Genomic DNA, 72,089 nt, shown 5'->3' on the forward strand with positions numbered 1-72,089 from the left:
TTTGTAAGCTGTACCAAGATTTATGTCACATTCTGTTTTGCCTAGTCAAATGTAACTGATATATCGAACCTGGACACACTAGAACAATATCTAATGTCTCGATTACAACAGGATACGGGCGCAGAATTTATCTTTCAACAAAATGACACGCTACATGTTATCCTTAAAGTTGTCATGTATCTCGGTGGGAATGGGCTGACACTGACTGAAAGTAGTGGAACTATATCCTGGCCACTACAGTTACCTGATTTAGTTTCAATGCGTTTCCGTGTATGAGGTTACATTAAAGAGAGATTGTCTGTACCTCCGCTTCTTGAAAACGTCGACGAGCCGTGAAAATGGTTAACACAAGCAGTTACCACCGTACATCAAATCTTGCTTCAAAGGATTTGGAAAGAAACTGATTATAGATGGGACGTTTGTCGTGTTTCAAAAGGTATCCCCACTGAAAATTTATAAATAAAACTTGGTTCAGTGCTGTACCAAGCAACTTTCTGAGTTATTAACTTTTCACAATTAAACGTTACTGTTCTATAACTAATTTATAAACACCATTTACTCTGTGCTGCGTAGGATAAGAAATCATAATTCCGATAGGTCATCATACACAGCGCTTATCCACAGAATTTCAATATACCGCAGTGAACTTATAATTCCTTCTGAGGCCTTTTGTTCTTCGTTATCATCAGGCGAGAATATAACTGTACCATTCACTGCAATGCTACATGCTACACTAGATGGATGCATCATAAGCTGTATCAAACCCAGTGATATACTGATCATTGAGTCAATCCAATTTCCTGTATTAACTTATTCTGTGCATTCTAGACCTAATAAGTGTTACGTATTAAATAAAAGACTTTTGATATAACTTGGGCATGTAAAGCTATAAGTGTACGATACCATCAATATCCCACATTCGCAACTGAATAGAGCCTCGATTCATCCACATAATCAGTCTTTTAAGACATCATTTTCTTTCTGATGTCATCCATCCTCTTTCCTCGTCCATACAGTCAGTTTTCTATGGCATCTTTTTATTTATGACGTCATCCATCCACTTTCCATCACATTATCGTCTCGGCGCTTCAGTTTAATTTCAAATCCAACAAAGGCTTCCAGCTATCCCGTAGGTGCCTGCCGCAAATTCCCCACCCGCTACCACTTCTACTCAGTTAGAGAAATAATTATCATTCTGTCTGTCCCTAACTCAGTTATTTGCTGTTTTGCATCTCATTAGCTGCTCAGTTTCGCTGAGCACCTCAATGTGACTTCCACTACAACGGCCAGATTCCGATAAAAAAAGACGGAAAAAGCAACTATAGTTTCATAAATATTATTCTTTGTACATTTTCTTACTATTTAAGCATCATAGTGAGTAGTAAATTTGTACGATTTTTTTTTTTTACAAATTTACTCATCTTCCTAAGTACCTCGCTAGTTAAAAGATACACACCTTCAGTTTGAAAAGAGAACCATTCTTTGGTCCGTATCATCTTGATTTAAGACATATATCAGATTATGGGACTTTGCAACTGCTAGAGAGGATGTGTTGTGTAAATGTTACTCTGAAATCGGAATTGGCAAACTGCAACCAACATGTCAGAATACTGAAAAAGGAAAAGAAATAATCGTTAAGTTTGTTTCCCCTTTGATCATATCGACAAACGAAATTACTATGTCATTTGAAATTTGTACCGGCCGTGAAAACTGACAGCAACATTTAGAGTCGTTCAATGATCACATGCCCCTCCATATGCGAATCCTGTTGTGTTGGCAGAAGAGCCACCACCGTGTTACTAATGGAGGTCGAAAGGCTCGCGTTTTAGCTCACGCAGTCTGGCGTGAGGAGGGAAGAACTATACTGACGTGAGGTCTGGAACATGACAAAGAAATAGAATTCAGAAAGCTGGCGTAATTAGTTTGATACTTAACTTTAATCCATGAATGATAAAAGTCGCTCTTGACGGTACACGATGCACAATATTGTCTGTTCAGAATTCATTCTAATTACTGAATATGGCGCCTTGCTAGGTCGTAGCAAATGACGTAGCTGAAGGCTATGATAAACTGTCGTCTCGCCAAATGAGAGCGTATGTAGTCAGTGAACCATCGCTAGCAAAGTCGGCTGTACAACTGGGGCGAGTGCTAGGGAGTCTCTCTAGACTAGACCTGCCATGTGGCGGCGCTCGGTCTGCAATCACTGATAGTGGCGACACGCGGGTCCGACGTATACTAACGGACTGCGGCCGATTTAAAGGCTACCACCTAGCAAGTGTGGTGTATGGCGGTGACACCACACATCGAGTGGCTCTTATGCGATGAAGATTGCACGGCGGTCGGTGGGTACCGCTGGGCCTTCAAGGGCTGTTTGTATGGGGTTGTAATTTTTTTACAGTACTAGCCGAAGGATACTCGTCTACTGTTGAACATTAATAATTATTTCTCTCTTTCGTTTTCAGCAGTTTGTACATTTAGATGTTGCCATAGTCCTCTTTCAGATCGACTTTGTTAATGATGTGGTGTAATGGAAATGGGAGGTGAGACATGGAGATAATACAGAATGAGATGTTGAACGATCGCGATCATCATTTTCGGGTCTTATCTAGAATGCAGGTTTATGTGTGTAATCCAATTAATATTCTGTAAATTCAGGCTGTTATAATTTACCGAGATGTACAATAAAAAGAAATTTTGGCCTCAAATTAAGAGCGGAGAAGGTATTCAGATATTTGAAATACAAAGGGTTTCATATTATCCTGACGACGTTCACACATTATCTGGCAATGTCACTTCCTAAATTCTCTTCTCAATTCACCATTAATTTCAGTTGTATAGGATCTGAGGCTTGTAGGTGCTAAAATTTTTATATGTGGTACGTTAATATCCACACTCACATCAGTGTGCAGATTGGATTTTCTATGCGTCGAGCAGTCTTCCCACAGACACGTCACAAACCTTAAGACATGAATTGTTCTGTTTGGTCGTAAATGGACTACTTATTGGACCACGGCTGTCAGTAGAGACTACAGTATAGACATACCGTTTTGCGCCCATACGTCCACACTTAAACAGCTGACCTGGTGCCCACGGGAAAATAAGCATTAACGGCTTTCTCTTTTCTCTCATCTTTTAGCTTTATTTCACTGCTTTGACGTTAGGAAATATCGAGTTCCTCAAACCCATATCCATGTGGGTTTTTCAGCGTTTGTTCTAGATCCCGAATAAGTTCTACAATATTCCGTGGCGGATATGGATTTAAGTCTGCATGCATTACAAACTCTGTATTCTGCTTTGTGAGCTATCTGGAAATTATTTTCCTATTCTTTAAACGTTCTCCTGTACATATTGGAATACCTCTTACAGTGCAGCCTTGAGCTATGTTATCGTCTATCCTATTTTATATCCTGTGATATAAATGCAAGTAATAATGAGAAAATGACTGTCAGGAAAAGCTGTCAACGTAACAAAGAGGTCAGAGGAATTGAGACACTGTTAGAGGGATGTCTTATGACACTGAATCGGACGTTTCTCACTAGTATATCAGAGAGATGCGTAGACTCCAATCTTTAACAATCCAAATTTGTTATCTGAATATTCTCGGCCGGCCGGAGTGGCCGTGCGGTTCTAGGCGCTACAAAAAATGACTCTGAGCACTATGGGACTCAACTGCTGTGGTCATCAGTCCCCTAGAACTTAGAACTACTTAAACCTAACTAACCTAAGGACATCACACACATCCATGCCCGAGGCAGGTTTCGAACCTGAGACCGTAGCAGTCGTACGGTTCCAAACTGCGCGCCTAGAACCACGAGACCACCGCGGCCGGGTAGGCGCTACAGTCTGGAACCGCAGGACCGCTATGGTCGCAGGTTCGAATCCTGCCTCGGGCATGGATGTGTGTGTTGTCTTTAGGTTAGTTAGGTTTAAGTAGTTCTAAGTTCTACGGGACTGATGACCTCAGAAGTTGAGTCCCAAGTGCTCAGAGCCATTTGAACCATTTTTTTTTATATTCTCAATGTATCTTTCTTCTTGTTGTTGTATCTTATTGCTAGTTTCATAGACCCAAAATTCGATTTTATTCCATACGACAAACATAAAACACGTAATCATGGCGACTGACGGAACATATACTTGTTTTCACGAAATAAAAATGTTGCTGAGATAGAGACAGCATAGATAAACTTTACTTAATATTGTGTCTTATTGACTTTAACATTTTTCCAAATTGTCATTGAGCGTAATGCAAAATGCAAGCAGTTATCCAGGCTGTGTATAGTCACACATTTGAGCGTTTCACGATTTCACAATCAACATTACCTTTATGAAAGCATACAAGAACGCTAGAAACGTTGAAATGGCCAGTAATTTGCAACAGGTAAAGAGGTGCAGTTTGAAAAACTAGCCACCGCCGATGGAGGAATCGGTTCTGAAGATATGTTGCTGCAGGTTAGAATTACTCTTTCAGTCAGACGTGAATTTCACTTGCTAAGCAGGTACCTTGTACGTGCAGCCGTATCCGTGACAAATTGGCTAACGGAGGGATACCGTTATTCGAAATTTATTCGGCTTAAATAATTCATTGTCTCAAGAACATTCTAGATTCCTTCGCCCTAAATACAAATGGTCGCGGTATGGTCCTATTCCTGCTTCAGATCTGCAGCAGAGTCAATTGGCTCTTAACTGTGAGTTCGTAATCGAATGGCATCAAAATTATTCACGCACACACAACCTGTAGAGAACATGATAAATACTTGATACAAATTAACTTTAAATTTTAAAAGTCATATTAGCATTCTGTACCGTAATATAATTACTTGTGCTTTTTTTTTTTTTTAAAGGAGTGATGTCTTATTGAGTTAGAAACAAATAAGGAGAAAAATGAGCTACAAGGATAAATAGCTCTAGACTTTTGAAGCAGAATGTTGGTTACTGAGAGTATAAGTTAAGAGCGCTCGGTACCTGCAGTAAAAAGTTTCTTTGAATTGCAGATATCGATATACGAGAGAAGAAGTAATGCTTTTGAAGAGACAAAAATAAGTTCCAAAAGGCTACAGTTCGGCGTTATACGCTGCCATGATAGTCCCAGACGGAACAGCACAGACATTTGATGTCTTATATAAAACTCGGTAAACGAAATGAAGCAGTAATTGATGAAGGAGTAGTACAGCGCTTTAGCCTATCCCCCATGGTCTTCAATTTCTGCTTTCAGCGAACACTAAAAGAAACAAGATTGGAAAGAAAATAATATTTTATGCAGCGGTATTAAAAATTTTAAATGTTTGCTAAACGCTTTGAGCCTCTGTGAGTGGCGGCTAAGGCATCTAAATATCAGTAAAACGGATTGTGCCTCGGAAAGCAGTTATAAGACAACCATGAAAAAAGTCAAGTAAGTTAACGGCATGTCGTCGCATTAAATCAAGTGGTCCTGAGGGTACTACATTAGAAAATGAGACACTAATGGCGGTCGATGGGTTTTGCTATTTGAATAGCCGCGTAAGTGACGATGGTGGAAATAAATAGGATATACACTAAGGTTACGTCATGGAAGACCGATATGCACATATAAAGATAACATTGGTATCTCGTAATCGAGTTATGAAAGGGCAGCGCATTGGCCGAGCTGTAATTTGAACACAAATGATTCATGTGAAACTGTTTCCTACGTGATTATGGCCGCAAGACTGGAATTAACAGACTCTGAACGCTGAATGGTAGTTGGAGCTGGACACATGGTACTGTCCACTTCGGAAATCGTTAAGTAATCCAATACTCCGAGATTCCCGGCGACAAGAGTGTGCCGAGAATACCAAATGTCAGGCATTACCTCTCGCCACGGACAATGCAATGGTCGACGGTCTTCACTTAACGATCGACAACAGCAGTGATTGTGTACAGTTGTCACACAAGCAATACTACATGAAATAACCGCAGAAATAACTGTGAGACGTACAACGAAGGTATACGTTAGAACAGTGCGACGAAATTTAGCTATGTCAGCAGATGACCGACGCTAGTGGCTTTGCTAACAGCACGACATCGTCGGCGACGCCTCTCCTGGCCTCCTGAGAATAGCATTTAAACCCTAGACGACTGTAAAACTGTCGCCTGGTAACATGCGTCCAGATTTCAGATGGCAAGACAGTTGGTAAGAACCGATAGTAAGGTTCGAGTGTGGTGCATGCCTCACGAAGCCAGGGTCCCAAGAAGTCAACATGGCACTGTTCAAGATGGGGTAGCCCCATAACGATGCGAGCTGTGTTTGCATGGTATGGACTGGATCCTCTATTCCAACTGAGCAGATCATTGAGTGAAAATGGTTATGTTCTGCTGTTTGGAAGCCATTTTAAGTAAATCAAGGATGGAATGTTTATGGATGTCGAGGCCCTATGTCACCGGACCTCAATTGATCGCAGTTGGTTTGAGGAACATCCGGGACATAGTGATTAAAATTCTTCTGAGAATTATGCCGCGTCATTGCTAAAAACTGACAACAATAATAAACTAAAACCGACGTTTCGGCCGAATTGCAACGGCCTTTCTCAGGGCACGATTGGTTTTGCATGGGGATAGGTGCTTCTATTTATTACAGACAATCGATGTCTGACGTCACTGTTGTAAAACTTTTAATTGGCCCTCTAATATGATTGGCTTGTCATGAAGTAAGGGAAGATGGAAGGAAAGAGGCTATTTGTGGATGTCCATGTAACGATTGGTAGCTGACCGCCAATCAACGTTCGGCTTCTGGTCGGCAAGTTTTCCTCCTGGTGTGCGCGGAAGTGGACTGACAGTTGCTCTACAGCTGTTTGTCTTGATACGTCCGTGTCCCGTGCTTCTGCCCCGCGACCGTTCGCGGCGCGTTGGACTGGGATGGCCGGCAGCCAGGACGCCGGGAGTTTGTAGCCATCTTCTCTGTTGATGCTGTCAGGCTGCTTGATAATGTCCGTCGCCTCCTGTACTTTGCGTTCTCGCATCCATGATTCTTTCGCCAGTACTCGGGCTTCCTGCAACCTGATAGGTTGTGCACAGTCACGGCGGTGTTCAGCTATCGCCGATTTATTATGTTGCAGTAATCGTACATAGCGTTCGTGTTCTGCTACTCGTAAGCTGACAGGTCTCCCTGTTTCTCCTATGTAGGCAGCCCCGCACTCACACCGTAGTTCGTAAACACCTGCAGTGTTAAGATTGTTGACTACATCCTTGGTGGAACCTATCATTTCGTGAATCCTATGACTGTTTCGAAAAATCGGTCTGAAACCACGTCGGCGTAAGACGTTGCCTAGCCGTTCACTGACGCCTTTTACTTATGGTAAGTGTATGAGTGGAAGCTACTCTTCTTTGCCTTCTTCTCCTGTTCTGCTCCCTTTGGTTTTAGGTACCTTCCTTATGATGTTGTCATCATAGCTGTTGGCATGAAACGTGTGTTGTAGCTCCTTTAATGTTTCTTTAATGTTATTTTCATCGCTTATCCCGTAAGCTCGGGCAGTTAACGTATGCAGAACAGAATACTTTTGAGCTGTGTGGTGGTGGATCTCCGCGTGCAGGTACCGATTAGTGTGCGTTGGTTTCCGGTACAGTTTGTGTCCCAGTTTACCTTCGCCAGCTCTGTATACTTCCACATCCAGAATACTTACGGTACCATTGATTTCAGTCTGATCTGTGAACTTAATATTTTTGTGCATGCTGTTTATGAGCTGGAGGTTTCCAAATTCCGCTTAACCGTGAGGCCAGATAACGAATATGTCGTCCACATATCGTAGCCAACAACTGAGACGTAACGGAGCAGAAGCTAGCCAGAAACTGAGACGTAACGGAGCAGAAGCTATGGCCGATTGCTCAAAGGCTTCCATGAAGGTGTCCGTAGCTACAGGGGAGAGCGGGGAACCCATTGCCACTCCACCTAATTGTTCGTGATATTTTCCCCGCCAGGTGAAGTACGTAGATGACAGGCATAAGCGCACCAGATCGCAGATATCTGGTGGGATCCGATCCTGTGGAATGCGCATTGTCTCCTCAATAGGTACGTTAGTGAAGACAGAATTGATGTCAAAACTGACCATAATGTCTGGTGGCTTTATTCGCTGTTCCCTAATCAGTTGCATGGAGTGGGTAGAGTCTTTCGCGTAGGAGTCTGTTTGTCCCACAAGACGGTGTAACTTAGGCACCAGATGTTTCGCAACATAATACGTAGGTGAACCTATTCCGCTCACTATGGGCCTCAGCGGATAACCCTTCTTATGGAGCTTAGGTACTCCGTAGATTCTAGGAGGAACAGGCACCTTGGTGATTTGTCTCTTGGCTGTGTCAGGATCAATTCTCGAGTCCTTCACGAGGGCTTTCGTACTTCTGCCTATCCTTACCGTCGGCTTACTTCTTAGTACTCTGTAAGTGGGATCGCTTAACAGTTCGTCCATCTTCTTTTAATATTCAGAAGTGTCCATCAGAAGCGTAGCGTTTCCTTTGTCCGCATGTAGGACTGTTGTTATTCCTCAGTTCCTTTATGGCCTGTCTTTCCCCAAGTGTGATATTGGCTCTGGGTGGTTTTGCTGTTTGTAAAATTCTTACAGTTTCCTGCCTTAACTTTTATGCTTCGACATGTGGTACTTGCTGGAGTGACGCTTCCACAGATTGAATGATCTCTTCTGTGGGAATGTTTGTGGACGTAACTGCGAAGTTTAACCCTTTGGACAGAACTGACGTCACTGCCTCACTGATGGCCTGTGTCGAGATGTTAACTACGGTACGAGCTGTATCCAGACTTATCTGTGAGTGGTGTTTGTTTCCCGTTAGCTCCTCAAATTTCTTTTTCTGTCGACTGCTGATCAAGTCCTCCTCCATGCAGACCTGGTTGTGAGTTATTCGGTCGATGTCATCCCAGTCCTTCGCTGATAACGTAGTTGACAGCCATAAATGCATGCTGTGCAGTTGCCTGTTGATGTAGTCTATGAAGATCCGGAGGTGCTGTATCTTCTCCCTTAATATTGCATGGCTGGCCCAATAGTAAATGGTTCTTGTTCTTCACGTATCGATTTGAGGCTGTACCCTGATGAATTTCGGGATGACATGATGATCTGGGCACCTTTTCAGGAACGTAGAATCATTCACCAGTTTCACCTTCCGTATGTGTTGGTAGATTTCCTACCCATACAGGTCACTGATATAAGAACGTAGGTTTCAGGCGGCCTTCTGCAAATAAAGAGCCTTCTGCGGATGGACGTAAGGGTAGAACTATACGAACCACCACAAGTCCCCTAACAATGCAACAACTGCCAGCGATTCGATGAATCTGCCCTTCGCTGCGGCCTGGCACCCCATTGCCGCGGATGCGCTGGCAAACACGCATCCAACGCCTGTACAGTTATCCAGCAAAACATACGCCGTTGCGCCAACTGTGGTCAAGGCCACGCGGCCAACTACGGGGGCTGCGACGTATACAAAGAGGCGCAGACGCGCAAACCTCAAAAACTCAGGGCACCCAACGCCATAGCACGTCCAAGGCCCGCACCAAACCCTGTTAGGAACGGAGTATCGTTCGCTATGGCTACACGCCCTGGAGGAGCGGAGCAGGCCGCGGAACCTCCGCTCCACGAGGTAACAGGAGTAGGAAAACACGTACACCACAACAAACTACCCAGCAACAACAGAACACTGAAACTCAGGCAGTCAGTAGCCAGTTATACCAGTACGCACACTAGTCCACCCTTCAGCACAACTGAAACAGAGGCACTACAAAATGTTGCACACAACAACAACCCAAGCGCCAGCCCACACATAACGCCAACACCCGCACCAGCGGCCGCCAACACTACAACCGAGACATGCCGTCATACACACAACACCAACATGACACTTCAGGGTATATTGGCAGCAATATTCCCCCAATACACGACCGCTCAGATCTTTAGCAAGATCGCGGCGGTCATCACTGCACTCGTAACACGGCTCATAACTGCTCAACCTGGGCAGTACTGGGCTGCCATACAAACAGCGCTCACCACACTGTTCACACCCCTACATGGATAACACGCAACACCCCGCCCCCATCGCAAAGAACCAGACACTGACACAGATCCTGTTATGGAATGCAGACGGTATCAACAACAAAAGGGGGGAATTTGCCGCGCTCATGGAGCGTAAGGGTATCCTTATCGCACTACTGAGCGAAACTAAGCTCAAGCCACGCAACCAACTAAACTTCACCGGCAACTGCGTCTAACCTACCGACCGACCGGACGGCTCTGGTCATGGTGGAACAGCAATCATCATACACAAAGACATAGTAAACACAAACCTTGCGGTCCCTGGACTTGAAAAACTAGAGGCAACCGCCGTCAGGGTCATGTTCAGCGGAGCCTACACTACACTGGTGTCAGTATACAACAGCCTTAAAAACATCAAAATACGCGACCTCAGCACAATACTCAACATATCACCGCCCGTAATCGTTGCTGGAGATCTAACGCAAAACACACTGACTGGAACTCACGTATACGTAACTCCAACGGCAATGAACTATACGAACATGCACTAGGACAAAACTTCATCACACTAGCGCCGACCGAACCGACGCACATTCTCTACCGGAGGGGGGACAGGCCTCCCTTCAATGGCATAACAACGACACTCAACGTTGCCGTTGAAAACGATCTACCGTCAAATCACCAACTTGATACACTGTACATTGAAGAAACACTGCAGCACATGGATCAACGCAGGATGTTAGACTACAGACGCGCGAATTGGACGCTGTTCAAGGAAACGCTTGACAGTCGCATCCCACCCACCCACGCAAATAACGAGACAGCTCATATTGATGAGGCAGTTGAAACCCCCACCAGCGCCGTCCAAGACGCATTAGCCGACGCCATACCGATCCGCACACCACAACAACATGGTGCCCCCCCCCCCCCAGGGGATCCACAACTCTTTTGTGGATACGTGTGTAGCGAGCACGGGACCCCGAGCTGATGTGGCCTTCCTTCCTTTCCGGGCTGCATACCTTCCCTTTCCGCATCCTTCCCCATCCCCCATCTTCGCCCCGCCCCCCTCACCTCTGGCTCTTTCCTTCCCTTTCTCCCCCTCTGGGGGAATGGTTTGTGCCTACGTCCGGAGACAGACGCTTTTAAATGTACCACATTCTTCGCCTTCCTTGCTTGTAAGTCTTCATCCTTCCTTTGTCCTTCTCTTTTCCTTACCTCTTCTCTCTACCCTTTTCTCCGCTGCGGCGTTTGAGACCTCTCTTCTTTCCTTTCCCTTTCTCTTTCTTCCTCCCTGTGCGTGTCTGAAGGCCGACCCACGCACTTCCATGAGTAGCCGGTGACGGGGTAACGCGTAATTCCCCGCCCCGGGTAGACAGGTAGGACACGTACGTACCCCCTGGTAACGGCCAGGTCCAGGGAGGGGTGATTACCCGAGCTGATACCTTCCGAAAGTGCCGATTGGTCCCTCCGTCCGTTTGTCGGGAGGTGTGACCTGAGGTGTGAACAATCACCTAAGGCGGGAGTGCCCTCAGAGAGGGCCCCCACAAGGGAGGAGCGCGCCATCGGAGACGCCGGTAATCATGGGGGATTCTTCCGCAATAGTTTCCCAGGTCCAGGGAGGGGTGATTACCCGAGCTGATACCTTCCGAAAGTGCCGATTGGTCCCTCCGTCCGTTTGTCGGGAGGTGTGACCTGAGGTGTGAACAATCACCTAAGGCGGGAGTGCCCTCAGAGAGGGCCCCCACAAGGGAGGAGCGCGCCATCGGAGACGCCGGTAATCATGGGGGATTCTTCCGCAATGGTTTCCTCACCTTCCACTATGTCTGCTCACAAACGTAAGTTCACTGAGTCTCAGCCACAGTCAGTTCTTCCATCGTTGCCACAGTTCCTTGTTGTTTCTCGGTCTGACGAATGTCACGACTTCTCCACGGTCAACCCTTTCATTATTCAGAAAGGTGTCGACGCAATTGCAGGTCCTGTGAAGTCTTGTTCCAGATTACGGAATGGCACCCTGTTGCTAGAAACGGTCAGTGCCCTCCAGGCACAAAAATTGCTGCGTACCTCACTACTACACACTTTCTCTGTCCAGGTGGAACCGCACCGTACCTTAAATTCCTCGCGTGGAGTCGTTTATACACGCTCCCTCGATGGACTGTCTGACGAAGAAACTCAGCACTACCTGTCTGACCAGGGCGTAACGGCTGTTCATAGAGTTATGAAAAGGGTTGACACGAACATCATTCTAACCCGCACTGTCTTCTTGACATTTGACAAAGTTCAACTCCCATCGAAAATCAAAGCAGGCTATAATTTCCGTTCGCCCTTACGTCCCAAACCCTACGCGTTGCTATCGGTGTCAGCTGTTCAATCACACCAGCCAGCCCTGTTCCAATCCGGCCAAATGTGTTACGTGTGGCAAGGATGCCCATGAGGGTACTTGTCCACCTCCATCCCCTCGCTGCATAAACTGTATGGGTGACCACGCTGCTTCCTCTCGAGATTGTCCCGTTTTTAAGGACGAAAAGCTCACCCAGGAAATTAGAGTAAAGGAAAAGGTGTCGACCTTTGCTGCTCGAAAATTATTCGCCAGTCGGCATCCCACCGTGCCTCAGAAAGGAAAATACAGCACTGTCCTTGCTTCTCCTCGGCCAACAAAGGAGGCGGCCACGCAGACATGCGACCTCACCTTTAGTGCCACGGTCGTCAGATCGGCAGCGCAAAGATCGCCCGTTCAACCTCACCACTTCCGCCTGCCCACTCTATGGCTCACCCTTCGTCGAGTTCTGCTAAATCTCGAGCCCAAAAGTCAGACACCAAGACTTCGAAAAAAGAGCATACTCGTGAAGAGTTTTTACGTGCGGCAACTTCCCAACCATCGGTTCCTCCTTCCTCTAAACATCATACTTCCAAGAAGGCTACAAAGAAACCCAGTTCCTCTCCTTCTCCGCCAAGGCGTGTCCCATCTACAGCACCACCTGGCGGAAATCGCCCTCGGCCGTCTTCTGTGTCGCCGAGGCGCACTGCTGGCGGCCGATCAACCGGCCGGTCGCTGGTGGCAGGAGCTGCTCCTGACCAACCTATGGATCAGGATCTTCTGCCTTCGGCTGAATGCCATCCCATGCTGTCGGTCGCAAGCTCAGAGCAGTCGTTGAGTTGACAGCGACCTTGGTCACATTCCTCCATTTTCTGTTCACCCTATGTCCATTATCCACTGGAATATCCGCGGTATTCGAGCCAATCGGGATGAATTGTCGATCCTCTTATCCTACTCGCCGGTCATCTTCTGTCTTCAGGAAACAAAGCTGCGTCCCCATGACCGCTTTGTTCTCCCTCATTTTCAGTCCGTCCGATATGATCTCCCCTCTGTTGAAGGTACTCCAGCACATGGAGGACTCATGATTCTTCTCCATGAAACTCTCCATTATCACCCAATCCATTTAAACACTTCCTTCCAAGCTGTCGCCGTCCGTCTTTCTCTTTCCGCATACACGTTCTCTCTCTGTACTGTATACATTCCATCGTCCACACCAATGGCACGAGCTGATCTCCTTCATCTTCTTGGTCAGCTTCCACCCCCATATTTGCTGGTTGGGGACTTCAATGCCCACCACCCGCTTTGGGGATCTCCACATCCTTGTCCACGTGGCTCACTATTGCTAGACGTCTTCCACCAAGCAGATCTAGTTTGCCTCAACACTGGGGTCCCTACATTTTTGTATGCCTCCACGACAAATTTATCTCATTTGGACCTTGCGGTCGGTACTGTTTCGCTAGCTCGGCGCTTCGAATGGTTCGCCCTTGTTGATACACACTCGAGTGACCACTTTCCTTGTGTCCTTAGACTGCAGCCTCAACTGCCCTACATGCGCTGGAAGTTTGCCCAAGCCGATTGGACACTTTTTTCGTCTCTAGCGACATTCGATGACCGTCACTTTCCCAGCGTCGACGATGAGGTCACACATATTACCGACGTTATTCTTACAGCTGCGGAACATTCAATCCCACGCACCTCCGAATTGCCCCGGCGCCCCCCAGTTCCTTGGTGGAACGAGGCGTGCCGTGATGCACTACGTGAGCGGCGACGTGCTCTCCGCGTTTTCCGCCACCATCCTACTTTGGCCAACTGTATCCGCTATAAGCAGCTCCGAGCGCGATGCCGTCGTGTCATCCGCGATAGCAAGAAGGCAAGCTGGAAATTCTTTATTAGCTCATTTAACACCTTCACTCCCTCCTCGGAAGTTTGGAGTCGGCTTCGACGGTTCTCAGGCGCGCCTAGTTTCTCCCCGGTCTCTGGGCTCACTGTCGCGCATGACACGTTAGTGGACCCCGTCGCAATTTCTAACTCGTTGGGTCAGCACTTTGCTGAGATTTCGAGCTCTTCAAATTACCCGCCAGCGTTTCTCCCGAAGAAACGTGCAGCGGAAGTGCGACCTCTTGCTTTCTCCTCTCAAAATCGCGAAAGCTACAATACTGTTTTCTCCTTACGGGAACTCCAACATGCACTCTCTTCTTCTCGCTCCTCCGCCCCAGGACCGGATGGTATCCACGTCCAAATGTTGCTGCATTTATCAACCCATAGTCTGCGTTACCTCCTTCGCCTTTATAATCGAATTTGGACCGACAGTACTTTTCCCAGACGATGGCGGGAAGCTATCGTCGTTCCTGTTCCGAAACCTGGAAAGGACAAACATCTCCCCTCTAGCTATCGCCCCATTTCTCTCACGAGTAGTGTCTGTAAGGTTTTGGAGCGTATGGTGAATTACCGTTTAGCGTGGTGGCTGGAATCCCGCAGTCTTTTAACACCTGCCCAATGCGGTTTCAGAAAGCATCGTTCTGCAGTTGACCATCTTGTTGCTCTCTCCACTTATATCATGAACAATTTTCTCCGGAAACGCCAAACAGTCGCAATATTTTTTGATCTGAAGAGAGCATACGATACCTGTTGGAGGACAGGCATCCTCCGCACACTGTTCTCTTGGGGCTTTCGAGGTCGGCTGCCCCTTTTTCTTCGCGAATTTATGGTAGAGCGTACATTTAGGGTGCGGGTGAATACTACTCTCTCCTGTACCTTCTCCGAAGAAAACGGGGTACCCCAGGGCTCCGTGCTGAGTGTTGTACTGTTTGCCATTGCCATCAATCCAATTATGGATTGTCTCCTTCCTGATGTCTCGGGCTCCCTCTTTGTGGACGATTTTGCGATCTACTACAGCTCTCAACGGACCAGCCTTCTTGAACGACGTCTTCAAGGATGTCTCGATCGCCTCCACTCTTGGAGCATCGAAACCGGCTTCCGGTTTTCTCCCAGTAAGACCGTTTGTGTTAATTTTTGGCGACGTAAGGAGTTTCTTCCGCCCTCCTTACATCTAGGTCCTGTCAATCTTCCGTTTTCCAACGTCGCGAAATTCTTGGGTCTTATGTTTGACAGAAAACTGTGCTGGTCCTCCCACGTTTCCTATCTGTCGGCTCGCTGTCTGCGATCCCTTAACATCCTCCGTGTCCTGAATGGTACCTCCTGGGGAGCGGACCGAGTGGTCCTTCTCCGCCTCTATCGCGCCTTATTGCGCCCGAAATTGGACTACGGAAGCATAGTCTACTCCTCTGCTCGGCCGTCTATTCTTCGGCGTCTCGACTCTATCCACCACCGTGGATTACGTTTAGTGTCTGGAGCCTTTTACACCAGCCCTGTGGAAAGCCTTTATGCTGAGACCGCTGAACCTCCGCTGTCCAATCGGCGAGCAGTCCTTCTGAGTCGTTATGCTAGCCATCTGGCTTCCATGCCTGCTAATCCAGCCCATGACCTATTTTTCGACGCCTCGTTTGATGTAGGGTATGCAGGTCGCCCCTCCACCCTACCACCACCGGGAGTCCGCTTCCGTCAACTACTCCATTCTCATTCCTTCTGCTTTCCTAAAACCTTCTTGACAACTTGGGGTACAGCACCGCCTTGGCTCCGTCCGCGGATCTGCCTTCTCCGTGACCTTTGTCGATTTCCCAAGGATGGTACCCCTTCACTTGTTTATCGTCGGGCATTTGCTGCTCTATGTGCACAAATGACGGACGCCACATTTATTTACACCGACGGCTCGAAAACATCGTTAGGTGTAGGGAGTGCCTATATTGTTGGCGACACCCCAAATCACTTTCGGCTTTCCGACCAGTGTTCGGTTTATACTGCGGAGCTTTACGCTGTTCTCCAGGCTGTCCACTACATCCGCCGCCATCAGCGGATACAGTACGTAATCTACTCAGATTGTCTCAGCTCTCTCCTCAGTCTCCAAGCTCTTTACCCTGTGCACCCTCTGGTCCACCGGATTCAGGACTGTCTGCGCTTGCTCCACCTGGGGGGCGTCTCGGTGGCGTTCCTCTGGCTCCCGGGACACGTTCGTATCTGTCGAAATGAGGCGGCCGATATTGCAGCCAAAGCTGCTGTCTCACTTCTTCGGCCAGCTATTCAATCGCTTCCCTTCGCCGATCTACGGAGCGTTCTATGTCGACATGTTGTCCATTTATGGCACACGCATTGGTCGACACTTACCCATAATAAATTGCGGGACATGAAAGCTCTTCCTTGTGCTTGGACCTCTTCCTCCCGACCGCGTCGTCGGGAGGAGGTAATTTTAACTAGACTCCGGATAGGGCACTGCCTTTTTAGCCATCGACATCTTTTAAGCGGCGATCCTCCCCCACTCTGTCCCCACTGCTCTCAGCTGTGGACGGTAAGACACCTTTTAATTGAGTGCCCCTATTTTAATCCGTTACGCTCCCGTCTACAGCTATCGCCTGACATATCGTCGATTTTAGCAGATGACACGCGCTCCGCCGACCGCGTTCTCAAGTTTATTAGTGCTAGTGACATGACGTCAGTCATTTGAAGCTTTTTTTTGGGGGGGGGGACAACCAACCCCTTTCTGTAGTGGATTTTTAAGCCTTCCTTCCGCTTTTAGTCTCTCCCATTTTATGACTTTCGTTCTCATTGCTGCTGGTTTTAAATTTCGGTTTTTTACTGCTTCCTAAGTCACAGACCGGGCGCTAATGACCATGGAAGTTTTGCGCCCAAAACAAAAAAAAAAAAAAAAAACACGGTGCTGCCCTGCCCCAGGAGATCCTGGGCCTTATCTCAATGAGGAACCGCCTCATATCTCAAGGACCCTTCGATCGCTTTCGTCCACTGTCTATCTCCTGATTGACCACGTTAATGAGTAATTTTACCCAGACGCATGGATAACATCACAGCCGGCATCCTGTGACTCCTAATTCAAAAACTAACATGTTATACGGAAGTGACAGTAGAACTTTTGGTTCGGTCACCACGTTGGTGTGGGCGTGGAGCGGCCCCATCCTTAATAAAAAAAAAGGCCGGTGTCATAAAGATTCTTCTGGCTATTATCCCGCCTCATTGCTAAAAACTAACAACAATAATAAACTAAAACCGACGTTTCGGCCGAATTGCAACGGCCTCAGGGCATGACTGGTTTTGCATGGGGATAGGTGCTTCTATTTATTACAGACTATCGATGTCTGACGTCACTGTTGTAAAACTTTTAATTGGCCCTCTAATATGATTGGCTAGTCATGACGTAAGGGAAGATGGAAGGAAAGTCGCTATTCGCGGATGTCCATGTCATCAACGATTGGTAGCCGTCCGCCAATCAGCGTTCGGCTTCTGGTCGGCAAGTTTTCCTCCTGGTGTGCGCCGAAGTGGACTGACAGTTGCCCTACAGCTGTTTGTGCAGATACGTCAGTGTCCTGTGTAGCTTCTGCCCTACGACCACTGCAGCAGTTATGCTGAAATGAAGATGCTTATACGGGAAAAACTGGCGTGGGATCCACTATGACGACAAGACGTAAGTTCAACCAAGGTTCTGTGTGTAGGTGACTTGAATTAAGTGAGAGAAGTTAATTAGTAAATGATATACGCCATACGTAATGGACGAGTTTGATGAGTTACGCACCATAGTAAAAATTATAGCAGAAGAGGATGTAAGTGTAGTCAGATTATAGGAAAAAAACTTTCCTGATAAGAGAAACGTTAAATGTTCCTCTCATAATGACGTACTTTTTTTTTTCAACACGTAAAACTTTCGGATTGGAATTACAGTTGAGAGAGAAGATGTAAGATGTTCTGTTATGAAGTTTCTCGTATAAAAGCGTCTGGTATTCATTTATCCTTCAGTTTATAGAAAACGTGATAATGATTTGAAGGAGAAAGCTATCTAAATCTGGAGGGAGAAACTTGTGAATGTAAAGTGACTAGAATTCCTTTCCGTTTATTACTGGAACGCTTCAGCTCATGATGCATGTATCATGTTTTTCTTAAGGTAATCCAAGTCAATACTAAATTTTGTTTTCATTGAGGAACTCTGATCTCCTTATGTTCACAGTTTGGAGCGAGATACCACTTGTTGTTCTTATACATAAAAACTTTTAGGTAAGTTCTTGTCGCTGTGAGGAGGATACCCATGTCGGTATCAAATCCTGTCCCGCTCGATTAGCCGAGCGGTCAAATTCGCTCCAGTCATGGACTGTGCGGCTGGTCCCGGCGGAGATCCGAGTCCTCCCTCGGGCATGGGGGTGTGTGTTTGTCCTTAGGATAATTTAGGTCAAGTAGTGTGTAAGCTTATGGACTGATGACCTTAGCAGTTAAGTCCCATAAGATTTCACACACACACTCAAATCCTGCATCAAGTCTAAAAGTGAACAAATATTGTGAACTGTTTGCCGTGTTCTTCATCAATTTGAAACTTAATTACAGATGCTGATAACAGTTATGTTAAGATGCGTCAAAGACAAACCTCCCAAAAACTTGGTCAGAACTTTCGGTCGGTAACTACTTTCACATTTACCTGGTAAAATGTTTTCCACTCTCATTCTCTGACCAAAATTAAAGTTATGTGTTTGTGTACTGTACGTCGTGCTTTATGATTGTACATGTGAATCATTCTAGCGGCTGGTGTCTGCTATTGATTATTTAATAATTTTTCCATATGTTGACCATACCCAACACCTTCGGGCCATCTATACTACTTGGTTGGGTGTAAGGCGATGGCCTGGTTGAACTTCGTTATCACACTTCGAAGGAGCTACGTAAACATATCACTGACCGTATTGTTCCAGAAGATTCTTCTTAAATTATATCAGCTAACACCTTTGGAACTCAGTATCTATACCAGGGGCTTTCTGTGTTGCGATTTATTCCAGCTGCCTGATGTCTCCAGAGAGCCGGTCGATCTTGATGAGTAGAGTTATTGACCGTTAGTTTGTTGCCGCGTCCAGCTTATTCATGCGAGAGTCATTGTTGTGTTGCCATTCAATACTGGTATCCTTTCAAAATCTACCGTAAGCATTTGTTGTGGACTACTTGAATTTCATGGACTCCTATATTATTCGTTAGCACAAAAACGGAACTACAACATAGTATTCTGGATAACACTGCACTCTTACAAACTCGAATTGCGGTGGATACTCTTCATTCGTCCCACAGGAAAAAGCGTACGAAATTCCTTCCCTTTCACTGTGATATAGTAGTCATGTAATTCATATTAATGGAACAACATGTGTTAGTTCAAAATTACCGCCAGATATCGGACGGCGTAGCACTAAATTATGGTCCTGTTTTGCAGTTGTAACATCTCTCATAATGCTGATCGCTTGTTACTGAAGCTGACAACAGTCGTCGTCCGTGAACTGGGCTACTCAGTAATGGTGCCAATGCAGCGGAATTGTTGTAATAGTTCCAGTTATGGTTGACGTTGGCTGGTTTACCTTGTAAGCGTACAAGGTATGCGGGGAGAAGAGGGGACGGCTAGAGTGGCCGAGGAGTTCTAGGTGCTACAGTCTGGAACCACGCGACCGCTACGGACTCAGGTTCGAATCCTGCCTCGGGCTTGGATGTGTGTGATGTCCTTAGGTTTGTTAGGTTTAAGTAGTTCTAATTTCTAGGGGACTGATGTTCTCAGACGTTAAGTCCCACAGTGCTCAGAGCCATTTGAACCATCTTGGAGATTAGAGAGGCAGTTTCCTGCCTCAGAGCGCGAGGCTGGCAGTTGCTACGGGGCCGTGGCGAGAGGCTAGCATTTACGCGGCCTTGGAGAAACCGGAGCGGACGCTTGGGATGGACGCGTATGGCCATGTTTCCGCGCTTGGAGAAATTTATATGCCAGAGAAGAACTGATAAATACAGAACTAAGAGTGACACAGAGGTGTCAGTTGGTACTCATGGACAGAAAAATATATAAAGCTAAATTTCTAGACGAACCACAAAAATATAATATAGTTTAAAAGTTATTGTGGTCTTAAAAATTGTACATTTATGGAAGTTCAAAAGCTAATATTTCAGCAATACTTTGGCTGATTCATATAGACGAAGTGTCTACGGATACGACTAGTAGATCTGTATCGAGCAGTCATAGCCGATTTAGCAGAATATGTATCGTTTTTGAATGAGAGGTCGGAATATGGGATTACACTGAGAGAAACTGTGTTTTTGGTAATAAATAAATTTAAAGAGGCGAAACCAGCGGCAGCACTCTAAAGTTTAAAGAAGTAGATGAGAATTAAGTATGTATTTTCGTTTGTCTATTTATGTTCAGTACCAAAAATACGGGAAAAACAAAATCACGCTACAAGAACATTATTTGCGAAAAAACGTGGTAGATACAAAAAAAAAATTGGGTTTTAAATTGTTATTGCACGGAAAATTTCCATATTTGTCATTGTATCATATGTGTTTTTGTGTTTAGTTCTAGAATATTCGTATTTTTTTGTCAAAAATTGTTTTGATTTAGGCAATCTTTTCGAGGGTGCATTGGGCGGCCATTTAGGAGGGGTTGAGTTGGAGTGACGCTAAGAGCAAGACGTGCCGCCTATCTGGGGTTAGTAGTGGGTTCGTATGTAACGACGTTCGAAAACGATCAAGTTGAGCGCAATATAGTGGTTGAGGACAGCAGACGACAGTATATTTTGTGAATTGTGAGCAGACTGTCGAGTGCCGTGATCGCGAATATGAGTTTTCTAGAGTGTTGTAGCATCAGTTACTAACAGCCGCCCTAACGGAAAAACCCCTCAGACGGCCTTTTACGTATTTAGTCAATATTTTGAAGACTTTCGTGGAAAAATAGAAATTAACTGCTTGTTCACATTATAAATCAACGTGACTCACTATTTCTTAGATTTCACCGCAGTACCTGCCTGCATTGTTTTTTATATTTTTATTTCAGCTAAACAATGAGACCAGCCGCATCTCTGGGTCACTCAGTTAAGCTGTGCTGAGTATAACAAATACATATATTTTCGTACCATTGCACGTGGGCGCTGGAGCTAATTATTCAGTCCACAGTGCATAGTGCCCAGAACTGTCGTAAGCTGTTTGTCGACAACGTTGTAATGGCAGCTATTGAACCACTGTACGTCTTCTTCAATGTCCAGCTACCTGTTTAGTGGTGCCAATTGTACGCCAGACTGACACTTTGTGAATTCCAAGATTGGTACTTCGCGCTTAGGTCACCACTAATAATAACTTTATCATAGGTTGTAACGATTAGCCAAAAATCATTGTCTTCAAATATGTCGCCAAGAGAAATTATTTGTCACATACTTACTCAGGTAGTAATTGCAATGGCTTTTAATTGCTGCACTGCAGACAGATTTTCGAGTGAGACTTATAGCCATAGGAAGATGGCTGCTCCACTTCCTCGCTAGTCCAGCTGCCCGTTCTGTATCCTATTTCGTAGTCGGAAGTCTTCTGTTGTCCGAATGCGATGTTCTGTTAAAAGTAATGTATCTACCTTGTGTTCAAAGATACTGTGTTCAATTCATCAGTTCTAGTTCTTATCCCATTAGCATTCTGGATTCATATTCTTATGTCTCTTCTTGTGTATCAAGCTACTTGTTATTTTATTCGGCTATGGCTGCGAGTGCTTCTAAGAGGATTGTTTATCTTCTCAATGCATCCGTTGCCTCTTTCATTCGTTTCCCGTTCCGACGAGTGTAGCCAATAGGTTTCCCTTTTTCAATTACATATTCGTATAAACATACACAAAGCGACGATAAGTAAATAGAAACTTACAACACGTATTCGAAACTGGAACTGGAGCAAAAGATGTCTTTTTTTGTCCACTGCATTTCTTTGACACAAACGGAGGACGCTGCGGGCCAGCCACTGCAGTTTTTTGTCACAAACGCGGGTTACTGTGGGCCAGCCATTCTAGTGTTTCGGTGATAAGATCGTGGAACTAACGCACCTGTGAATGAAGGTTTTTGGGGCAAACCAGGCCTAGATGGGCGATTGTTTGCGCGTCAGTTCTACATAGGTCCCATAGAGAGGATTCTGAAGCTCCCACTGAGTCAGACTTTGTTGCAGATACCATGATTTTTTCCAATCCTGTTGATGTTACACCTTTGTCTTGTGAGACGAGAAAATCATGGCACCTTCAGAACCGGATCTGACTCGAGGTAGGCGTTCGTGACATTCCGAATTAGCCAAAGTGATGTGCAATGATGACTGATGTTGAAGCCGTTGAGTCTCAGTTGATGCTTGAAAATCTACATCGACCTTAATGTAAGGGGATGGGGTGTCATTACATTTTTCCAGTTGAGATTTGAGGGCTCTTAGTTGTCTACTTTCGGGGGTCCGGTTTTACTCAATAATAGTGCCACTGCAGCGGAGTAGTTGTAATAGTTCCAGTTACGGTTGACATTGCCTGGTTCAGCTGTTTGTCGACAAGGCGGGAATGGCAGTTATTGAGCCAGACCGGAGCAGAAGAAGTCGTTGCCAGCTTCTGACTGTGGTCATTTCTAGTTTTCAGTGAGTGACACGATCTCTCCAAAGCTGTCACCCACACCAATGTCCTTGAGAATTCCCGTATGGCTCATTTTCTGTGAAGTTTGCCGTTTTGCTAGTGTAAGAGCGTAGTATATGTACAACCAAACTTGGGCATATGCGCAAATGTTAAATCACCAGTGCTTCTGTACCTTCGAAGTACACGTCTTCAGAGTTACCGTCTTACCCACGTTTATCTTATTGCGACTCCTGTTGTTAGTCCATTCAGTGCCCTCAGTGTACTTTGTTGTACTTATTACCCATACGTGAGTTCCTCTTTAGAGGCAAGTATGTATTTTGCAAAGATCCCAAACGAAAAGATATGTGGTTCGTGACAGGTCAGTCTTCTAGTGGTACTGTCCATTGGGTAAAACTCTTCCTCGACCTAAGACGAATGGAACTGGATGATGGTTATAGCTTTCACGCCACGTTTTGCTTTGCTATTTCTTCATGTTTCACCGACTACTTCCGTCTGATATCTGGTTTTGCTACAGCCGCAAGTGGGTGGTCATGAGTGAATCTCAGACATCTGATGAAAATCCTGACAGTAACTTCTGAGAACATTTCTCTTGGATAACCGTGATTTTTTTATTACTTGAAAATGAACATGAACAGTCACAACCACAAGAAACTTATTTTTGTATGAGGGTACCGGTTTCGGTCTGTTTTAGACCATCTTCAGACCTCTCATCATGATGGTAGACGGTGGCTGTGAACGGATCAGGCGCTACAGGTGCACTAACGAGCATTCAGCGTTCGTGGAGTCGTAGTGCGTGCGTCATTCACAGCCACCACGTACCATCATGGTGCGAGGTCTGAAGATTGTCTAAAACAGATAGAAACCGGTACTTCAGAAAAAAAAAAGTTTCTTGCTGCTGAGACAGTACATGTTCATTTTTAATCCCGACAGTCTGATTAAAAAAAGAAGTGTACTTGCTGGAAATGGCAAAACGACTCCCATACTGGTATCGCATATTCTTACAGCGGCAAACACAGTTTCATCTCTGATGATTGAAGAACCTCGGGCTGCATTCCCCATGTTGCTCCGGTCAAGTTACGTATATATTGGTTCTTCCACTGATTTGTCCTTTAATCACAGCGCAAGGTACAGTATACGGACTACGTTGATTCCATAGTGTTCTTGGTTGGTGCAGTGGTCTAGTCTAAGGACCTTCCATTCGGTTTCCTACTGTCCTATAGTTTCTCTACTGCGCAATGAAGTGCACATACTTCTGTTTCTCCTGGATTCTATTGCAGAAGATTCTCCTCAGTGTTTCTAAAGCCAGTGACATTTCTGGCTTTGGAGCCATACGCTTCCACTCAAAGCTTGTCCTAGATTCCATTAAATGAGATATGATGTAAGAAGTGGAGAGGCAGACGGCAGGTGGTTCAGAGAGTACGATTTTTGTGAGAAATTGAGCCACTTTAAGTGGGGGATACTCTGAATGGCTGCCTCCACAGGAGACAGTGAGCCAAATGTCTTAAGTTAATTTATTAATATTATATAAATTATAATTCAGATTTAATTATCAATAGTGTCAACCCCCCTCTTAGTAGTAATCTACAATCCACTCATTTCTAATGTATTTTTTGTTATACTTTTCATTAACATTGCGATAACGATATCTACACAAAGCACTTGGTGCGTCTCCGCTCCCGCCAATAATGTGTGCTGGGCGATGTCAGTTGGGGTGACGGCTTCGGACTATTAGGAAGAGCAGTAAGTTACAGTTTGTGCTATGGGCCACACAACTAAGATCTGAGAGGCACGCCATACAGGATAATATTAAATAATCGGCAACTCTGCCTGCTAAGCAGAGAAGAAAAGAGTAAAAGAGTAACTTACTTATTATAATTTCTCTAAGACAACGCACAAAATGTATTAGTGTTTCTAACATGGACTGTTGCAGATGTGACGTTTAAGAGTACAGTTATAAAATTCATTGTGTACAGTTTGATATATGGTCTTCAGTGCGATTCATTTTATGTACGAAAATGAACCTAGCATTCCAAATTTGTCAGATTATTTCATACAACATTTAGTGTCAGACTAGCCACTAGCTTCTTACCGCCTCACCTCAAGAACAGCGGATTTGCGACCTTAATGGTGAGTTTGTACTGTAACAAGTACATATTTACAATGAATCAGATTGGTGAATTGTTACAGAATTTTATTGTTTTACCTTGGTGCTGTGAAATATACACAAGCCCTATTCATGTCCAGCTCTTCCGTACAAACAGGAACAGTAACATTTAATCAGTGGTAATGTATTGGAGGGATAGAATACATGAATGCGGAGAGTGAGTGCTGCATTGGAAACAGACTGCGTTCATCACATTCAGTAATCAATTCAGTTTTGGTCACTCTGACTGCTTCTCCTCCACCCACCTTTTTTTTCCTTTTATTATGTACCTCTGTACATGGCATCCCTGGTAGGCAAGTCTTTGAAGCTTATTCTCTTTACAGACAGGTTCTTTGAGGAAATGAGGCTGAAAACTATTAGTGACAACACTGAGCAGTATAAATGGCAAAAGAGAACTGTGTAGAACTATAGCAGAACAAGGTCTGGAATGTGAATATACATGTCTGATTATGATTTTACCGCATTTAATCTGTACTGGAACTGTATTTGAAGTGTGGGAACTTGTGTTACTAAATACTTATTTACCACATCATACTGAGTACAGTGTTTCAAAGGAAGATAAAGGCTCAGTTTGTAACAGAATACACCAAACAGTGTTCGCTGTACGGTCCTTGAATTACCAACACAGAAGGCATCACAGAAGTTACGTGAGGAGCAACTACGGCATGTATAAGGTCCAGCGCCTGGGAGCTGTGAACGAGACACATTATTTGATTCACTGAATTAGCTGCAGCGGCAGTCCCGAAAGCAGTATACCATGCCAGATTCAGCAGCTGCCACCTGAGCCAGAACCTCCCGGCAATGGCATGCTGATCAAAGCAGATTGGAGTGTTATGCAAGCGTCTTATAACCATGGTTTAAAGTATGTAGTGTCTGGCAGAAGAAATAGTTTGAACTGAGATTTGCCATAGTGTGTACTCTAGATATTTCGTAGGGTGTCGCACCTAACTATGCCACCTCAAATATCTCTGGAACAAAAATAGATATCCAGGAACGGTTTTCACCAGCATTAACGTACGGCAGCGGCTTAGGAAACCAAATACTGTGCGAAATTTTAAAACATAAACAAATACTATTTTCAGAACAAACTTTTGTATTTTTAAATGGATACCCTGATTATTTCGTATGCAATCAATAACATTAAAAATCACAAAAATAATGGCGTTGGTTGCATCGCAATACGTCAATTACATCCCACGAAACTGCGAAGCGAATTTGATACTTGAATAAAATGAAGCACACGGCTCGTGGACCCCATTAGACTGAAGCGTGCACCTCATTCTGCCGGTAATCGTTCGGCCGGTAATCGTGATGTGATTGACGTAAGACGTCAGTGGAATGTTAAGGTATGGTGTGGTATTGTATGAGAACACATCATTAGCCCGTATTTCATTGATAGCACCCCTAAGGGGAATAGATTAACCCCTTCTTGAGTAGCACCTTACTTGAATCAGTCCACCTCCTATAATGTGTCAAATAATGCGATTTCAGAGTGATGGATGTCTTGTACATAATGTTGATTGTTCCGAAATGACACCTAGAGGTACAATTAGTGGAAACACACTTGGTTTCATGTTATTAAACCTCCTAAGTTCTAAAATATGTGGCTTGCAAAGGATAGCAACGGCGTCGCAGATTCTGAGGCAATGCATCGCATGTAGTACTGTGCTCAGAGCAGGGGTTGCCTGCACTCGCGCCTATATCCTGCGTAAACATACCAATGTCACCACGGCACGCTCTACCTTCAGTGTACAAGTGTCTCCTGATCTGGTCTGCTGAACTGCTCTCATACTGTAACGTAATTCACATAACTTGCCACATTAAAACCTGTTTTCTTGTGGCTTGTTACATTTTCCATCATCTGTTCGAAATGCCGGTCTTCAGTAATGAATAAAAACTAGATGTTATTTTAATTTAGGGCGAATATCACAGAAATGCAACCGCAGCTGTGGTACTGTTTGCTGAACGCTACCCAGATCGACGGTGTCCATGACGTCCAACCATTGGCAACATCTGCAAGGCACTCATGGGAAAAGGAAGCTGGGCTCCCACAAAACGTCGACGTACAACGCCAATGACTGGCAATGGAAACGAAATTGCTGTTCTGGCTGCATAGCGCACAGTCCTGACGTGGGTCTACGAGAAATTGCACGAGGTGTAGGAATAAGCCACAGTAGTGTGTGTAGAATATTGCATCGGCATTGGTTTCATCCGTTCTATACCTCACTGCACCAAGAACTGTACGGGAATGACTTTGAATCCCCCATTGCATTCTGTCGATTTGCACTTCAGAAGTTGCGAGGTAATCCAGTATTCGTAAGCAATACGTTGGTTACGGACGAGGCTTCGTTTACAATCCATGGTAAAGTGAATCTGCGCAACATGCACCACTGGTCCGTACTTAAACCCTACTGTATTCGCCGAGTTGCTCATCAACGACAGTGGAGTGTCAATGTTGGGTGCATTATCATTGCTAACTGTATTGTAGGTCCCTAATTTTACTGTGGGACATTGAATGCACAGCGTATGCATCGTGACTTCAACACACACTAGCGCTCCTCATGGAGGATCTACGACTGGAAACTCGTCTATCATGGTGGAAGTCCCGCACACAATGCAAAAGTTGACAGAGACGTTGTAGATGCGGCATTTCCAAATAGGAGGATGCGGCGTGGACGTACTGAACGATGACCAGCACGCTCCCCTGACTTCACGCCATTAGACTTCTTCCTCTGGTGCGCAGTGAGAGAGAGGGTGTATCAAGAACCCCCAACGACAGCAGAGGATATGCAACATCGTATTACTGCGGCGTGTGCGACAATATCTGTAGAAACTGTACAATCTCTGCAACACTCTCTCGTTACCCGTCTCCAAACGTGTATTGATGCAGACGGAGGGCGCTTAGAACTTATGTTGACGTGACACAGTTTCATTGGTCAAGATGTGGTTGCATTTTTTGTGAGGGATGTAACGCAGAAGAATACAGTTTTTGTCGGCGACAGGGCACTAGTGAATGTGTTTAGCAAAATGAATTCTCGTGTGTGTTATCTCTAATTTTAGCTGTAGCTGTCATTTCGCTAGAATAAACGTACTTTTACAATTTGAAACACGTAACTTTGCGTTGGACGTTTTACTTGCTAATTTTTGTGGATTGTGCACACCTTCCCACTGTGTGAGCCCCTGACACAGGCTCCGTGTGGTGCACGATTGAGTCTCAAGACGTGTGCCAGCTGTGCGCTTCATTTATTTCAAGCGCCAACTTCGCTTCGCAATTTCTCTGGATGCAACTAAGGCAGTTATTTTTGTGATTTTTCATGCTATTGATACCATACGAAATAATAGGGGTGTCCATTTAAAAATACATAAGTCTGTGTTGAAAACAGTATTTGTTTATGTTTTAAAATTTCGCATAGTATTTGGTTTCCTAAGCCCCTGCCGTATGTTAATGCTGGTGAAACCCGTTTTTGAATATCTATTGTTGTTCCAGAGATATTTGATGGAGAGTTAGACGAGACACCCTGTAAATTTCAATCTCCAAATACGGCAAGATGGCTGTGAGCAATATGGGACTTAACTGCTGTGGTCATCAGTCCCCTAGAACTTAGAACTACTTAAACCTAACTAACATAAGGACACCACACAAAACCATGCCCGAGGCAGGATTCGAACCTGCGACCGTAGCGGTCGCGCGGTTCCAGACTGCAGCGCCTAGAACCGCTCGGCCACATCGGCAGGCTACGGCAAGACTTAAGAGCAATATTATGGAACTGAATTCAAGGCAGCTTCTAGAATCATAGCCAATAGTGAAATCCTTGTCTTGACGTACTGAAAGACCAAGAAACGAGTTGGAGGAATTCAGTGAAAATCATGAAGCTTCTCAAATACATTATCAGAATGATTACACGACTATTCGAGGTATAAGAAGGGCTGAGCGTTACAAGTTTAAAGAGAAATTTAAAAAAGTTTACACCACTGCTCATGAAGAAAGCAGTATTGGTAACATTTAAACTAGTAGGAGCAGAGCAAATTGAAGCCGCTTCAAAGTTAGAAGATATTAAGGTGGGAGGGAAATAACTTCGTTGCAGAAGAAGATTAATTTGTGTTTGACCATAATGATGCGGTAGATGTGAATGAAGATGCTATAAAAACAAGATCTTATGACAATATTTCAAATGAAATGACAGAAGATTCGCACTGATTAAGCTATGATTGCGTCAGGTGATCCATTTAAATGAGGATGGTAGTGACGAAAACAATGCTGAGGTAGGTCAAAGCCAAGGTGTTTCAGCTATAGAAGATCAAGACTGAAAACTGGAAGGGGTCGTGAAATAAAATCGAGCACCCACCTCAACAGGATCTTGGATTGGTTCCGTTCAAAAGCAATCACAACATCAATTAAGACGCTCATCCCACTGGGAGACAATTAATTCTTGATTCGTAGAACGTGATAGGCCGCTGACGGATCCAAAACCACACCAACTCTTCCTCTTCCTCGTGCGATAAAAGCGACGTACATACATGTCCTTCTTCAGGCCGCTAAGTATGTGAAATTCGCATGGTGAAGCAATCATGCTGTACGGACAATCTTGCAGTGTGTCCCAACGAAACTGCTGGACCATAGCCTTCGGGCGATCAGGAGTGTGAGCTCGCGTATTATCGTGCGCCAAAGTCATTTCGTGTAAAAGCATACCCAACAATTGTGCTCCCACGATCGAGAAACGAGACGCGTAGAGGATCCGTGCAGTCGAAGAAGGTGATCATCGTGACTTTCCCGGAACTTAGGAGATCAGGTTTAGATTTGTTTAGCAGGGGAAGTGTAGGACTTTTCTACTGTTGGCTTCATCGTTTCCCCTCGTGTGATCGGAATGCTATCGGATGTAATCATCCTGATGTAAGGTCATGCCTGCCCCCACACTGCTAATTGGAGGAACGCTACACTTCCGCAATTTGGTTGGGAAACACTACAACATAGCTCGTTGAGCCCGGAATATCACGTCTTTGGTGACCTTTGGAGAAGATATGCATAGACGTCGCTATGAGTCGGACAAGAATGTGCAAGCTTGGGTACAGTTATCTATCTATCAGCAGACAACTGCGCTCTACGAAAGAAGAAGTGATGGTGTCGTCTTCCAGTGGGATGAAAGTTTTAACGTATATGGTGATCACTTCGAATGGATATTCAATAGACCATCCTGGCGAGTGTTCGGTTTTCATTTGATTGCTCCTCATATTATAAAAGCTTCTATTTCTGTAACTCTGACTGCATCTCCCCTTTATTTCATACTCACTAGCCTCTGTTAGATTTCTGTCCACCCTCATGATGTTCCTTGAGTAATGACTGTAATTTTCTTGGCGTACATTAACTTTTCTTTATTTGAGGCTGGTGTGGCTGACATTAATGTAAATACTTCATATAATGGGGGAATGAACGCTAACTTGTAGTAATCAATTACGTACCCTCGTACCTCTCTTCTCTTGTATGGTTATACAAGATCTTCAAATCAGTTGCAGCAGTAATGTTCTCTTTTATTTCATTGACTGTCGTGAGGGTTAGTTAGTGATTTACTGTATCGTACACAGAAAAGAGGTTAGTAAAGACAGCTACAGTTATTATTTCTCTTTCAAAGCCATATTCAATGCGTTGAGACAATTTAGTATTTGTGTTAAGCATGAATTCCCTAGTTTGAAAACATTTTGTTCAGGATTAAGTGTTCTATCGATTATAGTTGTGGCATATGTGGATCATATACTTAGTGCTCAGTTATCGTAGTATCTGCCCTGTTTATGCCTGTGCCCCATTACTGGGGAAACTGGAGTATATCGGCTCTCAAGAGGGTGCATGAGCAGCGGTGGGCGGAGGCAGGGAAGTGCGTGCTGCAATTAAAAGGGAAGTGAGTTCCTGGCAGCAGTGTGGGGAGTTGGACGTCCTTCTATCCATAGAACATTAGCCTCAGGTGGCCAAACATAGCTGGAAACCGGTAAGCTAGCCGGTGGAGTGTTATAGTTGCCTTCACTCTGATTGGAGCCTAACTGTCAGCTACTCGGCGTTTGTAGGAAGTGGGTGTGCTATGGGAACCATTTTGTTCCTTTCATGTGGCCTTCATGTTGAACCCTTTGTTCTTAACTGACGTGTCATCCACTGCATCTTGAATCCTTTCGGAGTCCTGGTATTTGTGATCTGGTATTTGGGTCTGGCGGTGCGTCGTTCACGGATAGCTAAATGGTAACGCGACCATCCGCGACAAGCAAGAAATCCGGTTCGAGTCCCAGTACGGTACGTACTGCCGCCTTTCCATTCTACAGCTGATGGTTGACAATATTCGCAGTTGCGAATACATTTAATGTACAGGGTGTCCCACTCAAACCTCCCTGATTTCAAAGACCCAGAAAAAATACACAGTTAATACGACAGTGAAAAATGCACCACATTGTAGAGCATCTCAAAGAATTTATTTATTTATCATCAATACACCTCTACATGTGAACTATTTGTAGCACGAAGAATATCGAGTCTATATTCAATTTCTTACCAAGTTCTTTGTAACATTTCCTCTGTTATTGTTGCAATCGCATTAGTGATACCACGTCGCAAACTAGGATTATCGTCCACTTTGGTCGCATACACGCGATCCTTCACGAAACCTTACATGAATAAATCATGCGGCGTAATGTCGTATGGACGTGGTGGACAGGCAATGGGTCCTCCGCGTCCGATCCTGACCGATTCACTGTTTTTTCCTCAAAGAAGAAGGGTCCAACAATTGTGCCGTACATTAACCCTCACGAGACGTTTAGTTTAGGGCTATCACGAACATGTTCAATGAAAACGTGCGGATTTTGCGAACTCCAAATTTGAGCATTATGCCTATTAACCCTTCCAGATTGATGAAAGGTTACTTCTTCTCAGAATAAACATCTTTCCAGGAAGCTGGCATTCATATCAATACGCTGCAACATATCCGCAGCAAATTGATGTAGGCCTGGTTTGTCGTTCGGCGTCAGATGTTGCAGAATTTTCAGTTTGTAAGCACACATACGAAGACGCTGGTGAACTACACGATGAATGTTGATCGAGTTACATCAGGTTGCCTAGATGCTTGACGAATTGACTTAAGTGCGCTTCTGAGAAACGGTTGTCTGATGCCCTCCACTGCCTCTTCTGAAACTCCGTAACGTGCATCGCCAGAATGTTTCAGAACACTTCCTGTTGCCAGAAACTTCCTATACCATTCCTTATTTGCTTTCACTTCAGGTGGGTCACATTCATACACCGACGATAAATTTTCTGCACAGTAACCGGCGATTTTCTTTCTGCAAACCACACTACTGCTTGCACGCGCTGCTGTGGAGTCACCATTTTTACTTCATGCGACCATGCTGCACTCTGGCGACTATACGAGTACGTGGCACTTCTGATATGGGAATACAAATTCTTTGAGATGCTCTACACTATGGTGCACTTTCCAGTGTCGTATCTACTGTGGTTTTTCTGTCTTGGGTCCTTGAAATCAGGGTCTCAGTGGGTCGCCCTGTATTTCATTACAGCTGTAGTCACAGCAGGCCTGTTACTTCGGACATGCATACATGTCGAAAGGAACTTCGCATCGTAATCAGAATAACACTGACGCTGCAATATCGCATGATTTATTTATTGATTTTTTATTTTAATAGAATGGCGTTTAATTCTGTTTATATGGGTCTGTTACATCACAGATTAGTCATTACTGAATATCTTGTTTATTCTAGTTCAGAAGCAAACCCGAAACTGCATGCTCTAGTTAGTCTTGTGCCTTTCTTTTTTTGGTCATCAGTCTACTGACTGGTTTGATGCGGCCCGCCACGAATTCCTTTCCTGTTCTAACCTCTTCATCTCAGAGTAGCACTTGCAACCTACGTCCTCAATTATTTGCTTGACGTATTCAAATCTCTGTCTTCCCCTACAGTTTTTGCCCTCTACAGCTCCCTCTAGTACCATGGAAGTTATTCCCTCATGTCTTAGCAGATGTCCTACCATCCTGTCCCTTCTCCTTATCAGTGTTTTCCACATATTCCTTTCCTCTCCGATTCTGCGTAGAACCTCCTCATTCCTTACCTTATCAGTCCACCTAATTTTCAACATTCGTCTATAGCACCACATCTCAAATGCTTCGATTCTCTTCTATTCCGGTTTTCCCACAGTCCATGTTTCACTACCATACAATGCTGTACTCAAGACGTACATCCTCAGAAATTTCTTCCTCAAATTAAGGCCGGTATTTGATATTTGTAGACTTCTCTTGGCCAGAAATGCCTTTTTTGCCATAGCGAGTCTGATTTTGATGTCCTCCTTGCTCCGTTCATCATTGGTTATTTTACTGCCTAGGTAGCAGAATTCCTTAACTTCATTGACTTCGTGACCATCAATCCTGATGTTAAGTGTCTCGCTGTTCTCATTTCTACTACTTCTCATTACCTTCGTCTTTCTCCGATTTACTCTCAAAACATACTGTGTACTCATTAGACTGTTCATTCCGTTCAGCAGATCATTTAATTCTTCTTCACTTTCACTCAGGATAGCAATGTCATCAGCGAATCGTATCATTGATACCCTTTCACCTTGTATTTTAATTCCACTCCTGAACCTTTCTTTTATTTCCATCATTGCTTCCTCGATGTACAGATTGAAGAGTAGGGGCGAAAGGCTACAGCTTTGTCTTACACCCTTCTTAATACGAGCACTTCGTTCTTGATCGTCCACTCTTATTATTCCCTCTTGGTTGTTGTACATATTGTATATGACCCGTCTCTCCCTATAGCTTACCGCAACTTTTTTCAGAATCTCGAACAGCTTGCACCATTTTATATTGTCGAACGCTTTTTCCAGGTCGACAAATCCTATGAAAGTGTCTTGATTTTTCTTTAGCCTTGCTTCCATTATTAGCCGTAACGTAAGAATTGCCTCTCTCGTCCCTTTACTTTTCCTAAAGCCAAACTGATCGTCACCTAGCGCATTCTCAATTTTCTTTTCCATTCTTCTGTATATTATTCTTGTAAGCAGCTTCGATGCATGAGCTGTTAAGCTGATTGTGCGATAATTCTCGCACTTGTCAGCTCTTGCCGTCTTCGGAATTGTGTGGATGATGCTTTTCCGAAAGTCAGATGTTATGTCGCCGGACTCATATATTCTACACACCAACGTGAATAGTCGTTTTGTTGCCACTTCTCCCAATGATTTTAGAAATTCTGATGGAATGTTATCTATCCCTTCTGCCTTATTTGTCCGTAAGTCCTCCAAAGCTCTTTTAAATTCCGATTCTAATACTGGATCCCCTATCTCTTCTAAATCTTCTTCTATCACATCAGACAAATCTTCACCCTGCTCTCTCCTCTGCATTTAACAGTGGAATTCCCGTTGCACTCTTAATGTTACCATCGTTGCTTTTAATGTCACCAAAGGTTGTTTTGACCTTCCTGTATGCTGAATCTGCCCTTCCAACAATCATATCTTTTTCGATGTCTTCACGTTTTTTCTGCAGCCATTTCGTCTTAGCTTCCCTGCACTTCCTATTTATTCCATTCCTCAGCGACTTTTATTTCTGTATTCCTGATTTTCCCGGAACATGTTTCTACTTCCTCCTTTCATCAATCAACTGAAGTATTTCTTCTGTTACCCATGGTTTCTTCGCAGCTACCTTCTTTGTACCTATGTTTTCCTTCCCAACTTCTGTGATGGCAATTGTGCCTTTCATCAGATCATTTTCTCGAATCTAAATTCCTCTTACAACTGTGGGAGGAATACATAGTTTTGTAAGGCAATTGCCCAGCTGGTTCTAGTAAATCGGCTTTAGTAGTTATTATGTGTTTGCCGATCAAGCCACCTGTCTATTAACTTTATTGTGAGTTATTTGTGTGCCGTTACCTCCTGCCGGGATTAGTTAATTCTTTGTGTATATCTGATCGGCTACTGCAAATTCTTACTTGCCTGCAAGCCCAAGTAATAATTGTCCACCTTACTTTATATGACACCTGTCAGGAGTTATTTATATTGATAATCAGTTTTCTTTACGATTTGCTACAACTTATTCTTTCTTAATGCTACTAAGGAAAATCCAAGTAACACCATGTGAAGGTGGCTTTTGGTATACGTATGATTTGGCAGGTTTTGGCCGCCTTTGTGCTCTATTCAATTTTGCCGTGAAGAACTTAACGAAATTCAGACCTTCTACCTGCTAGTACTTGTCGGACATTGCACTATAAAAGTCTTCGTTTTTATAAGCCTGATGGCCTGTCTTTTCTACATAAATCCCCTAAAATAAGTACAAAAGGGCATTTTTTAATCTTAACCAAATATCGTGTAAGTCCTAAGGTACCTTTGCACTTTATACAACTTTTGAAACAATTCCCAAAGCAGTGACATATGTAAAAAAATGGCTCAGAGCACTATGGGACTTAACAGCTATGGTCATCAGTCCCCTAGAACTTAGAACTACTTAAACCTAACTAACCTAAGGACAGCACACAACACCCAGCCATCACGAGGCAGAGAAAATCCCTGACCCCGCGGGGAATCGAACCCGGGAACCCGGGCGTGGGAAGCGAGAACGCTACTGACATATGTAAATACGAAGGAATGAAATACGCCTGAAGTTCCCTGAGGCTAAACATACAGCGATAAGGGATAACTCAATGGGCAGTTGAGTTTAAGAGGAATGGTCATCTCTAAACAGCGCAGTCACCGAAGTTGGAAAAAGAAACAGAGGTACAAAGAAGTTAACTACGAAGAAATCTTGGGTAACAGAAGAAATGCTGCAGTACATGCAGCAAAGAAGGAAGTACAACAATGTTCTTGGAAGTTCAGGAATACAGAAATATATGTCACATACGACCAAATGAATGGGAAGTGCAGGAATGCTCAGGCGAAATGACAGCATGAAAATGTGAAGAAACCTATAAAGAAATGCCTTCGTTTACTTGGCCATCTTCCGCAGCAGCATTTTAAATCAGTTCTTTTTGGATTTCCGTTTTGAGCTTACTGGAATCTAATCAAAGCGAACTACACCAGACTCGATTCGTATCTATTTATGGAACAACTTCCGTTCTTATTCAGCAAATTAGATACATCTGTTTGTATGATTTCTGATGTCTTTTTATTAATACTTGAGTGTAAGTTACTTACGGTTTTCCTTACATATTCTCAAAACCACTGATTTTTACCTCCTTTCTAGCCGTGGTTGACGTCGAAAGACTTGGTTTCACATATCCACTTGGTTGGTTTTGCCATTCTGCAGGTTTTCTTTCGCTGCGTTTGGGTTATTTACACTTCACTTCTGTACGCTGGACTGAAGTTATGTATGTTTGTCACTCTGAACAGTATTATAGTGTTTATGACTGTTCGTCTGTTTTCGTTCACGTTGTGAGTGTCGTCAACCTGTGAAACTATATATATATATATATATATATATATATATATATATATATATATATATATATATATATATATATATATATATATATATATTTTAATTTTCGCTCACCTGTGTGTGTGTGTGTGTGTGTGTGTGTGTGTGTGTGTGTGTGTGTGTGTGTGTGTGTGTGTTAGACAGAGAGAGAGAGAGAGAGAGAGAGAGAGAGAGAGAGAGAGTTAGTGTAAGTTTGTGAAAATGTGTTGTACGTTTGGCAGAGATGTGGGAGGCGGTGGGAGTGTTGCAAGGTTTTCCTTATTTTGGGGGGGGGGGGAGGGGGAGGCGGGCGCGGATATGATCTAGGATGGTGATTTTAAGACAGAACCTGGGAGGAGATGATAATGGAAAATAGAGCCTGTGGTTATACGCGTATATTTAATGTTATGTTAAATAGTTACTCAGTTTGAAGAGTGTATGATTTGTTTCTTTTCTGTTATGGTTTTTTGAATGTGGTAGTTTTCTTGTAAGGTGAGGAGGCGTTTAAGTTTTTGAACGTCACAATAAAGATTCAAACGAACCAACACACACTCAACATATACCGAAAACCAACAGCAACAGACACAGTAATACATGAAACATCACAATACCTTAGTTCTCAAAAGCAATCCACACTTATACACATGCTCCACAGACCAAATACAGTTTTAAAAAGAAACAAATACGATAACAGAAACACCTACAAACAATGGATACAAAAAAGTAACAAAGCTGAACAATATATCAAGAAACAGAACAGAACAAACAGCGATGTGTCACCAACACACGGACAGAATACCACCCAAGAAACACACAAAATGTAAGAACAGGAAGAACACACAGTGTGGAAGAAATAGAAAGTGAAGGATAGCACACAATGACATACAACCACAAACACACACATAGATTATCCAGTATTAAACAAAAAAATCTCATGACATCAAAATAGCCCTCCAAACTAACAGTTGAATCCAAAAATACATCCCAAAAACAACAGGAAAAACTGAATTATTACTGAAATCAAGAATGTACCATCTGAAATGCAATACATATCATGGAGGATACATAGGTCAAACCAGGAGGATATCTGACACCTGATACAAAGAACAGGTAAGAGCACGGAAGTATAGGAGAAATCATATAACTTTTGCAGAACACTCACACCAACACCGAAATAAAATTACCACCAGAGACACAGACATGGAAACCATAAGGATAAACCAGAACAAAAAGGACATCCTCACCTTGAAAGAAAAGTACCACACTCAAAAAACCATAACAGGAAAGAGAAACTCATAAATGATCACACCACCTGGCAAACAACACTCTCTTTAAAGTGACTGACCACATAATATAAAATTTAACACACACATATAACCAAATACAACCACAGGATCCATTTTCCACTACCATCTTCCGCACCCCTCCACATGGAAAAAGAACTAAAAATTATTTACTATCACCCACCCCTCCCCAAATATCTTCTCACATCTCAGCCTAGCATCCAAGACATTTTCAGTAATTTACACTAACTCTCTCTCTCCCTTTCTCTCTCTCTCTCTCTCTCTCTCTCTCTCTCTCTCTCCCTCCCTCTCTCTCTCTCTCAATCTCTCTCTCTCTCTCTCACACACACACACACACACAGATAAACACACACACTCACAAGTTCGCGCTAATTAAAGAAATGCAGTTTCACACCTTGGCAAAAATCACAACGTGTGCGATAACAGACGAACCGGCGAAAATACAGTAATATTGTGCAGAGTGAGAAACACACATAACTGAAGTCCAGTTTGCAATAATGAAGTGTAACCAACCCAAACGCAGAATACGAAATACCGCAGAACGGCAAAAACTGCCAAGTGCATATGTGAAACGACGTCTTTAGACATCAGCGCGGCAAAAAACGAGTGAAGAAGCAGTGGTTTGGAAAATATGTACAGAAACACCATAAGTATCCTGTACACCAACTTTATAAACGAAACACAGTTTTTAACGTTAAACAACCAATAATGTACGGATACATACATCCAGTCTGCAGAACAGCCACGGAACATGCTCTATTAACGATAACGAAACATGTCTGGTGCAATTATTTTTAATTAAACTGCAGTGTGCTCAGGATGGAAAACCACTAATAACCAAAAATAATGACTGCCGGAAGAACCCCCAATATATAAAAAAGGACGTGATATTACAAGCAAGAATGGCAACATTACAAATGCAATGGGAATTCTACCGTGAAATGTTAAGAAGAGTGAGGATAGGTGGAAAGAGTACATTGAAGGCCTCTATGAGGAGAAGACTTGTCTGATGACGTTATAGAACCGGAAACAGGAGTCGATAAGAAAGAGGTAGGGAATTCAGTATGAGAATCAGAATTGAAAAGAGCCTGGAAGACTTACGATCGATAACGAAGGCAGTAGAGATAGATAACATTCCATCAGGGTTTCTAAAGTGAGTGGGGGAAGTGGCAGAATAAGAACTATTCACATTGGTGTGTAGAGTGCAGGAGTCTGGTGATATATCATCTGCGTTTGCAGAAATATCATTCACACAATTCTGAATATTGTAGCACCTGACAAGTGTGAGAATTATCACAGAGTTAACTTGACAGCTAATGCATAGACGTTGCTGACAAGAATAATGTACAGAGAAAAGGCACATATAATTAAGAATGTGTTGGATGACGATCAGTTTACCTTCAAGGAATGCAAAGGAAGTAGAGAGGCCATTCTAACGTGGCGGCTGGTAATGGAAGCAAGACCAAAGAAAAATCGAAGGACACTCTTAGGATTGGTCGAACTGGAAAAAGCCTTTGACCATGTCAAATGCTGTATGATGTTCTAAATTATCAGAAAAATAGGTGTAAGCTATAGGGAAAGACATGTATTATACTGTATGTAAAGAACAATATAGGTGAGAGACCAAGAACGAAGTGTTCGGGTTAGGAAGGCTGTAAGACAGGAATGTAGTCCTTCACCCCTATTGTTCATTCTGCACATCTAAGAAGCAACGACGAAAATAAAGGGTGTGATAGATAGGATTCGCTGACGACATTGTTCTCATCAGCGACAGTTAAGCAGAATTACGGTACATGCTGAACGAAATGAGCGGTCTAAGAAATACGGAATATAGAATGAGAGAAAATCGTAAAAAGACTATAGTAATGAGAAGCACCAGAAATGAGAACAGCGAGAGGCTTAACCTTATGATTGGTACCAATGAAGTAAATGAAGTTAAGGAATTCTACTTTCTAGGTAGCAAAATAGCCCGTGATGGACAGAGCAGGAAGGACATCTAAAGCAGACTACAACAGGCAAAAAAGGCATTCTTGGCAAAGAGCAATCTACTGGTATCAAACATGGGCCTTAATTTGAAGGTAGAACTGAATGACAGTGAAACATGGACTGTGGGAAAATTACAACGGAAGGGAAGCGAAGCATTTGAAATGAGATACAACAGAAGAATGTTGAAAATTATATGGACTAAAAGTAACGAATGAGGAGACACTCTGCAGATACGGCTAAGAAAGGGATACCAGGAAAACGTGGAAAGCTGGCCCATGTGGTCGAGCGGTTCTAGGAGCATCAGTCTGGAACCGCGCGACCGCTACGGTCGCAGGTTCGAATCCTGCCTCGGGCATGGATGTGTGTGTTGTCCTTAGGTTAGTTAGGTTTAAGTAGTTCTAAGTTCTAGGGGACTGATGACCTCAGATGTTAAGTCCCATAGTGCTAAAAGCCATTTGAACCATTTTTTGAAAACGTGGAAAACACTGAGAAAAAGAAGACGCAGAATGGTATGGCAGAAAGCATCACGGAATAACTCCCATGGCAACAGAGGGAGCTGTAGAGGGTAAAAACTGTAGAGGAGAGCAAAGATTGAAGTACACCCTGCAAATGATTGAGCTCGTAAGTTCCACGTGATACTCTGCGATGACGAGGTTGACACAGGAGAGGAATTCATGGCGGGCCGCATCAAACCGGTCGGTAGACTTATGACTTACACAAAAAAAAAAAAAATAACTACGGTAAAAGAGATAAAAAATAAACTTAAAAACTATTTTCCTTAGCCACCGGCCATTGATTCGGTTATCCTGTATGTGTCTCAAATATTGTTCAAATTTTTACATTTCTTTCAATTAAAATTCATCAGTTTTGTCATAAGCTGGACTTTCTGAGCGAGGCATCTTGTTACTTAACGAAATACGTGTGTATAAAATTTAATTACTGGAAAGGGATTCGCCGTGGTAGCCATTTCTCATTTAGCTGCAAGTTGTTTGTGCATCTTCTAAGTGTAGTTATTCGTTTGATCAACTGAAGTTCATGACGAGCAGTTGCCTGTTGATGAGGCACGCCAGGTGACAGTTACAAATTCTTGTTGTAACTGCTTTGTAATTTACATTATTTTCGTAAGAATATTAAGTTGTTAAATTTTCTTGATCCATCAACGTGTAACGTTCTTTTTTTTTTAATTAACAGCTTACAAGGACACATTTAAATAGTTGTACTTATTGATGTGGTGAGCCTTGTACCGTATTTAAAATATATAGCAGTCATAAGTGTTCCCACTGTTAAATTGTTTATTTTACGAACTGTAAGAGTTTGTTTTTTATACTGAACAACTGTTAAATATATACAATGAAGCTCACTTAGCACATTATCATTCCAAAATCAGCTCCCTACCACATAAATGGCGGTACAGCATGGTTACAACTGAGTGGCACTGTTCTGAAATTTTTAACTCTCATGAAAAGCCCGTATTGTATGAGTAGAATCTTTGACCACTAATCAGGACATCCTGGGTTCAGATCTTGTCACTGTTTCAATTTTGAAACAAAAACAAATTCATCAGTAATGGCGATCGAAGACATCTGGCCCAATAGCTCAACCTCTTTCAGCTAACAGCCTTCTCAAGGCGGCTGGAGGAGTGAGCTGAGGCTGAGGGTACCCTCTTGCCTTTGGGATGAGAAGCTTTCCCTAAAGGGCAGTAAAATCAGTACTGACTAACGAGATGAGGATGCACAGGGTAACTGAAAAGGCTGCATTGAAGACAAATAATGTATATCCACAGGACATTGGGTCTGTAATTGAAAATGTGTCGTGATGATTTCTCCATTGGCAAAAGAATCCGGACTAGTCCCCTATTCGGATCCTCAGGAGGCGACGGACGACGGAAAAGTGACAGTGAGAAAGGGATTGAATACCCAATGACAGGGTAGTGATATGTGTGTCAGGGCATGGAATGTCAGATGTTTGAACGATGTAGGGAAGATAAAAAAATCTTACAAGGGAAATGCTAAGGCTCAGTCTAGGTATAATTGGGATCAGTAAAGTGAAATGAAGGGAAAACAAGTATTTGGTCAGACGTGTATGGGATATCAGCAGCAGCATAAAACGGTGTAAAGGGAATAGGATTCATTAAGACTGAAAGAGTAGAACAGAGATTGTGTTACAGTAAACAGAAAAGTGATACGGTTATTATCATAAGACAACAATCGTTCACGTATACATTCCAACGTCACAGGCAGAGGAAGAAGAGACGGAGGAAGTATACCAGGATACTGAACGGATAGTTCCGTACGTAAAGGGAGAAGAAAATCTGATACTCATGGTGGGACTGGAATGCCGTTGTTGAGGAACGAGTAGAGGAAAGGGTTACTGGACAATATGGGCTTGGTACCATGAATCAGAGAGGTGAAGGCTAATAGAGTTCTGCAATAAATATTAGGAATAGCGAATACTCTGTTCAAGAATCACCAGAGGAGAATGTATACTTGAATAAGGCCAGGATATGTGGGAAGACTCCTATTAGATCACATTCTGATCAGACGGAGACCCACAATCAGATATTGGACTATAAGGAATAGCCAGGAATAGATACACTCAGTTTACTATTTAGCAATAACAACTCGCAGGCCGACGTTTAAAAGAATAGTCAGGAGTGTGGGATACAGAATCACTAAGGATTGATGATATATGCTTGAAGTAACCTGAGGCTATAGATACTGCCACAACGGATACCTGAATGGGCAGGTCAGTTTAAGAGGAATAGACATCTCTCATAAGGGTAATTACGGAAGTTGGAAAAGAAAACGCAGGTACACGGACGGTAACTGTCAGGAAACCATGGGTAGAAAAAGATCAGCTGATCGACGAAAGAAGGAAGTTTAAAAAATGTTCAAGGAAATTCCAGAATACAGAAATACAAATCCCTTAGGAATGAAATAAATAAGAATGGAAGGGAAATTAAGGCGCAATGGCTACATGAAGTATGTGATGAAACTGAAACACACGTAATTGTGGGAAAGATTGATTCATCATGGAGAAATGTCAATAAACATGCGAAATTAAAAAGAAAGGCTGGTAACATTAAGAGTGTAAAGGGAATTCCTCCGTTAAATGTTGAGGAGAGAGCGGGTAGGTGGCAAGGGTACATTGAAGCCCTGTATTTATGATAGGACTTATCCAGTGACTTAATAGAAGAAGAAACAAGAGATTACAGGGAAGAGATAGGGGATCCAGAATCAGAATCAGAATTTACTAGAGCTTTGGATGATCTAAGATAAATGAAGGCAGAAGGGACAGATAATATTTCTTCCGAATTTATAATATCATTGGTGGAACTGACAACAAAACAACTACTCAAATTGGTGTGTAGAATGTATGAGTCTTGCGAGATACCATCTAACTTGCGGTCAAATGTCAACCACAAAATTACGAAGATAGTAATAGCTGACATGTTCGGGAATTGTCTCTGTAAGTCCATCTTTATACAGCTGGTTGCGGGACCTCAGCTGTTTAGTATAAAGTGTCGAATGAAAACATCCTCAGTCGTCTAAATTTCGAACTGTTATTTTATATGAGCAACCAGTGTCGGCGCTACATTACGCTTTCTTCACGGCAAGTGGATGATCGAAGGGATCACTGTGTCAAAAACCTTCGGACACCAGTTAGTTACAGCACACCTCTACTTTGACTGGACCAGAGATGGAATTCCTCCAAACCGTCGGTCTGGAGGCCTGAATGTGGCGTAATGTAGCGCCGAAACAGGTTGCTCAAATAAGACTACAATTGGAAATTTATATGTCTGAACGGTGTTTCCATTCAATGTCAGTTTGTTCGAGAATTATTGCATAATCACCTTATCAGTTCAAGCATCCAAGTTTGTGGCATGAATAACATAAACAAGAATGTTATATGACGATCAGTTTGGCGTCAGAAAATGGTTTGTCGACCTGGAAAATGTGTTTGTTAATGTAAAATGGTGCATGATGTTCGAAATTCTGAGATAAATGGAGGTAAGCTAGGGATAGACGGGGAATATACAGTACCAAGAGGGAACAATAAGACTCGAAGTCTAAGAACAATGTCGTCAGAGTAAGAAGGCTGTAAGGCAGGGGTGTAGTCTGTCACCTCTGGTGTTCGAAAGATTCCCCAAAGAAGCAACCGTGAAAGTAAAAGAAAGGAAGCTGGCTTAAAGTTACAAGTGGGAGAATATCAATGTTAAGGTTCATTGATGACACTGCTGTCCTGATTGAAAGTGAAAAAGAACAATCTATTGATTGGAATGATGACTCTAAGAAGTAAAGAATATGGGTTGAGAGTAAACTGAATAATGACGAAATTAATGAGAAGTTGCAGACATGAGAACAGTTAGAAACTTAACATCAGGAGTAGACGAAGTTAGGAAATTCTGCTACCTATGCGTTTGGAAAAGAGCATTGCATGGTAGTGAAATGTGGACTGTGAGAAAACGGAAAATAAAAAGAATCGAAACATTTCATATGTGGTGTGAGGAAGAGTGCTGAAAATTTTGTGGACTGATAGATACGAAACGAGGGTTCTCTGCGTAATTGGCGAGGAAGGAAATATATTAGAAAAACTTACAGGGCGACAGGATATGTTTTAAGACATCAGGGTATACCTTGAATGGTACAAAAGCAAGCTGTAGAGGGTAGAGGGAGACTGAGATTGGAATAGCGAGAGTAGCATTCCCAATGGTGAGGAGATCATGGTTCGGGATGAGGGTTCTGTTCCTCCTCAGGCCGATCAACAATAAATGACCGAGTCCGCTGCGCGAGCCCAGATGAAAGGGTGCAGATTATTGAACATATTATCCAACTATCTGTGGTCTATGGTTCAAATGGTTCAAATGGCTCTGAGCACTATGGGACTTAACATCAGTGGTCATCAGTCCCCTAGAACTTAGAACTACTTAAACCTGACTAACCTAAGGACATCACACACATCCATGCCCGAGGCAGGATTCGAACCTGTGACCGTAGCAGTCGCGCAGCTCCGGACTGAGCGCCTAGAACCGCGAGACCAACGCGGCCGGCTCTGTGGGCTATGGCTCAGGGGATTGCGGACTTACCTAACTCTAACGGACAAGTTGTAGGCATGTTACGGTTAACTGTACACTTGCAAGACCAAGGGGCCCTATTGAACCTTACCGATTCGGTATTTTTTCGGGTTATCTAGCTCTGACACATTGGAAGCTGAGAAGAATAATTTCGGTAGGTCTTGGCCTGGGCGAAACAATGAATGGGCTATAACTGGGGTTGTCAGTGGAAAAATTTATCTAGTCGGTGCTGCAATGACATAGTGGGCAGCTCTTCTTTATCGGATCCAGTGGCACGATGATATAATAGTGCGGTATGCCAAGATGCCTGTATTTCGATGACAGCTTTGTGCCAGGGTGTTTCTGATTTAGAAGCTGTTAAGAACGTATTGAAAGGGACCAGATCGGAGAACCGGTCACGAGTTTCATTATGGTGTTTGGCATCGAACATGCGCGCTTCAGTGATGAGAGGCCGGCTCCGGCACCGTCTACACTGACCGAAATTGGTAAGTTCGTCTGGAAAGACGAAGGCGATTTTGATCCGATTACGTCGTAAACACCTGGGGCATAGCAGATGTACTGTAGTGCTCACAGTCAGAAGGCTCAGAGTGGTTCAAACGTGTGATGGAAACATTCAGCCATACCACGGAAACACATTCGTGCTTCACGCAGCCACATGAGAGTGTTTGAAAAGTGACAAATTTTGGACTTCCGAGTGGCGATAAGATCCTTTTGGAGTATTGCCAGACGAGCTGGACGTCCTGCAACAGTTGTACAATGGTGCTGGTATGAGTGGTCACATGAACATTCTCACACTTGTAGACGAGGACCTGGACGTCCATGCAGTAAAGAGGCTCGCTAGATTCGTCGTACCGTAAAGGCAACAGTGATAATGCAGATAAGAGGGCTTGTGGGTCCACACGTTTCAACACGAACCGGTAATCAGCCGTGGGACCATTAGCCAGCATAACTTTAGCCCGTCTTGCAATAACGCCACAGCATCGACGTGGACGGCTCGACCAGTGCGGCCAGAGGGTCGCTTGGAAGTTGGAATGGCACGCCGTGTTCGTCGGCTGTGAAAGCAGATGCAGGCTGTATTCACCTGATGGTTGCTTGGACGTACGACTTAGACATCGTCAGCGCTGTCTCGTAGAGCGCACTAATCCAACACACACCAGTCCCAATCCAGGTTTTATGATGCTAGGGTTCTCGATCACCCTTGGTGTTTCTGGAGGGGACGCTAACCAGCACTCCGTACATGTAAAATGTTGCGAGACCCGCTCTTTTGGCGTTATGGCAACAGGAAGGTGATGTGTTCCAACAGGATGATGGTCTCCCACAGACTGCCCGAGTGACTGAACGTGCTCTGCAAGACGTGCAGCAACTTTCCTGGCCAGTACGATCTCTGGAGTTGTGTCCAGTCGAACAAGTGTGGCATTTGATGAAATGGAAAATGACTCTTGCGATTTGTCAGCCAACAACTCATACAGGACTACGAGAATGGGTCGAGCTGGCGTGGTATAAAGTTTCCCAGGACAGTATTCGCCATTTGTACCATAGACTGGATGCCGTAGTCACCGTCTGTATTGTGCATTAGTATGTTTCAGCATGGATCGACACTTGGTACCTCAGAACTGTTTGTGCTATTGATCCGCAAATGTAATCATTTAATGTATTCCATATGCACTGTTGCAACATTAAATCTTGAGTGTATTGGAAATCTCTAAAGGCATGTACTATTTTCCTTTCCGGCAGCGTATTTCCACAACGTGAGAGCAAATATGAACTACCCAATATGATCAACCTAATGTCAAGTCTAATATTGCGAGGGCAAGTTTCCAGTGCTACCAAACAAGGCACTTGATGGAGGACTGCGTAGCACCGCGAGACAAAGTTTGGCACAGCTACGTGGGCGCAGGCCGTTGTGTGGAACTCCACCGGTTGATAAAACGTTGTGAAGGTGAGAGCCCACACATGAGCTGACGTACCATTCGTGCGCACTACCGTGAATCATGAACAAGCCTGTACAATGTTAGATTCTGGTAGTAATGAATCATTGCAGAATTGACAATGTTACAGTAGTTTTTTGTAATTGTATGCTACATGGTGTCCAGAAATTAGCATTCACACTGTGAATGGTAGGTCATTATCAGTAGTGTGCAAGATGTGACAGCATTTTGGCACTCAAGGGCTCTCCTGGCCTATTGAATTTACCATTATTGACGGAATGTGCAGTGAAGCGTTCCTAGGATGTAATTTTCTTCAACACGCTGAATGCGTTTTAAATTATGTCGAAGAGGTCATTATGTTAAAAGTAGGCCGTTGAATAAGTATTCATTATTCAGGTACTGCCACAAGCACACAATCTCCAGAGACAGAGCCGTTCCCGTTTCATCTATATTCCATTTGAGTAAGGAACAGGTACATGCCTTGTTAGAGATCTTTAGACATTGCCCAGAAGTACTCACTGATTAGATAGGGGTCACCGAGGTAATCCAGTATAAGACATTGTTAACGAGCCAGGTTTTGATTTGGGAATCTATCAGTTATCTCAACTGAAGACAAGAGAACTAAGGAGAAAATGTTGATCATCAGTTGGATGTAGGTGCAATCAGACCGTGTGTTTCGCCCTCTGCATCACAGATCTTTTTGGTTACCAAAAGTAGTGGTGAGGGTTACTAGCTGGTAGTAGATGGTTCAAATGGCTCTGAGCACTATGGAATTTAGCTTCAAAAGTTATCAGTCCCCTAGAACTTACAACTACTTAAACCTAACTAACCTAAGGACATCACACTCATCCATAACCGAGGCAGGATTCGAACCTACGGCCGTAGCGGTCGTGCGGTTCCAAATTGTAGCGCGTAGAACAGCTCGGCCATCCCTGCCGGCAGCTGGTAGTAGATAATAGGGTTCTGAGCCAAATGGTGATTCAGGAATTCGTTCCATTGTCAGCCTTCAGAATTGCTTTACTTACTTTTTCGACGTGTGATAATTTACCCCCCCCCCCTCCCGCCCATCCCCTGAACCATGGACCATGCCGTTGGTGGGGAGGCTTGCGTGCCTCAGCGATACAGATAGCCGTACCGTAGGTGCAACCACAACTGAGTGGTATCTGTTGAGACGCCAGACAAACGTGTTGTTAATGAAGAGTGGCAGCAGCCCTTTTAGTCGTTGCAGGAGCAATAGTTTGCATGACTCACTGATCTGGCATTGCAACACTAACCAAAACGGTTTTGCTGTGCTGGTACTGCGAACGGCTGAAAGCAAGGGCAAACTACAGCCGTAATTTTTCCCGAGGGCATGCAGCTTTACTGTATGGTTAAATGATGATGCCGTCCTCTGGGGTAAAATACTGCGGAGGTAAAATAGTCCCCCATTCGGATCTCCGGGTGGGGACTACTCAGGAGGACGTCTACATCTACATCTACATCCATACTCCGCAAGCCACCTGACGGTGTGTGGCAGAGGGTACCCTGAGTACCTCTATCGTTCTCCCTTCTATTCCAGTCTCGTATCGTTCGTGGAAAGAAGGATTGTCGGTATGCTTCTGTGTGGGCTCTAATCTCTCTGATTTTATCCTCATGGTCTCTTCGCGAGATATACGTAGGAGGGAGCAATATACTGCTTGACTCTTCGGTGAAGGTATGTTCTCGAAACTTTAACAAGAATCCGCACCGAGCTACTGAGCGTCTCTCCTGCAGAGTCTTCCACTGGAGTTTATCTGTCATCTCCGAAACGCTTTCGCGATTACTAAATGATCCTATAACGAAGCGCGCTGCTCTCCGTTGGATCTTCTCTATTTCTTCTATCAACCCTATCTGATACGGATCCCACACTGCTGAGCAGTATTCAAGCAGTGGGCGAACAAGCGTACTGTAACCTACTTCCTTTGTTTTCGGATTGCATTTCCTTAGGATTCTTCCAATGAATCTCAGTCTGGCAGCTGCTTTACCGACGATCAACTTTATATGATCATTCCATTTTAAATCACTCCTAATGCGTACTCCCAGATAATTTACGGAATTAACTGCTTCCAGTTGCTGACCTGCTATTTGGCAGCTAAATGATAAGGGATCTATCTTTCTATGTATTCGCAGCACATTACACTTGTCTACATTGAGATTCAATTGCCATTCCATGCACCATGCGTCAATTCGCTGCAGATCCTCCTGCATTTCAGTACAATTTTCCTCTCGATACACCACAGCATCATCTGCAAAAAGTCTCAGTGAACTTCCGATGTCATCCACAAGGTCATTTATGTATATTGTGAATAGCAACGGTCCTATGACACTACCCTGCAGCACACCTGAAATCACTCTTACTTCAGAAGACTTCTCTCCATTGAGAATGACATGCTGCGTTCTGTTATCTAGGAACTCTTCAATCAAACGACGTTATTAGCAGAAAGAAAACTGGTGTTCTACTGATCGGAGCGTGGAATGTCAGATGCCTTAATCGGGCAGGTAGGTTAGAAAATTTAGAAATATACATGGAGAGGTTGAAGTTAGATATAGTGGCAATTAGTGAAGTTCGGTGGCGGGAGGAACAAGACTTCTTTTCAGGCGACTGTGGGGTTATAAATACAAAATCAAAAAGGGGTAATGCAGGAGTAGGTTCAATAATAAATAAAAAATAGGAGTGCGGGTAAGCTACTACAAATATTATAGTGAACAAATTATTGGTTCCATGATAGAAGCAAAGCCCAGGCTTACCACAGCAGTAAAAGTTTATATGACCACTAGCTAATCAGATGACGAAGAGATCAATAAACTGTATTATGAGTTAAGAGAAATTAATCAGACAGTGAAGGGAGACGAAAATTTAATAGTCATTGGTGACTGGAATTCGAGAGTAGGAAAAGGAAGGGAATGAAACGTAGTAGGTGAATATGAATTCGGGGGGGGGGGGGGGGGGGGGGGGGGCTAAGAAATGAAAGAGGAAGCCGCATGGTAGAATTTTGCACAGAGCATAACTTAATCATAGCTAACACTTGGTTCAAGAATCATGAAAGAAGGTTGTATACGTGGAAGAGGCCTGGATGTACTGGAAGGTTTCAGATAGATTATATAATGGTAAGACAGAGATTTAGGAACCAGGTTTTAAATTGTAAGACATTTCCAGGGGCAGATGTGGACTCTCACCACAATTGTGAACTGTAGATTAAAACTGAAGAAAGTGCAAAAAGGTGGGAATTTCAGGAGGTGGGATCTGGATAAACTGATAGAACAAGAGATTTTAGAGTGTTTCAGCAGGGGCATTAGGGAACGATTGAGAGGAGTGGGGCAAATAAATACAGTAGAAGAAGATTGGGTAGCTTTGAGGGATGAAATAGTGAAGGCAGCTGAGGATCAGGTAGGTATAAAGACGAGGGCTAGTAGAAAACCTTGGGTAACTGAAGAAATACCGAATTTAACTGATGAAAGTAGAAAATATGCAGTAAATGAAGCTGTAAAAAAGGAATACAAAAGTCTGAAAAATGAGATCGAAAGGAAGTGCAAAATGGCTAAGCAGGTATGGCTAGAGGACAAATGTAAGGATATAGAGGCATATGTCACTAGGGGTAAGATAGATACTGCCTACAGGGAAATTAAAAGGACCTGTGGAGAAAAGAGAACCACTTGTATAAATACCAAGAGCTCAGATGGAAATCAAGTTCTAAGCAAAGAAGGGAAAGCAGAAAGGTGGATGGAGTATACGGAAGGTCTATACAGGGACGATGTACTTGAGGACAATCTTATGGAAATGGAAGAGCATGTAGATGAAGATGATATGGTAGATATGATACTGCATGAGAAGTCTGACAGAACACTGAAAGATCTAAGTCGAAACAAAGCCCCAGGAGTAGACATCATTCCATTAAAACTACTGATAGCCTTAGGAAAGCTAGTCCTGACAAAACTCTACCATCTGGTGAACAAGATGTGTAAGACAGGCGAGATACCCTCAAACTTCGGGAAGGATATTATAATTCCTATCACAATTGTTATTGTTTGCATAACAACTAGTATATGTGATTAAGTATGTCGCTGTGAAAAGAGCCCCGAAATACTTTTTAGGGATACTGTGCTGTGACTTTCTTTGGATCATTCATTTTCAACAAAACAAATTATATTATGTTCTTATTATTCTGGATCTGGATTTCTTTTAACGGAAAATTTTTTTTCGTTACTGTAACTCGTCATAAAGTTCAACATATCTTCCTTCCTTTATAGTTATTGAAAAGGTTACGGAAAATTATTTCGTTATGAATACTGTTGTTACAGTACGCAATGTTTGTTCAACATCACAATTTTGCAGTGGATTTTTGTTAACAGTAAAACACCAATAAGTACCACGACTAACACGAGAACATGAGACTACTATCAGGGAAAAAGATGTTTTTACTATAAAGTTTGCCAGACCAGAATTGCGCACAGCCAGATTTCTCTTATGTTATGAAGTTAAATTATCTTTTTGCACTATTAATAATATATCATCGGTAGCCATCGTCCACCTGTAAAACAAATCATAAAATCTGCTGCTCTGCCCTGCAATTCCGAAAGCTGAAAGAAATAATTTTAGTTTACTATTACCTGTCCGCTTCTTTTCGGTATGATTGGTTTCATTTAATGCAGTTTGACTGATCGCGTCTTAAAAGGATGGGATAAAAAATCAGGCAAGCTTATTACAAATCATAATGCAATTTTCCACTAAGTAACTCTATTCAAAACATTTAAATAGATTCAATTATTACTTACCTTTACAAATCAGTACCTAATGGCGTACGTCTCTCAATTTTGACAAAAGAATGCTACACAAGAGTACAATACAACGTCACAGGCTCTTCCTACTCACGTAACTCCAAGAAGACGACAGAGAAATTAATGTTCGGTCACTACTGTTTATACCTGTTGTGACATATTCTTATCTTTGTTTGATATTTAATAAGTATCATCTGTGGAGTTTTCAGCACTCGCTGACACAGATATTATCTTTAAAAAAAATCGGTACATAATTGTATACAAGAACAAAACGTGACACATAATGCTTTCTCTTTATTACATAAAGTTCACACAATCGTTTTCCACGCAGTTACAATCATCCAGTTCAATTATTCTTTTCTCCTTTTTTTCTTCTTTTTACCACATATAATATGTGTTTTGCTAAGAGACGTTACAATGCCTCCTGGCAGCAATTGACTAACGTTAAGAATGTTCGGCAATATGCTGCCACTAACGTCCGTTTCGTCATTGTTACTCACCTTATTTGGAATATTCACTATTCCCTTGTTTGCTCTTTTGCACTATAGTTTTATTTACACTCTTTATGGTTTTCTCACACTTTGCGAGGTGACCGTAAACCTAGTCCCAGGGTCATTAGAGTTTTCTGGCTGCCCCATTCGGGCTATGTGCGGTCACGCAACCTGGGAAAACTGCGCCGGAGCCATGGTCATCTCGCCTGGTTTGTAGTAAAAGGCAGTCTGATTGTTCATCAAAAAAGATTGGCATTTATCAAACGTTCACAGATAACAAAGGTTATTTATGACAAAATGTTAAACTTTTAGTCCCCTTGTTGAAAATGTACCTTCTACACTCATTCACATCCGTGGTAATGTATTGTGTTCCGTGTCACACTGAAAGTCAATCATTAAATAGTTTTACAGTAGTGTAATGACTGGTCTCTACAATTAATGACGACAAATGTTCTACCATGGTATGGCATTCGTGTCAGTTTGCTTCATTAATATGACGAAAACATACATCATCTAACAAATGAATATTTTGAGTTTATACACAGTATACTAAAGAAAAAATTTTTGTCACGTAATTTCGTGACCAATAAATCATTTTCATGTTAGTACATTAACAGCGTAGTTAGTAATGTTCGGTTGAATGTCGACAATGTCGTACGGAGCGGGCGGCGCGAAGCAATTGTTGCGGAGCGTCGTCTGGAACGCGGCGTGCCAACGACCGCTGGGGTCGACGTCCTGCTCGCCGTAACAGCGACGGCGTGTTGGGGTGGCGCCCGCGCAGTCGCGAACCGCGCTGAACCATTCACCAATGTCGGCGTGTTGCAGTGGTTTCCCGCTGGCGGCACGGCACCCGTCTCTGCTTCTCCGCGTGGCTCCCCATCACAACGCATGAAACAAATATTCTACAACGGTGTACAGATTATTAGCTGTGGAAGAAAATGCAACTTGGTTAAAAGCGTTTATTGTTCAGTAAGCCGTCGTTTCGCTGGTCTGCACAGGATGATTTGGCGTGATAACGGGTTTCTTGTGGCTTCACAACTGAATCGCATTGTGACACTGGTATTTATGGTTCGTCACACGCACGTTGTACTACACACTTTCATTTGTTCTCACGGTCGATACGCTGCCAGAGCGTCTCTCAACACGCGAAAATGTTTCGGTTCACACAAACTAAATGTTTCCGTCGAGCGATGTTTATTTGAATCGACTCCGAACGGATCACTAAGTACCGTTTTTACACACAGTAAATTTATTGTTTGTTGAACACTGCACTATGACAGTTAGTCACTCAACACTTGATTTATTCCGACGTATATATTGGTGCAGATACAACAGTCATTTTCTGTCCCTGCTACACACAATATTCCCTCCTTGCCTAGATTGTTTACGCACACAGTTTATTTTTAATGCATATCAACTGTTCTTAACATAATCACTCTCATCTACATTGAGTCCATTGTGTTTACCACGGCATTACACACTTTTAGTACAGTTACTAGGCATATATGGCTTTTTTTGTAATAAGTTAAAGGTGTGTGATTTTTGGTACATAGTTTTCTTTTCCCTTTTCGGTGTAGCTTGCCAGGTTGTCACCCATCTAGCAAACAGATTTTCCCATGTGCATGACGGCTGGACTTGGGCATATTGCTCAATAAATACTTCATTTAGTATTAGTATTTTTTTAATGATCTGTGCTACAGGATTACAGTGTAGTTTCCGCGTAGATTGACTTGATTCGCGTACCGCGTAATTAATATTCAAGGACGTGTACAAAGTACACAGGCTTCATTTAAAGCATCGATACATTCAAAGTGTAGGTTACACGGAACGGGTTTGTCTTTTATTGAATTCTGCTCCAGTGTCGTTCTCAGATCACTATTGGCAGTAACATTACATCACATAATTGTTTTGTACTACAAATTCATTTATTGTCCAGTCTAGACTCTTACTCAGAGTTCCTTAATTCTAACACAATTACACCTGTTACATTACTATATGAAATCTCATCATTAATTGTACATAATACAAATGAAAAATTATTCAAGAAAATATTCATTACTTTGTCAACAAAAATATTGTTCATTGCTTGATGAGCTTATAGTATTTTAATGACACTAATTGTCTGTAAACAAAATCTTCAGTTTGCATGCTGTTGCCCAGTTTGTTGATTCTACTTTCATGCTATGCTTACCTATTATATGTCTTGCTTTCTCAAAATTTTAAATACACACAAATTCTTTGTTGAAGCTAACATACTTATACTCTAAAACACAACTGAAATCTTCTTACTGCTACTATTTACATCTGACTGATAATTGAATAAATAATTTTACCACCCCACTCTAAAATCTTCCGAATCTCTTTAGCCACTGCTTCCCTCCTCAACCAAGGGATGGAGTAAGATGCGCGACAGTACGTTTTGTGGAGCATCACCTCTATGTGATAGTGGTTCCTCTTGATTATTCCTGGTCGGTCGGTAAATAACATGGTATATTCCGATAGCGGCTGCGTTAACTGTTACTTTTGTATGTTGCCTAAACTTTCAGATTCCTGTACTTTAGTTTGAAATGCATCAACATTTGTTTCAAAATTTCTATCTTCCATACTAGGGTCATAAAGATCTGTCACATGTGAATAATCATTTAGGTGTAGTACCCAGGGGTTCCTACATTTCATATTAAATCGGTTGCAACATGGCAGAAGTACCTCCTTCGATTTCTTAATAGACAACTCAATCCTCCTACCTTCATTAACTATGCTTAGTTTTCCCGAGGAGAGGTCGATCACTGCGTCCCTCTCACGGAGAAAATCTACTCCCAGAATGCAGGCCACCTTTAACCCTTTAACAATGAGGAACGAGCTAACTATGGCTTCGCCCTCCTTACAAATCTCCACCAGCACTTGGTGCTTAACTAATTGGCTCTGTGCACTTATAGCTCCAGACACCTTGCAATTATTAACCGGGAAAGTCAGTATGCCACGTCCCTTCCCCAGCGCTTTAAACACTTCTGTACACATTACACTCAGTGAGGCACCTGTGTCGATGATTATATTCACTGCAACAACATCGATTTTCGCTTCTATTATGCCTTGCACATTTTCGTTGCTATTTTTATTACATTCATGGGGTTCGGTCAGTAGATCTTTATCCATACTGATACCGTCGTCGTATCGCAGCATATGTATTCCAGGCATATTATTGTCATTCGTGTTGCTCTCACTCCACTCCTCGCCCAGCGACGAAGAGCATATCGTGGCCGATTCTAGTTTGTTGGATGGCTTGCTTGAGAGGTACTTGGACGGCTATCGTTCGCGACTTCTACTATGTGTACGTTTTTATTTGTAGGCCGCCACGACTGCGCAATTGGCGCGTTTTGCAGCGGTGGTCTGTTGTTATCGTACCGGTCATTGCCTTGCCGTTCTGGGCTTGGTCGCTGATTCTGATTCCAATTGCGATTACTGTCACTGTAATTGTTCTGCCGCTGACCTCGCGCATTTTTCCAGCGTTTGGTCCCGGGCGGTCCGGAATCGTACCGGTCGTCAAATCGACGATTTTTATTATGGTGACGGCTGCCCGTAGCCGTTCTGACTTCTACCATTATTACCATTTTGCGAGTGCTCTTGCCGCTTGTTACCGCCCCCCCCCCCATTTCGATGGTTGTGGTTTGGTGCACTACTATTTCTGTCATGTTTGCACCCTGATCCATTGTTCCGTGAGTGATCACAAGCAGCTTTTGCGTCTTCCTGGATTAAGTCTATTGAATCTAGAACAGACAGGAAATGTTCCGTGTCGTTTTCTGGTACGTGTATTAGTTTCTCTTTGATATGAACGGGTAAATGTGATTTTAGAAGTCTTATTATGTCTCTTGGTGCGATAGGCTCATCCTAGTAGCGCGTCTTGTTTATATACTTCTCGAAACACCGTCTCAGATTCCCAAGACGGGGTGAGTGCGGTTCGGGATTGTATACTTCTTTTCTGAGCCGCTCTTGTATACAAGGCGACCAGTATTTCGACAAAAGCGCCCTTTCGAACAGTTCGTACGTCATGCAGCTGTCTGCTACTTCCGTAGCCCACAACGCTGCATCACCCTGAATTTATGACATTACGTATTGAATGTTCTGTGCTTCGTTCCACGCACTAGGGAAGATATTTTTAAAGCTTTTTATGAATACTAATAGGTGTACTGACTTCCGTTCAGTAGTAAACGTTTGAAACTGCCTAATTTTGATCAAACTTTCTTCAACCAATATTTTTGGACTATACTGGCTTGCTCTTGGGACATAGGCTGCGTGCTCCGAACTGAAGCTACAGCTTTTCGAATTATCGCCTAAAGGATCACCATTGTTGCGTCGCGCATAAGTTTGTGCGTTGCCAAAAACATTGGCGGTTGGCGACTTAGTTTCATGTTAAAGATGTTAGCTGCTCTGTGCTAAATATTATTTAATATGTGTTTTGCTAAGAGACGTTACAGATACTGCATGAAAAGTCTGATAGAACACTGAAAGATCTAAGTCGAAACAAAGCCAAAGGAGTAGACAGCATTTCATTAGAACTACTGATAGCCTGACAAAACTCTAGCATCTGGTGAGCAAGATGTAAGAGACAGGCGATAAACCCTCATACTTCAAGAAGGATATCATATTTCCAATCACAAAGAAAGCAGGTGTTTAGAGATGTGTTAATTACCGAACTATCTGTTTAATAAGACACGGCTGCAAAATACTAACACGAATTCATTACAGACGAATGGAAAAACTTGTAGAAGATGACCTCTGCGAAGATCAGTTTCGATTCCGTTGAAATGTTGGAACACGTGAGGCCATACAGACCCTACGACGTATTTCAGAAGATAGATTAAGGAAAGGTAAACCTACGTTTCTAGGATTTGTAGACTTAGAGAAAGCCTTTGACAGTGTTGACTGGGATACTCTCTTTCAAATTCTGAAGGTGGAAGGTGTAAAGTAAAGGGAGCGAAAGGGTATTTACAATTTGTACAGAAACCAGATGGCAGTTATAAGAGCCCTAGGGCACGAAAGGGAAGCAATGGTTGGGAAGGGAGCGACACAGGGTTGTAGCCTAACCGCGATGTTATTCAGTGTGTATATTGAGCAAGCAGCAAACGAAAGTAAAGAAAAAGTCGGAGTTGGAATTAATATCCACTGAGAAGAAATAAAAACTTTGGGGTTTTCCTATGACATTGTAATTCTGTCAGAGGCAGCAAAGGGCCAGGACAGTGTCTTGGAAGTAGAATATAAGATGAACATCAACAAAAGCAAAACGAAGATAATGGAATGTAGTCGAATTAAAGCAAGTGATGCTGAGGGAGTTATATTAGGAAATGAGACACTAAAAAGAGTAAATGAATTTTGCTATTTGTGGAGCTAAATAAGTGATGATGGTCGAAGTAGAGAGGATATAAAATTTAGACTGGGAATGACAAGGACAGCATTTCTGAAGAAGAGAAATTTGTTAACTTGGAGTATATATTTAAATGTCAAGAAGTCGTATCTGAAAGTATTTGTGTGGAGTGTAGCCATGTACGAAAGTGAAACATAGACGTTAAGTAGATTAGACAAGAAGAGAATAGAAGGTTTTGGAAATGTGGTGCTACAGATGAATGCTGAAGATAAGATGTGTAGACCACATAACCAATGACGAGGTATTGAATAGAACTAAGGAGAAGAGAAATTTTTGGCTCAACTTGACTAGGAGAAGGGATCGTTACAGGACATATTCTGAGGCGTCAAGGGATCACCAATGTAGTATTGGAGGGCAGCTTGGAGGTTATAAATCGTAGAGGGAGACCAAGAGATGAATACATTAAACAGATTCAGAAGGATGTAGGTTGCAGTAGGTACTGGGAGATGAAGAAGCCTGCACAGGATAGAGTAGCATGGAGAGCTGCATCAAACCAATCACCTGGACTGAAGATCACAACAACAACAATATTTTACCATTCTGGACCTCAATTAGGCCTTCCACAGGATGAACTCATGGAGATGTTTAAGCCTCTTACAGCTTGTCGCTTGGATTAAACCTCTTCTTGAATACAACTGGGTTCCAGTCAGACTGGCTATCGGCATGACCATATAATCAGGCCTTCTAGATTTGGCACACGGTAACTTAAAATTTGTGTATGCCTACAACTATCTGGCTGGTGTGGTTATTTACGGTACGACCTTCATTGAGCGCCTGTATCATGTACACAACGTGCTTTACCACCTCTGGGAAGCTAGACTGACAGTAAAATGTCCCAAGATCAACCTGGCCAGAAAACAGATTTCGTTCCTTGGTCAGCTGGTTTCCAGTGGAGGTGTGATGGTGTGCCACAAGCGTACTAACACTATTCAAATGTCTCCCAGCCTTAAGGACAAAAGTTATATAGCTAGACTTATAGGGATGGTAAAGATTTTCCGTACATTTATTCCCAGCTGCGTTCAGCTGGCTGCCGCCCCCCTCCCCTCACAATTAACCATTTAGAGAGGAAGGGTAAGCATTTTTAGTGCAACGATATTCAGCATCCATCCTTTAGTGCCTTGAAGACATCCAAACTGTACCAGATTACCTTATGACAGAAGCCTCCAGTTCAGTTGTCAAAGCTATCCTCTACAAGAAAAAAGAAAAGGTGATTATCAGTGACGCAAAGCAAGTACTAGGTATACGTGCCAGGATCGCAATGTGCATTAACTCTACTGAAATAACTGAAGTTTTATCTTGAGAATAAGCATGTAAGGTGGAGTGAGTAGCCGAAAGGACTGTACACATATCTGCCTGCCGTTTTAACGTTCATCATATAAGTGTTATGGTTAACCTTGTGGCTGACGCGCTTAACCGAATATTTCCACTCAAATTTGATGCAGCTAACCTACACCAATGGTGAGGAAGAAGCAGTTTGTGTCGGGACAGTCCTTGGTATGAATCGAGGGTTATTCAAAAGGTTAGCCGAAAAACAGGATGCTGGTACTCGATTATAGAAAATAAACCAACAGCTTCAAAGAGGGCAAGAGCTGCCACTGCATTTGCTTGAGGATTGATTGCTTTGGATTCCTCATCCATTATGACAGGTAGGATAAGGTCTGTGTGCCATGGGGATGATGCTTCAGGTGTTTAAGTACTTTCATTATTCCTTTTGAGGAAGGCACCTGAGGGTATATCACAGAATTGTGGGGATTGAAGAGCACCTTATTTGGCCTATGTTAAATGGCGCTGTCCATAAATGAGTGCGAGGAACGCTTAAGTGCAAAATAGTCTCAGAAACACGATGGGAATGCTTAACTGATAGGACCTAGCATCCTATGTACTAGGTGTTCACTTATTGACAAAGTGTTCATCGATTACCTACGTCCCCTAACCTATTCTGCAAAAGATAATAGGTAAATGTAGGTGGCAGTGACTCTTTCTCCCATTTTGTTTGGTTGTTTTTGAATAGTGAAGATATGAAGAATATAATCATTAACCATTTTAGTCAATCTTCCTCTGTCACTGGGACCCTGAAAATTCTGGTAACTGACAATGCACCCGCTTTTGTGTCACATGTATTTAAAAGGTTTTCCTTTACAAGCGCTGTTTGTCATGTAACCACTATCCCCACATTTCAGACAACCCTTCTTCACCGAGTGTGTGAACCGCAATATTAATGTCGACCTGAACTATTTACAGTGGAAGCTGCAGACGAAGTGGGATGAATCGATTGGTTGGCTTAATTTTGCTTTCATGGATGAGACTCACAGAACAACTCCCTTCAAACATATATTCTCATGCCTGTGAACTCCTCACTTTCTAATCGCTTGTCCAGTAATGACCTCATTCCTGACATTCCCATGAACCATGGACCTTGCCGTTGGTGGTGAAGCTTACGTGCCTCAGCGATACAGATAGCAATACCGTAGGTGTAACCACAATGGAGGGGTATCTGTTGAGAGACCAGACAAACGTGTGGTTCCTGAAGAGGGGCAGCAGCCTTTTCAGTAGTTGCAAACGCAACAGTCTAGATGATTGACTGATCTGGCCTTGTAACACTAACCAAAACGGCCTTGCTGTGCTGGTACTGCGAATGGCTGAAAGCAAGGGGAAACTACGGCCGTAATTTTTCCCGAGGACATGCAGCTTTACTGTATGGTTAAATGATGATGGCGTCCTCTTGGGTAAAATATTCTGGAGGTAAAACAGTCCCCCATTTGGATCTCCGGGTGGGGACAACTCAAAAGGATGTTGTTATAAGGAGAAAGAAAACTTGCATTCTACGGATCGGAGCGTGGAATGTCAGATCCCTTAATCGGGCAGGTGGGTTAGAAGATTAAAATGGGAAATGGATAGGTTAAAGTTAGATATAGTGGGAATTAGTGAAGTTCGGTGGCAGGAGGAACAAGACTTCTGGTCAGGTGACGACAAGGTTATAAACACAAAATCAAATAGGGGTAATGCAGGTGTTGGTTTAATAATGAATAGGAAAATAGGAATTCGGGTAAGCTAGTACAAACAGCATAGTGAACGCATTATTGTGGCAAAGATAGATACGAAGCCCACGCCTACTACAGTAGTAGAAGTTTATATGCCAACTAGCTCTGCAGATGACGATGAAATTGAAGAAATGTATGATGAAATAAAAGAAATTATTAGATAGTGAAGGGTGACGAAAATTTAATAGTCATGGGTGGCTGGAATTCGGTAGTAGTAAAAGGGAGAGTAGGAAATGTAGTAGGTGAATATGGATTGGGGCTAAGAAATGAAAGAGGAAGCCGCCTGGTAGAAATCTGCACAGAGCATAACCTAATCATAGCTAAAACTTGGTTCAAGAATCATAAAAGAAGGTTGTATACGTGGAAGAATCCTGGAGATACTAAAAGGTATCAGATAGATTATATAATGGTAAGACAGAGATATAGGAACCGGGTTTTAAATTGTAAGACATTGAAAGGTGGCTACACTGAGTCACAGCGCCAGAGATTGCGCCAAAGAGTTTTATTCGGCCGCCTCCACTGGCAGTGTTTATTCAGAAGTTGCTGTGGGCAGTAGTAGTTCTGAGGTTGCCGTGGTCAGTGCTTGTTGTGAGCATGTCGTGTGCAGTTGTTCTGAGGGGCTAGACAGTCGATGCGGTTCGAATGGGGATGTTGTAATGATCAGAGTGTATTTTTCGTCAATATATATGAAGGCAAAAAAAACTTTTTTTTTTTAATTTGAAATCTCCTAACTAACAATGTCTCTTGGTCACAGGTTCAGTCAACAAAGCATCTGGTTTGTGTTCATGTATTAGAGTGTAATTCTGGTTTCTATGTGCAATTATAGTATTTCTGTTTTTTTTAATTACTTCAGTGTAAATGGCGCTTAAAATACAATGCCTTATTGAGGAAGAACCGTGCCAGATGTGTACGTTGAATCACACTTCCACACAGAACAGTTACACTTACGCTTTGTTGTTTCGTAGTTTTTGTTTCTTAGGTTTTATAGTTGCTGGGGACTTAATTAATTAATTGTGTTAACGGAAATTTCCTTTCACTCTTTGTTGTTATTCTATGCAGTCAGATTGCGTACTAATACTACTCAGGGCCAACCTGTTACGACACTTCCTAACCGGACATACAGCTACTAAAACTAAAAATATTTGCATTATATTTAATTAACCCCCCATGCAACATTTCCAGGAGCAGATGTGGATCTGACCACAATCTATTGGTTATGATCTGTAGATTAAAACTGAAGAAACTCCAAGAGGTGGGAATTTAAGGAGATGGGACCTGGATAAACTGACTAAACCAGAGGTTGTACACAGTTTCAGGGAGAGCATAAGGGAACAATTGACAGGAATGGGGGAAAGAAATACAGTAGAAGAAGAATGGGTAGCTCTCAGGAATGAAGTAGTGAAGGCAGCAGAGGATCAAGTAGGTAAAGAGACGAGGGCTAGTAAAAATCCTTGGGTGACAGAAGAAATACTGAATTTAATTGATGAAAGGAGAAAATATAGAAATAAAGCAGGCAAAAAGGAATACAAACGTCTCAAAAATGAGATCGACAGGAAGTGCATAATTGCTAAGCAGGGATGGCTAGAGGACAAATGTAAGGATGTAGAAGCGAGTATCACTAGGAAAAAGATAGATACTGCCTACAGGAAAATTAAAGAGACCTTTGGAGACAAGAGGACCACTTACATGAAGAACTCAGATGGAATCCCAATTCTAAGCAAAGAAGGGAAAGCAAAAAGGTGGAAGGAGTATACAGAGGGTCTATACAAGGGCGATGTACTTGAGGACAATATAATGGAAATGGGAGAGGATGTAGATGAAGATAAAATGGGAGATCCGATACTGCGTCAAGAGTTTGACGGAGCACTGAAAGACCTGAGACGAAACAAGGCCCCCGGAGTAGACAACATTCCATTAGAACTACTGACGGCCTTGGGAGAGCCAGTCCTGACAAACCCCTACCATCTGGTGAGCAAGATGTATGAAACAGGCGAATTACCCTCACTCTTCAAGAAGAATATATAAATTCCAATGCCAAAGAAAGGAGGTGTTGAGAGATATGAAAATTACCGAACTATCAGTTTAATAAATAGCTGCAAAATACTAACGCGAATTCTTTACAGGCGAATGGAAAAACTAGTAGAAGCCGACCTGGGGGAAGATCAGTTTGGATTCCGTAGAAATGTTGGAACAGATGAGGCAATATTGACCATACGACTTATCTTAGAAGCTAGATTAAGGAAGGGCAAACCTACGTTTCTAGCATATGTAGACTTAGATAAAGCTTTTGACAATGTTGACTGGAATACTCTGTTTCAAATTCTGGAGGTGGCAGGGGTAAAATACAGAGAGCGGAAGGCTATTTACAATTTGTACAGAAACGAGATGGCAGTTCTAAGAGTCTAGGGACATGAAAGGGAAGCAGTGGTTGGGAAGGGAGAGAGACAGGGTTGTAGTCTCTCCCCGATGTTATTCATTCTGTATATTGAGCAAGCAGTGAAGGAAACAAAAGAAAAATTCGGAGTAGGTATTAAAATCCATGGAGAAGAAATAAAAACTGTGAGATTCGCCGCTGACATTGTAATTCTGTCAGAGACAGTAAAGGACTTGGAAGAGCAGTTGAACGGAATGGATACTGTCTTGAAAGGAGGATATAAGATGAACATCAACAAAAGCAAAACGAGGATAATGGAATGTAGTCGAATTAAGTCGGATGATGCTGAGGGAATTAGATTAGGAAATGAGACACTTAATGTAATAAAGGAGTTTTGCTATTTGGGGAGCAAAATAACTAATGATGGTCGAAGTAGAGAGGATATAAAATGTAGACTGGCAATGGCAAAGAAAGCGTTTCTGAAGAAGAGAAATTTGCTAACGTCGAGTATAGATTTAAGTGTCAGGAAATCTAAGGTATCAGGGTATCACGAATTTAGTATTAGGGGGCAGCGTGGAGGGTAAAAATCGTAGAGGGAGACCAAGAGATGAATACACTAAGCAGATTCAGAAAGATGTAGGTTGCGGTAGGTACTGGGAGATGAAGAAGCTTGCACGGGATAGAGTAGCATGGAGAGCTGCATCAAACCAGTCTCAGGACTGAAAACCACAACAACAACAACCTGACGATAACTATCCTAAGGTCATTAAGAAGAATAGGATGTCAAAATCCGCCTTGGATTGGAAACGAAGTATAGTTCACGAAGATCTGGGCCCAAAGAACGGAAGGACATATGGTCTCGTTTGATGTGTAGTCACACCTTGTTGGTCAATCCTAAGTAGTCAAAATCCTTTCACAGTGTTTACTGATCTAGGATCCTTCTAGCAGTACAGCAGTTTTCGATCTTCATGCACAAGTGTTCTATATGGAACTGTTCGTGTACATTACCTCTCCATTTTTAAATTATTATCAATTACACACCTTATATAGTAAAACCTAAACTCATTTTTTATATTCCTAGAGTTTACGTTTTCTCGATTTGCATAGTTTTCTATTAACTCCGTCAAACACCATTTCTTCAGTGAGTTGTTTTTCTGCCGTTAAAAACTATTTTAGCACTCAAAACCGATTTTCTGTAAGGTCTAGAACTTATTTTTGTAGCAAGCGCTTCACACCCTCGTGGGAACCCCAACCCAACTCCGGCGGAACAAGACGCTAGCGATCACTCACTGTTCAGTTCGTCTCGAAACCGGCACATCCGGAAACTATAAACGTAATGCGAAAGGAACGAAGACTGGAAACACAGGTCGCCCCTGTGGGTGCTACGAATTCCAGACCACTTATTGTCGAGCTGCTATCAGCTCAGCCCATCACATTCAAGCGATCAATTGTTGTATCGATACTTCGTTTTTCTCTTTGGTCTTCTGAATGAAATCCTCCCCAGTGCTTGGATGTATTCCAGATTCTGTCTCCTTCTACAGCTTTTACATTGTACAAGTTTATCTCGGATAGTGAAATTATTCCTTAAGGTACTATCAGATGTCCAATTACACTGTCCCTTCTTCTTTTTAGTGTTTTCCCCACCTTTCTTTCTTCACCATTTCTGCGGTGAGCCTTATTCCTTATTAGTCCGCCTAATTTTCTATATCCTTTTATAAAACGAGATCTCAAACGATTCTTTCCTCGTCTGCTCCGTTGTTTCACTGTTCACGATCACTACCATATAGCTCTTTGCTCCAAACATAGACATTCAGAAATCAATACCTCTAATTAAGGCCTACGTTTAATACTTGTAGATTTTTCTTGGCATGGAATGCTTTTATTAACAGTGCTAATCCACATTTATGTCCTGCTTGCTCCATGCACAGTGAGTTATTTTGCTGTCTGGGTATCAGGTTTCTTCAGTTTTGTCTATTTAGCGATCATAAATTGGATATTAAGCTTCTCGCTATTCTCAATTCTTCCACTTCTTATTACTTTCATCTTTCTTCCATTTACTATCATACTATACTCTGCACTCATTGAACTGTACGTTCCATTCAAGAGATAGTGCAATTCTTTACTTTCACTGAGGATAGCAATGCCATCAACGAATCTTACCACTATTATCCTTTGTCCCTGAATTTTAATCCCGCTATTGAAACTTTGTTTTAGTTTTTGCTTCTTCATTGTGTAGATCATATAGTAGGGTTAAAAGATTGCGTCCCTGCCTGAAGGGGTTTTAATTTGAGCGCTTTGCTATTGGTCATCCAATCACATTCTTCACTCTCAGATCTTGTGCTACTGCACACTGTGCACTCGCATTAATGCGCCCACCTGTCAAAAGCATGAGCAACAATCTTCTGTAGAGCGCAGACTGCTGCGAAATGTACAGGAAGAGCGACACTGTGGTTGGGGAAGACACCGACAAGGAAATGAAGCCATGTCGACTGTACTGTCGTGGCCAGCTGCGCTAGGATTCTCCTTTCGGTATCCATGATGCGATCAGTCAGTCAAGGTCGTTCCACAGTTCCTCAATTTGGTTTAGAACCGGAGATGGTGGCCAGTAACTTCTACCAGAGTAAATGTTATTTAAATTCAGTCATAGTTTATGTTTGTTTTGTAAGAGGTCCGAGCAGATTAATTTCGATGTATTGCTCATGCGCTGCCTGCGATATGCAAGGTGTCTGACCAGAGAGCAGTGTTGACTGCAGTAGGAACTGTGTAGCTGTAGCAGTAAGTTGTTGCTAGTCTGGAGTCTGCTCTGGTCTGGTCTGGTGTATCGTGTTGGCTGGCCCGGTCGCGGTGCAGCGATGTCGGAGCCTGAATATTATTGTGTAAGGTAAAAAGCAGCCTCGCGCATATGTAGTAATGTTATCTCAAGTCCCATGTAAATGTCTTAAAAATGTCCTAATAATAATCTTTCATATAAAGTAATTTTTAACAACCATTCTTTTCAGTTTAAAGAATTTACTAATTTCTCCCATCCATGATCATCCCGATTGTTGCAGAACAAAAAAAAGGCAGTTGCTTCCTTTCGTTAATGACAGATCTATCGGCCAGCATTGCACAGGGCTGTGCCAGAAAAATTTATTGTAAGAGCAGATATATATGCGTTTTCCGGCGACTTCATTGAGGTAAGAATTTTTCCTTTTTTTATTCAAAATGATCTTTCAGGGCCATGACGCAGCACTTCCGTCGTCCAAAATTTACCAGGTTAAATTCACAGTGAATTATTGAAAAGTCATAAGTGATTGACAATTTAATGGCGAGGTTAGTTACATTGTATTATTACCACGTTACTGAATTTATTTTTTTATTGGGACGTTACAATGAATGTGAACGATATAATTATAATTTTTACTGTTGAGAGGTTTAGGAATTTTTCTGTTTTGAGGTTACATTAAATGAGAGAGAATTTTGTGGGGAGGTTACACTTGGCGACAACCGGCCAGGATCGTATTTTTTTGTGAATTTCTGAGAAGTAGTCATATATCTGCTCTTATTTACTTAAATGTAGTTTGCATCTGGCGCAACTCATTTACTAATTTGTCACTCTTTCTTTCACAGATCATCGGCAATTTATTGCTCTTTGTTGTAATTGTTTTTTCCATTTTGCTTCCTGTTTGTTTCATTTTGTGCTTAATTTTGATTTGTGAAAAATGCCGTGAAAAACTGTTAACAGTACATCGCGATGTGCAATGAGTGAAATAGCCGACTCGAAAAATTTGTCCGATAATACTTGCGACACTCAGTGCAATAGTGATAATCCTCTAATTGCAGGTAATCAGTGCGTACCGATCACTAGTTAAGATTTTAATTCTAATGATGGGCAAACAAATTCAATTATGTCCACAGTAAATTTAACAATTGATGACACGGCACGTTCCGATACAATGAACGCTGCCCAGTTTGACACACCCGGTTTGCAAAATTTGAATTGTGAACAGATAAATTTTTCTCAGGAAGATGAACAACGTAGTCAAAATACGTCAGATTTATTTGATTCCGATTTAATGACCAATAGTGCACATCCGATTAGCAAACCTTTTCAAGAATCAGAAAATGACCAAATAATTACACAAAACGTGACAAATGTAGATATACCAACACACAGCATAGAAAATAGAGTCGCTTATTTTGGCTGGGATCAAGTTATGGCATTATTACTTCAGCTGAATGAAAAACAAGACAACAACTTCAAACAACTTAATGAAAATCTCAAACAACAAATAAATGAAAGTTTCAAACAGCAGAATGAAATACTAAATAACCATTTCAAACAACTTAATGAAAAATACGACAACCATTTCAAACATCTTACTGAATGTTTCAAACAGTCGAATGAAAAACACGACAACCTTAACGAACAGAACAAACAACTTAGCGAATAGATTACAGCCGTTACCGTGCAACGTTATGATAATAAAGAACAATTACGTGAGGAAATTAAGGCTTGTGCTAGGAACAGTAGTGAAGAAATTAGATCTGTTGCATAAGAATTAAGTAATACACATGTAGCCACAACGAAATTACTTACAGATGAAAGTAGTGCAGTCGCTAAACAATGCTCTGAAAACGCAACACAGTTACGCGATGAGTTTAAATTAATGTCAGCAGAACATTCACGCACACTGGACGCGAAAGTAGACACGAAATTTGACCAACAGAACAGCCAAATTGACGAAAGTTTTAAAGTGACAGAAATGCAAAATGTTTCAGTCACTAACACGTCACAGCATACGTCACATTCCGAACATTTGTCACACTCACACAGCCAGAGTAACTTAGGTAATTTACAGAGACTACGTGACTTACATTCCGAACAGTCACAGACAAACAGATTCTCATGCAATCCTGAACCTGCTCAGACTCTCGGAGACGATAATTTTAGTTACAAACAGTCACTATCGGTGAGAAAATTTAAAGTATTTATAAATGACAGAGCACAGGTACACGCTTTGGACTGGATACGACAATTTATTTTTGTACTTTCGCCGGCATTGCCTGTAACGCTGAATCTAGAACTGGACTGGATACGACAATTTGTTTTTGAATTTTCACTGGCATTGCCTGTAACGCAGAAACTAAAATTTATTTGCAGTGCGTAAGTGACCTCAGGGGATTCATTACACTTCGATGAATATGTGCCGTAGCGTGCACAGGACCCCGAGCCGTAGTAGTGCTATTTCATCTTTAGTTTTCTGCACTGCTGCCTTCTCTTCTACTATCCTTTATATCTGTCAAAACAACGCTTCAACTATCGATCTATCTAGTATTAGGAATGTGTAAAGAAAACCTGATATGACGAATTTTACCGAAAGTGACAGTTTCCATTAGACACTCCCGAAATGACAAGAACTACCAGCATAATTTTAATATCATACAAAATTTTAATTATCAGTATCATCAAAATTTTCAGCAATCTCAAACATATTTTGGCAACAATAGAGGCTTTTCCCCACAACAATACAAAACCAGCCGGTTAGCATACCTAACCAACAATGTAGTCTGCCAGGTCAGCCAAGCTTTAGTGTTTCGCCGCCTGCACGTATAGCGTCGGCCACACCAAATAGCGCACAGCAACAAGGAAATCAGTACGTACAGAAAACACACCATTTCAATTCCTATCGCAACGCGCCGTATAGCAATGACTCTCATGACAGACGTGAAATTATAAAGCACAATTTTCAGCGTAACAGTCGGTCTTACCAGCAGCAAAATCATCCGCAACAACAGATTATCATGAATGAACCAGACAGTCGATATCATCACGAACATAATAAGTCAGGAAGAAATAACAGAAGAGTACAAATAGTTGAAATACCACAGCATTCTCCCGCAAATAATACCACGTCAGATAGAAATGACTAGATGCTGTACAAGTTGCATCTTCCAGCAACGCAAGCAATACTTTTGACACAGAGAATCTTGTTCACGAAAATGTTATTACTTTTGACAACATCCGAGACACACTTTTGCATGAAAAACCAGTTATTCAAAAAACCATTTCCCACCCTGTCATTGAAGTAAAGATTGGATCATCCAAATTTTCAGCATTAATCGATTCTGGATCCCCTATGTCAGCTACAAATGAGGAAACTTTCAACGAATGTAACAAAGAGAGTACTTATCCTACGTTACCATTAGGCAAAATAAAGTAAAAGGAGCAGTATCTGGTAAAGGAGTGGATGTAAAGTTACAGACACACTTATTTTGTATTGCAGATCATACGTTACACTAAAATTTTTGGATTGTTCCCTTATTGACAACAGACGTTATTTTAGGTGCGAATTTTCTGGTACAACACGACGCAATTGTTGACTTTCAAAATTCCTATTTAATGTTACAGGATGAAAATGTACAACTGGCATTAGAATTTCAGCACTCTTTATCTGCAGAAGAACAAACAATTAATCGGACAGAGGTCATTTCCACATCACGTAACATAGACTGTCATTCCACATTGTTCGCAGATACATACGTACACAACTATAATACTCCAGACGAAGCCGACTATGACGTAATGCAAATGATTTCTGATAAAGTTAAACAGAGCAGTGCAAATACAGACGACGAACGTACTCAACTACGCAATAATATTTTACAGCAAGCTCCAGTTTTTGACAACATCCCTGGTACTACGTCCGGATTTATGTATGAATTTCAACTTAAACAGCACGACACGTTTAAAGCCAAACATTATCCCATTCCATATATTCACAGAGAACAAGTTAAGAAAGAATTGCAAGCTATGCTTGACCAAGGAATTATTGAACCGGCAGTTAGTCCGTACATAAACCCACTCCATATTGTTAAGAAAACGGATGGTTCACTTGGCCTCGTACTTGATTCGCGTCACATCAATGACATTATTATTAACGAAACAGATCGCCCACAGACACTTGAAGAACTTCTACAGAAATTTCATGGTACTGCTATTTATTCCACATTAGAATTGAAATCGGGATTTTGGCAAATTCAGCTCCATCCGAACTGCAGAAACTACACAGCTTTTCTTTGTTTTGGTGACTGTTACCAATTTTGCAAATTACCGTTCGTTTTAACTATTTCTTCAGCAGCATTTATTCGCGGTTTAAATACTATACTTCCGACAGAATTAAAAGACAGAATCACAACGTATGTAGACGACATTCTTATTGCAGAAGCTAACTGGTCTGAACACAGTTTCATTCTTGAACAACTGTTACGAACTTTTCGTGCACAAGGACTCACAGTTAATCTCAGTAAATCGCACTTTGGCAAAACTTCTATAAAATTTCTTGGACATGTAATTTCAGCAGAAGGCATTGCGCCCGACCTGGAAAAACTTCAAGCTTTACGTGACATTACTACTCCTACGGCGAAGAAACAACTACGCAGCTTTTTGGGTTTAATGAACTTTTTTCGTAAATTTATTCATTACTCTGCTTTAGACACCCCTAGGTTATGTCAATTGACAGGTAAAAACACTATTTGGTCCTGGGATAGCCAAGCGCAGTCTGAATTTGTCAATCTGAAACAAGCTTTGTTGAATTCACCACTTTTATCACATCCGGATCATACTAGAAATTTTTCAATTGCCACCGACAGTTCTAACACCACTTTAGGCATACACATTTTTCAGGAAATTGAAGAAGATGGTTCTCCAGCAATTAAAAATATCGCCTTTGCGAGTCGCATTCTGTCACCTGCTGAATGCTATTATTCTGTCACAGAACTTGAAACATTATGTGTTGTATGGGCATTTACGAGATTTAGGACTTTCTTTATGGAGGACACACTACCGTTAAAACAGATCATAGAGCTTTACAGTTTTTACTTTCCGCAAAGTTTACACACGACAGGTTAAGCAGATGGAAACTTTATTTACAGGAATTTAATTTTACAATTGTTCACATTCCCCGTACACTAAATATTGTAGCAGACGCACATCCCGTTCTCTCAGCAACAGTCAGCAAGACATCGCAACCAACTTCTGCCAAGCAAATTTCAGCGTCATGTATATTCAACAAGTTGCATTTGAAAATTACATTTCGTCGTCATTACAGGACATAGCACAAGAGCAGAATAAAGACAAAGTGTGGAAAGAAATTAAACACCTTTGGCAAGATAGGAATAATGTTACCATTAGAAACCACTACAGTGTACGCAATAACATTCTGTTTCGCCGCTCTCACCCTGACAGCAACAACTGGTTACTATGCATTCCTGACGAACTGGTTAACAAATTAATTTGGTATACTCATCTAAGTAACGCACATTACGGAGCCAGAAAATGTTTTCTTATACTGAGACAGAACTGTTATTTTGCCAACATGGAGAAACGTATTCGACGAGTTTTAGCGTCATGTAAAATCTGCCAGGAAACTAAGTCACACACGACTTCACATATTCCTCCGTTACATCCCATTGCACCTGTTAAATTGAGACACATGGCCGCTGTAGACATTTTTGGTCCGATTCCCAGAATTAATAGAGGTTTTTGTTACATCTTTGTCGCTGTTGAACTCACTTCGAAATTTGTAACCTTCACACCGTTACGCAAAGCTACTGCTAAAACTATTTCGAATGCATTTGTAAAACATTTTCTATTTCATGTAGGGCATGTATTGAAAGTGATTTCCGACAATGGACCACAGTTCCGATCTGCTATATGGACACGTATGTTACGAACTAGAAACATTTCTCCGATCTATATATCGAAGTATCACGCTTCTTGAACCCTTGTGAACGACTAATGAAAGAAATTGGTAAACTATGTAGAATATACTGCCATAAAAAAACATATTGATTGGGATACACACATACTGTCATTCCAGGATGTAATTAACTCAATACCAGATGAATCTACTATGCTATCTCCGACTGTTATATTGAAAAATGTTGAACCACCTAACAACATTAAAGAATTAGTACCCATTCCTAGATCTCGTCGACTATGCCACCATGAAATAACTGACATTGCACTCAACAACATCAAACGTGCCGCAGAGCGCCGGAGAAGACAGCAAAAACAGGTTTGTACACGCCGTGACTTTCAAGTTGGACAGAAGATATTAGTACGCACACATTATTTATCCAACAGAGGAAAGGGTAGATGCAGTAAATTTGAGCTTTTATACGCAGGTCCATATCGAATTCGCAGCATTCCTCACCCCAATGTAGTACACGTCGAAACTATGAGAACCAGAAAAAGCAGGGGCAATCACCATGTCTCCAATGTTAAACCCTTTATTGAATGAACATACTTTATGATTTATCACAATGTAATGCCATTT

Source organism: Schistocerca nitens, chromosome 8 (assembly GCF_023898315.1).
Source record: "Schistocerca nitens isolate TAMUIC-IGC-003100 chromosome 8, iqSchNite1.1, whole genome shotgun sequence".
Classification (NCBI taxonomy): domain Eukaryota; kingdom Metazoa; phylum Arthropoda; class Insecta; order Orthoptera; family Acrididae; genus Schistocerca; species Schistocerca nitens.